General features: G+C 35.6%; 1 protein-coding gene across 2 annotated transcripts; it reads left to right on the top strand.

Annotated features, from left to right (window-relative positions):
• Positions 1-26855: 26855 nt before the first annotated feature.
• ZDHHC4 (zinc finger DHHC-type palmitoyltransferase 4) lies at positions 26856-69104 on the top strand. Of its 2 annotated transcripts, none has more exons than XM_031945568.1 (7): positions 26856-27192; positions 41790-41920; positions 49127-49200; positions 56754-56932; positions 59760-59885; positions 62523-62767; positions 68270-69104. In XM_031945568.1, exons 2-7 carry the CDS (start codon positions 41798-41800, stop codon positions 68549-68551), a joined length of 1029 nt encoding a protein of 342 aa, XP_031801428.1. In that variant the 5' UTR covers positions 26856-27192; positions 41790-41797; the 3' UTR covers positions 68552-69104. The 2 variants fall into 2 exon arrangements, with proteins under 2 accessions (XP_031801428.1, XP_012399377.1); XM_012543923.3 differs by having other exon boundaries at positions 26856-27658.
• Positions 69105-72089: the final 2985 nt, after the last annotated feature.

Below are 72089 nucleotides of genomic sequence, written 5' to 3'. Positions count from 1 at the left end.
ATATATATTTATTCTGTCTGAGTAGTAGGGGAAGAGAAAGGAATGTCCCCTACAGTTGCTTCTATTAATCCAATTAGGATTAATAGAATTTTAGATCTGGAAGATAAGAAACATTTACCAAGTGTTTACTGAAACTGGAAGACACGAAAGTTTAGAGAAGATATGGGTATCTATCTTTATAAAGCTTTTAGTCAAATGGGGGGGAACAAGAACTAGAAATCATCTAGTCTAATTCTCTTCTTTGAGAGATGGGGAAACAGTCACTGAGACAGAATATGACTATGCAAAGTCATACAACTAAACTAGTAAGGGGCAAAGCTGGGACTTGACCCCAAGCCATCATTGATTAAAATAATCATTAATAAAATAGACTTAAATATAAAAAAGATACAATTCCTTTGGTATGCACAGGAATTTGATGCATGGGCCTATCAATCATTTTACCTATTTTTCTTTACCTTTCCTTACCCCTCCCTCTGAGGAAAGGAACCCAGTATGGTTAGTCCACAACAGTAGAAAATCTTCAATAACTTCCTACTGACTACAGAAGAAAGCACTGGTCTTCATGAAATGTAGTCTCAGCTCAACTAATTTTTCAGGCATGCATTCAGAGGGACAAAAAGGCATGATGGATAAAGGATCATACTTAGAGTCAATATGACTTCAGTCTAACTCCAGACCAACACATATTGGCTGTGTGGTCCTCAACCTCTCAGCATCCTTATATAACTCCCTAAGATTATTTCTTGAACAATTGACAATCTTGATCTGTAACAAGAATTCCCCACTCCAGTGAAATTACAAGCCTAGACAAACCAAACAAACAAACCAAAAAAACTCTTACTGCTTCCCTACACAAATCTTCATTCTAATCAAGTTGGCATACTTTTAGTCTCCTTAACATATCCATGTGTCTTTCCTCCTCTGCCCCTTTGTTAATGTATTGTGACTCTGGCTTACTCTTCCAACCCACATGAGCATAAATGGGGTGGGTTCCCAGATCTAGGTTGGCTTCATCTCCCATTTTGGGAGAGTTTTAGGGGTACCCCTTAAGGGTTGGGAAGGTCTTTCTTTTGTGCTTTAGCTCAAGACTGCATTCTACCGTGTTCTCCCCAATAGTGATCACCAGCAATTAACACTCCAGTTTCATTTATCGAATTAACATCATTTAACTTTTACAAAAGGATGCTTACTGAGAAGGTATAACAAGAACAGGAATTATAAAACATTTTATCCCTAGTGACAGTGGGTTCAAATTACAGCAGTTTCTATATACGATTTATTCCATCAAATTCACTTATGAATATGGCATTTTCGTTGAATGAAACAGTGTAACTCTTGGCTACCTTTGATCTATGTTACCTCAAACTGTCCTTCCATACTTCACTCCTACCATTTGGCTTTTGGCAAATTGTCACTCGGCAAAACTTCACTATAATTTATGAACTCCTAGCTTTTACTATTCTTATCTTTCAAAATCCACAAGTTCATAGCCATTTCCAATGTTTCTTCATCTAAACCAGGAAAGAACAAATGTGAAGAGGCAAAAAATAAAGGCCTGTGTACATGTCTGCTCTTCCCATTAGGTCTTCCCCACCCAAACAGCAGTGAGACAAGAATGAGGAACAGAAAGATTTGCTTTAGCTCATTAGAGTTTTGTGAATAACTTCTGTTCTGGTTAAGGGTCAATCAACAATCCCTCTCTTTACTACATAGTTCAGTTATAAAATATACATGCTACAAATTGAGAGCAGTTCCCTTCCATGCCTTTCCAGAAGCAGGTTTTTCCTGTTCCTGTGGAGTAGCAGCAGGTTGAGCTGACTGTACTTACTCTGGGGATAGGACTTTCTTTGTTAGGCCCTGGTTACATAAATATTCCTTCTGCTTGCTATGCCCTTCCTGATCTTCTCCGTTCACTTGAATTTTACTTATCCTTTGAAGTTTAGCTCATTTCATCTCCTCAATGAAACTATTGCTGTCCAAAACAGCATTCAGTATTCATTCTGATGGTAGAATCTTGTATGTTAATGATCCTTTTACATGTAAGATGTAGATAGACATAGACATATGTTACTATAGATTATATTATAGATTATAGATAATAACATAATCTATATAGATTATATTATCCACTAGGCCTGGGAGCAGAGAACTTTGTTCATGGGGAAAAGGTAGGTTTCTAAACCACTTTTCACAAAAGTGTGTTATAAGCACTGTAGTGCATCATTTAGACAGATCTTTTTATTGTATAGGTGTACTTCTAATGTGACCTTACATAGGAAGACAAAGAAATGAGAAGTATAAAAATTGAAGGAGGAACTAGGGGAAAGGAGGAAATAAGTAAAAGAAATGGCCATAGAGTCACACCTTTCCAGACATTGAACCTGGAATGTCCCTTCCCTTTTTGCTGATGTCAGACTTTGGACATGGGTTTGGGAGATGGTTTGCTTTGTACAAGGGGATGTTAAGAATGCTATTTAATGATTTTTTCTGATATGTATTTTATATCTCTATTGTAAGCAAATCATATCCTTTTGCCCTACTATGATCAATGCATGTCATGTGATTACTACTGATAGATCTTAACAAGTAGATTCAGAGAAGAGAGAACTTGAAGTGGTAATTTGAGCATATATAAAATGAAATGAGGTACAAATGCCTGATAATAAAAAGTTAGTCATTAAATTAACTAGTATATCAAATATCTACTTCAAAATATTAAACACTACTAAGAGTTAAAGATATAAAAAAGGGCAAAAAGCAGTCTCTGCTCTCAAAAAAATAATATACAAACAACTCCACATAAACAACAGTAAATTGGGAGTGGTCTCAAAGAAAAAGTACTAAATTGAGGTGGACTGGGAAAAGCTAGGTGGGATGTTAAGCTATATTGAAAAAAGCCAGGAAACAATAACTATAGTTAATATAAAATATTTGGAAATCTACTTGCCAAGACAAAGTCAGAAACCATATGAACACAATTACAAAACACTTTCTACACAAATAAAAGTCTGGTCTAATCAACTGGAAGAATATCAAATACCCATGGGTAGGCCAAACTAATATAATAAAAATGAAAATTATACCTAAATTAATCTACTTATTCAGTATCATGTCAATCAAATTCCCAAGAAATTATTTTATAGAGAGAGAAAAAATAATAAAGTTTATCTGGAAGAAAATCAAGGTCAAGAAATTCAAAGGAATTAAAGAAAAAAAATGCAAATGAAGGTAGCCAGCTGTACCAGGCCTAAAATCATATTAAGCAATGATCATCAAAACCATTTAGTACTGGCTAAGAAAGAGTAGTTGATTAATGGAATAGGCTAGGTTCACAAGTCAATGACTATGGTAATCTAGTGTTTGATAAATACAAAGACCCCAAAACTTCTGGCATAAGAATTCACTATTTGACAAAAATTGTTGGGAAAATTGGAAATTAGTATGGTAGAAACTAGGGATTGATCCACAACTAACACCCTATATCAAGATAAAGTCAAAATGGGTTCATGATTTAGATATAAAAAATAATAGTATAAGCAAATTAGAAGAACAAAGGATAATTTACCTCTCAGATCTGTAGAAAAGGAAGGAATTTGTGGCCAAAGAAGAACTTGAGTACATTAAGGAATAAAAATGGATAATTTTGATTATATTAAGTTAAAAGGTTTTGTACAAACAAAACCAATACAGACAATATTAGAAGGGAAGCAGTAACTTTTTATACCCAAGACTTCTGAAATATATTTCTAAAATATATAGAGAATTGACTCGAATTTAAAAGAATACAAGCCATTCTCGAATTGACAAATGGTCAAAGAATATGAACAGATAATTTTCATATGAAGAAATTAAAACTATTTCTAATCCTGTGAGAAGGTGCTCCAAATCATTATTGATCAGAGAAATACAGAATAAGACAACTTTTAGGTACTACTACACACCTCTCGATTAGCTAAAATGATAGGAAAAGATAATGATGAATGTTGGAAGGGATGTGGGAAAACTGGGACACTAAAACATTATTGGTGGACTTGTGAACGGATCCAACCATTCTGGAGAGCAATTTGGAACTATGCCCAAAGGCCTATCAAACTGTGCATACCCGTTGATACAGCAGTGTTTCTACTAGTGTTATATCTCAAAGAGATCTTAAAGAAGGTAAAGGGACTCACATGTGCATACAGAATTTAGCTCTCCCCTTGTAAATTGCTAAAACTCTTTTTCTTTGTTAAAAATCTCACATGGATTTAGCCTGCTGTTACCAGCATAATAAAAATATTTGCCTTTTGATTTGGAGATTGTCTAAACTTATGAATTTTTTTTGAGATACCTCGCATAACTAGCCTGTAATCTCAATATACTTTTAGGGTCTGCATCTCAACCTTTGGTTGTGAAACTCATCATTTTGATAGTTCTGTTCAGAGAGAGTCTAGCAGTCAATGGAGTATTCCAACCTCATGTTGTATTCCCTTTCTCCTGGTTAATTAGGATTTCCCCTAGGGAATTTGTCTTTTCTATGGTTAATTGTTAAAAAATTCCTTTCCTTGTTAATTATAATATTCCTTTTATTGCTCTCCTGAATCTATTTCATATTTACCAATCCTAGTGTGTATTTTACCTCTTTTTTTTTTTGTCTGTAATCTCTTCTTTTAAATAAAGGTATCTTTTGGCAAAGAAAACACCACTATGAATTCTTCACATATACCTTATACTTCATATTCCAAACTAGGAATTACTACCCTGACCTCATCAGGGAACATCTGTGACTAAGGTTGGTGCATGTAAGAGTACATGACTGATGATACATAACTGATGATGACTCCTGGAAATACCATTATGTGGCTCCTTCCCCACTAGTCTTGTATTGCATATGGTTCCCACCAGATGTATAATCTTCTCTTGATTCATCTCTATCAGCTTTGACTCCCTGTTGGTCTTATATAGCTGTTGCTCAGCTTTGCTCATCTACCCAGATACCACTGTTCTCAAACATAGCTCTGTTATGTAAAAGGCTATGGAGCTTCCCTTTGCTTCAAGCTTCAGTGAATGTCCTTGAGGGTGGGGGTGGAGGGAGGTTGCTATCACTTAACTGGAAGAGCGGGCTCTGCCATGGTCTTATTTTTAAAGTTCAGATACTTAATTCTTTTGAAATATAAGCCTCAACTATATCCCAAAGAGATCTTAAAGGAGGGAAAGGGACCCACATGTGCAAAAATGTTTGTGGCAGCTCTTTTTGTAGTGGCAAGAAACTGGAAACTGAATGGATGCCCATCAGTTGGAGAATGGCTGAATAAATGATGATATATGAATGTTATGGAATATTACTGTTCTATAAGAAACAAATAGCAGGATGATTTTAGGGAGGCTTGGAGAGACTTAATACGAATTGATGTTAAGTGAAATGAGCAGAACCAGGAGATCATTGTACACAGCAACAGATTATACAATGATTAATTCTGATAGGCATGACTCTTTTCAACAATGAGATGATTGAGGCCAGTTTTGATGATCTCATGATGAAGAGAGCCATCTACACCCAGAGAGAGGACTGTGGGAACTGAGTATGGATCATAACATAACATTTTCACTCTGTTATTGTTTGTTTGCATTTTGTTTTCTTATTCATTTTCTTTCCTTTTTGATCTGACCTTTCTTTGTGCAGCAAGATAATTGTACAAATATGTTAACACATTGGATTTAACATATATTTTAACATGTATAACATATATTGGATTACTTGCCATCTAGGGGAGGGGGTGGGGGAAGAAGTGGAAAATTTGGAACACAAGGCTATGCAAGGATCTATGTTGAAAAATTATGTGTGCCGAACTGATGCTGAGTAAAATGAGCAGGACCAGGAGATCATTATACACTTCAACAACAATACTATATGATGACCAATTCTGATGGACTTGGCCATCCTCAGCAATGAGATCAATCAAATCATTTGCAATGGAGCAGTAATGAACTGAACCAGCTACGCCCAGCGAAAGAACTCTGGGAGATGACTAAGAACCATTACATTGAATTCCCAATACCTATATTTTTGCCCACCTGCATTTTGGATTTCCTTCACAAGCTAATTGTACAATATTTCAGAGTCCAGTTCTTTTTGTACAGCAAAATAAAGGTTTGGTCATGTATACTTATTGTGTATCTAATTTATATTTTAATATATTTAACATCTACTGGTCATCCTGCCATCTGGGGGACGGGGTGGGGGGAAGGAGGGGGAAAACTGGAACAAGAAGTTTGGCAATTGTCAATGCTGTAAAGTTACCCATACATATAACCTGTAAATAAAAGACTATTTAAAAAAAAAAAGAAAAAAAAAAAAGAAAGAAAAACTATGTGTGCATGTTTTGAAAATAAAAAGCTTTAATTTAAAAAAAGAAGATAAACAAGCCTTAAAACATCATCATTCTATGGGTCAAAATAAAATGTTTTTAATTATAAGCCCATCACCCTTTCTTACTTTCAGATTTTGGCTAGAATAGATCTATTCTCCAAAAAGAGAGTACTTGCCCCATGTGCCATCCTCTCTGGATCAGCTTTCTAATCACTGGGTTTTGGGTTTTTGAATTCACCCTGGCTTAGAGTTAGCAAATTCATTTCTGGTGGCTAAACCATACCAAGTCATCATCCCTAGGGAAGAGGAATTCTTATTTTTTCCCCCCAAGGCAATTGGGGTTAAGTGACTTGCCCAGGGTCATATAGCTAGAAAGTGTTAAATGTCTGAGATTAGATTTGAACTCAGATCCTTCTGAGCCTTCCAGACTTGGTGCTCTATTCACTGCAACACCTAGTTGCTCCATGGGAACAGGAATTCTTTTTTTTTTTTTTTTAATAATCAATATGATTCATTTTTTCCTTTTTTTTTTTTGAATTTCATTTCATTTATTATTATTTTTTAAAATAATTATAACTTTTTATTGACAGAACCCATGTCTGGGTAATTTTTTACAACATTATCCCTTGCACTCACTTGTTCTGACTTTTCCCCTCCTTCTCTCCACCCGAGCTCCCCCAGATGGCAAACAGTCTTATACATGGGAACAGGAATTCTTAAGATGGGGCCTGCAGTCAGGTCTATAGATAGCTTTCAGGTGATCAATGAACTGGATAAGGGGGAAAAAAAACAAGCAAAACCCTTATTTTCACTAGGCAACCAGATGGTTCAGTGGATCGAGCACTGTGCCTGAAATCAGGAAGCCTTGAGTGCAGATTTGGTCTCAGGCACTCACTAGCTATGTGACTTGGATAAGTTATTTAATCTATTTGCTTATTCCACTGGAGAAGAAAATGGCAAACCACTCCAGCATCTTTGCCAATGAATGGGACTGATTGGATGAAGTACTGAGTCACATGATTCCTGTTCCCAGAGCTGGGAAATTGAGTTTTGGACTCTGAGTTCGGTAGGAACCCTGGGGTGGGGGGAAGGAGGGAGCAGGTTGCAGGAAATTAGTGAAGTTACAGGAAGTGATGTGACCCACAGGAAGCAAACAACACTGGTGATCATTAGTCAAGGATGGTTGTGTCTTTTTCGGTCTGTCCAAAGAAAAGTCTTGGGTCTTTTCCTATTTAACTGGTTGTTTTATTTCCCACTAATCGGGTTCAGGAGTGATGAGGTATGGGTCGTGGCAAGAGTATGGATAGGTCTCCTAGTTCTCCAAAACACCAAGTTAGGGCGGGTTCGCAGTGAGAAACGCTACACAAAAGAATGTGATAAGAAAAGGCACTTTATTAAAGAGAGAGACACCAAGATGTTCTCTTAGTGGGCAATGTCAAAGAATTGCAAAGAGACATTTTCTCTGGGCTTACTTATATACAGAAACAAAACAATTTGGGTTTTGCAAGCGAAGGGAACATACTTGAGAGAGGATGTGGGAAAAGAGTCTTTCCCAGGGAATGTAGTTTTTGCATCCAAAAGGTGCATAATGTGTGGGAAGAGTCTTTCCCAGGGAATGTAGATGCTCTTCTGGGCCAGGCTGTATTGTCCTCATCAGGAGCACATGGCAGGAGTTGGAATGGCTCCCCAATGTGTGTCTGGGCCTCTCCCTGCAGGGACTAAATAAATGCTTTCTCTTTGTACCTGAAGATGTCTGTGATTAGTTAATTTGGGAAAGGGGATCTAGCACCCGTTCCACAGACACCCATATAAGGTCATGACTAAACAGCAACCGATTTTTATCCACTCTTAATTAAATTTTAGCCTTTCCCTCAATTATGAATGTAGGCAACAGCAAAGGGGTTCATGGCACAAAAAAAAAAGGTTAAGAGTTCCTATGTGAAACTTCTGGGAAAAGGGCTCTCCCAATACCATCTCTCCTTTTGAGTTCTAAAATCCTGTCTTATCCATGCATATGAATATAAGGGGAAAGGCACAGCAACAAAACTAAGCCCAGGGGGCAAGGTAATCATTATCTATACCAGTTTAACCTCATTCCTGTCTTTACTATGTACATGTTACTAATTAAGTCTTTCTAGGCTTCAAGCCCACCCTTTCATTCCGGCCTGGCCTCCAGTCTATTTCTGGAGCCTAATTAATTCAAAATTCCTGCTCTGAGAAGTCTGTGTTCCTTGAATGTAGAAGCACTCAATAAATGTTTTTGATTGATTTTTATCAACTATTGTTGCTCACCCTTGCCTAAAGGAGCCTAACAATTTTCACCTTATTTGTCTTGGGTTCAGTTCATAATGTGGAAAACCAAATTTATCAGTCTTCTTGAAGAGATCAGGAATAACTGGATGAGACTGGCAGCAAGGATCTGAAATAATGATGGAATTGCTTCCTGGGGCAGGCCAGGAAGAGCACTGATAGAAATCAATTTAGCCTCTTGGTCCCAGCCTGTATGGAGATATGGGCAGCTCTGCCTTGCTATGTTGAGTCAGAAATCCAAGTTATACCAAATCTCTGAAGTTAAATTTCCCCAATAAATATGTCCATGACTAATGCCATCTTTGCTTGGGGTTATAGCACTCTGCCTCATGATGTCTTTCTGCTTTCTCCTTTCCTCTCACAAAGTATCTCTCCTCTCATTCCCCACCATGCCTCTATTCTTTCTTCTTATAGCTATCTAAATTTTTTTAGGGTGCTAAGCTCCCCTATAGCCTTAGCCTGTTAGCTAAGGGCATACTCCAACTTCATGGAGTATATGTACTCCTTTTCCTGGTTATTTGTGAGTTCTACTAGGAAACTTGTCTTTTCCATTGTTAATTGTTAAAAACTACTTTGGTGTCTAACTATATGCTCTTCCAACTCTGTCATTTTTATTACTCCTGGTGTCTATTTTACCTCTTCATTTTGTCTGTAACCTCTTCTAAATAAACCTACTTTTTGCCAAAGAGAATAGCCATTGTAAATTCTTCACATGACTGAATCCCAACATTTGGTGCCTACAACCTTATCAGGAATTGCTCTCCTAGATCACATCATTTGATCTCTTACTCTATATCATTCTAATAACCTGTTTTTGTGCTCAAATGTAGCTTGAGTCACAGATTAAGTAGTTTGGACTAAGATAAAGAAATATGACACCTCTCCAAACCTCCATCTACTAGCAAACATGAAGGTCATAGACATGGATATTTGCCCAAATATGGAAACATCATTTTCTCTGAAAAGAGAAGTGTCAGTGAAGGCAATAGCAATGCAGAGAAAGGCTAATTTTCCTGCCTTCCAATTTCTGCTCTTGATATTCTCTTCCTTCATCTGCTTGAATTCCTGCCAAGCAAAATGCCATCCCCACAAGCAAGCCTTTTCTGATCCTTGCTCTCCCCCTATCCTTTTCTTCCTTTCAATACCTTTTGGTACTTAGTTTTACACCTCTTTCATGAACTCATCATGTATTATTGATGAGAATCCTGAAATCAGCTTATTCTCTCCCTTTTTCAGGTAATGCTAAAAATGTTCATCCTGAGAACTTAGTTTCCCAGACTGTCTTTATTAGTATCTTCAAGGCAGTCTCAACAACTCAATATACAACCTTGTCTCTCCTTTATTTCCCCAAGATTATATTTCCCCTATAAAAGATGTATTTATGATGAAGATCTTTGCTAAATCCTTTTCAGGAATAAGTTCTATTAGGTACTCTTTACCTCATTTTCCTTTTAATGGCATCTTTCTCCTTACTATAGCTAACTCTGGTTAGTCTGCTAAACTCCTCTATGGATTTAACCTTCCAGTCAATGCTATATTCATGATTATGTGGATCACAATAAAATGTGGCAAGTCTTCAAAGAGATGGGAGTACCAGAATATCTTATTTGCCTTCTGAGGAATCTATATGTGGTTTAAGAAGCAACAGAACTAAACATGGAACAACTGATTAGTTTCAGATTACAAAAGGAGTATGACAAGGCTATATAATGGCTGAAAGTGATTGAGAAGCTTCTTAATAAGGGAAAAAGAAAAAAGTATAAAAGCTGGCTTGATGCTTTAAAAAAAAAAAAATCCTAAGATCTTGACAGCTGATTCCATGACTTCCTGGAAAATAGAGGGTGAAGAAATGGAAGCAGTGTCAGATTTTATATTCCTGGGCTCAAAGATCACTGTAGATAGCAACTGCAGCCATGAAATTAAAAGAACCTTGCTTTTTTAGGACAGCATACTAAAAAGCAGAGGCATCACTTTGCCAACAAAGATAGTGATTGCCCATCTCATTAGGAAAAAATATGGGACCTTTCCCTTTTTCCCATGAAATTGTCCAAATATAAGCAAAATCTCATCTTGTACTGTGCTTTCTAGAGCCCCCAAGTTGGAGTGCCAAAATATACCATCCGGACCTGCTCTCTGGAGGATCTTGGGACCAGTCTTGGTCTTGGTGAAGGAGTGAAGTAGGCAAGAGCCCCAAGAGGATGGTCAGTTATGGAATATCTCTATTTCCAGTACTCTCAGCCCTTAAATACCTCTGTATGATTACATCATTACAGCATACTAAGCATGTGCCATCAAGAGAACCATTATATCATCACATCACACTGAGCAAGTGCTAACTATAAGCACCCTGCTATGTAAATGCCTCTTACTGTAAGTATCCCTTGCTTCAAGTAGAACACAGGTGGTCACACCCTCCTTGACTTCTCAGGAAGGGTGGTGAGAACACCAAAGGGAGGTGGGGAGCCAAATCAGACATTGTCAGTAAGTTCCCTCTGGGCTGAAGGGTCTTATACCTTACCCAGAGATCCCCCACTATCTGCAGCCCTCTACATCATCTGAAATTATCTAATTTTTATTCTCTGCCCAATTCTCCTACCTTTTTTTTTTCTTCTTACTTTCCCTTCTCTGTATAATTCCTAGCCTTATTCTTCTGAAGTTCCTGTCTCCCTTAAGGAGGATAACCACAGGGTGTGTCACCCCTTATCCCAAATAAATGCCCATGCTTGATTTGGAGGTGGTTTCAGCCTGAATTCTTTCAGATGACACTGCAATCCACTCCTGATACCCTAATTTTTTGGTATGTTCCACCAGTAGGTATAGTCAGAACTATGGTTTTTCCAGTACTGATGTATGACTGTAACCAATGTATGGTTAGACCTTAAAAAAAACTGAACATACAATCTTATTTTCTATTTATGGTGCTGGAGAAGACTTTTGAGAGTTCCTTGGATAGGAAGGAGATCAAACTAGTCAATTCTTTTTTTTTTTTTAATGGATTTTTTTTATTATAGCTTTTTATATACAAAATATAAGCATGGATAATTTTTCAACATTGACCCTTGCAAAAACTTCTGTTTCAACTTTCCTCCTCCTTCCCTCCACCCCCTCCCCTAGCTGGCAGGTAAACTAGTCAATTCTTTAAAAAAATTAATTCAGACTATTCAGTAGAAGATCAGATACTAAAGCTGAAGCTTAAATAATACATTGGCCACATAATAAGGTAGGACTTATTAGAAAGGATCCTGATTTAATGAAAGATCAAAGACAAAAGGAAAAAGGTATGGCAAAGGATGAGATAGTATCATGGAAACAATGAACATGAATTTGGACTTACTTTAAAAGATAGTGGAATACAGAAGGGTCTGGTGTGCTGTGGCCCATGGGTCACAGTCATTGATGACTGAAGGACTGAATAACAAGTGACCAAAAGAAGAGTTTATGTTTGATCTTAAAAGTATTAGGGAGGCACTTAAACTTATTGGGTGATATTATAAAATCATTGCTTTAGAAAAATCTTCTTGGCAGTGGAGTGGACTATATGACTATATAGACAATATAGAGTGAACTATATAGAATGGACTATAATTGAAGAGAAATTTAAAGGAGAGAGAATAATTAGAAGACTATTTTGCAATAGTCTAAATTATAGATAACAATAATATGAACCAAGATTGTGATTGTGTGAATGGAGAGAAAGGGACATACTGGAGAAATGCTATGAAATCTGCTGAAGTAGCTAGGAGGCATAGTTAAGGAAGACCCAAATTCAAAGCCTGCCTCAGATGTTTATTAGCTATGTAATGCTGGTCAAATTATTTAACCACTATTTGACTTAGTTTCCTCAATTGTAAAAAGAGGATAATAACAGCATCTACCTTGTTTGAAGATTAAATGAGATAAAATCTGTGAAGTACTTAGTACAGTGGTACATAATAGCAGTATATAAATGCTTATTCCTTACCCCATCTATTATTTGATTAATGACAGCCTACAGGCAGATGGCCTTGGACGTCTGGAAAAAAAATCAATCAACTAGCATTTTTTAAGCATCTTTCCATATGCCAGAGACTGTATTAAAGGTATGTACCTAAAGCAGAAGCCTTAGAAAGTAGAATGGAGCTGTTCAAAGAAGCATTAAGCATCAATTCTGAAAAAGGAAATCCCAAAGAGATCCTTTAAAAATATCCCTAATTATTTGCTCTGAGAAATCTAAATATAAAAGGTAACTTGGAAATAGGGGAAATAAGTGTAGCCTAGCTTCACCAATGGCAGTGGAGAAAACAGAAGACAGCACCAGTTTTGGAGGTAGTAAGCAGTTTGGAATTAAGATAACTTGGAGGTTATCAAATGAAGCTTCTTTGGTTACTACAGCACAATTAATGTATCCTAGAAATAGAAGGGACCACACTGTCTTCACATGGTCATGCACCTTCTGTGCCACTGTTGGTCTCACCTTGCATAGTCTATGAAAAAGATATAACCTGATATCTATATTATTTGAGTTTTCATGATTTTCCTAAGTTACCTAATACTGATATAATTTATATAAATGAGTTGATTGCCTCTATGAGCCAGCTTGAAATCACTTGCTTATCTGGCCTTGCAATCCCAATATGCTGACTTGTTTATTGATCCTTCTTTCCATAAAACATCCCAGATCATCTTTGGATGACAGCAAGATCTCTAGCTCAAATTTCGACAATGTATAAATCACATTATTCAACTTTACTACTACAGATTTAATAATTAAGTGGCTTGACATCTTCCCATTTTAATTTGCTTTTCCTGTTGCACCTTTGCCAGCAGGTTGTATATAGCCTTTTCCTTTAAGCTTACTATTATTCATTTTCTTCTAATATTTTTCATATCCATCAATGGAGATCACTTACAAGACACTTACAGAGCAGAATTCAATAGGATAGTATAAAATGATGCCACAAAGGATCATGAGGGGAAAAAAAGAGAGGAGAAAACTATTAAAGAACAAATCACAGTTGTGAAAAAAGCAGATGAACATCAATTTAGAATGCTCTGTCCATCTAAATGAGAGGTTGCAGCCCCACCTGCTGGAGTGATAAGTACAAAAGTACATTCCCTATACAGAAGTTTAATATGTTGTTTGTTCAATGAAAAGGGCATTTGTTACATTTCATTTTATTTTGTTCTTATTTCTTCATGCTAATTCTTTTCATGGTGCTCAGTTTTGCCTCCTGGGAGGGGTAACAACAAGGGACCATATCCCATTTCCAAAGGGAAGCAATTCCAATTCTTTTCCTTGGGGCCAAGAGAGTATGGTATAAATGGTGGTTGATCCTGACAACTGATCTTACAGCAGCTAAGAAACTGACACCACAGGTATGGTTTCAACATATCTGCAGAAGTATTTGTTTAGGAAGACTATTACTAGGAAAGATTGTGTGTTATTGGAGATTTCATATGTCATACAATCCTTTATCGTAATACTTTAAATGAACTTATTTTTGGATTAAAATTTTTTTCTTCTCAAAACTGTTTAAAAGTTCAGGTATCTAAATGGATGTCTGGGTATTAAGGAGAGAAAAAAAAGAAAACATATGTACTATTCAAAAAAATTTTTTGAGCTTGATTCTTCACCTGTGTATTATTGCAGTCTTCCTTTCTATATTGTATCATATTCTTCATTAAATATAATCTCTACATTTGCAGCCATAAAACCTAGCTTGTTCCATTCATTTTTTTTGCTTTCCATCTTTAAAATGTTTTATTAAAAATTGAATAATGAATATCAATATAACCAAACACACTTGCTTTGTAATTAACAAGTTAATTTAAATGTATAAGGTATCATAGCAGTATAATGGATGATCTGGCACCTACACAGACCCCATCTGTTTGTTTGGCTAATGCAGCCTTTTGCTTCTGGGAGAATTGTGATATAAGAGAAGTATCTTGGTTAATCTATGGAGCCTACATAGATATTTTATCACTGGTTGCAGTCAACTAGCCACATGGTGGAAGGGGAAATACTTTTATTGACTTTTAGAGGCAGTAAAAAAGCTTTTCAGAATCAGACATCTCCACTTTGCTTCAGGCACTCTTAGGGGACTTTCACTTAGTGTCTGGGGAGCAACTATATAACCCCCAAGAAACCAGCCTTAGCCTTCTGCCTATTTGTTTGTTGTTTTCCACTTTAGGGGAAGAGAGTGGAGGATCTGACCCCAAGAGTTTTAAAAGATCAAGAGATCAAAGACCAAATTAAAAACCCCATAATCAATACTAGAATTGAAATTTAAATTTAAAGGAGAATTTAAAATATTGAAGTCAAAAAACTATTGAACTAAAGATAACTAAGAGTTAAGTTCTATTTAAGACATATTAAAATGATAAGAATAAGCCTTTATAAATCTGATTAGAAAAAGGAGGAGGAAAATGAAAATAGTAGTCTTAAAATGAAAGGAGAACTTTCCACAATGATGGAAATTAGTTAAAAAATAAAGTTTTCAAGCTTATGCAATAAATTTGTATAACTAAGTGAAATGGATGACTACTCAAAATCAGACTTCAGACTAACAGCAGGAAGAAGTAAATTGCTGAATAGTCACTTTCAGAAAAAGAAATAGAACAGGCAATCTTAAATCAACTCCAAGAAAAAAATCCTCAAGGACAGATGGAATTATATGTAACTTTTACAAACATTTAAAGAACAATTATTTTATATGCTATATAAATTATTTGATAAAATATGAAATATTGAAATGTCTACAAATTTCCTTCTTACACGACATTACTTCTGATACCATAAACCAATGTGAGGCTGAAAACAGAGAAGAAAATATAAGACAATCTCCTAATGATATGATGCTAAAATCTAAAATAAGATATTAGCAAAAGAACTAGAAAATCATCTCAAGATAATACACTATGATTCAGTAGGATTTGACTCAGGATATGCAGTCGTTCAATTTGGAAAACTATTCAATATATTGCCGATCAAGTAATAACCAATTAACAAAACCATATGATCATCTCACAGATCAGATGAAAGCATTTGATTAAATCACATCATTCTCATTATAAACACTTGAGTATAGGAATAAATGGATTTCCTTAAAATAATCAGCAGCATCTATTTAAAACCATCAGTAAGCATCATATGTAATGGAGACAAACTGCAACCATTCCCAATAAGATCTGGAGTGAAACAAGGTTGCCCACTATCACCGTTACTATTTAATATTGTATTAGAAACGCTAGCTATAGCAATAAGAGCTGAGAAAGAGATTAAAGGAATAAGAATAGGCAATGAGGAAGCCAAATTATCACTCTTTGCCGATGACATGATGGTATACTTAGAGAACCCCAGAGATTCTGCTAAAAGTTATTAGAAATAATCCACAACTTTAGCAAAGTTGCTGGTTATAAAATAAACCCACATAAGTCATCAGCATTCTTATATATCACTAACAAAATCCAACAGTCAGAGTTACAAAGAGAAATTCCATTTAAAGTAACTACTGATAATATAAAATATTTAGGAATCTATCTGCCAAGGGAAAATCAGAAACTTTATGAGCAAAATTACAGACCACTTTTCACACAAATTAAGTCTGATCTAACCAATTGGAAAAATATTAAATGCTCTTGGATAGGGCGAGCAAATATAATAAAGATGACAATATTACCTAAACTAATCTATTTATTTAGGCTATACCAATTAGACTCCCAAAAAACTATTTTAATGACCTCGAAAAATAACAACAAAGTTCATATGGAAAAAAAAAGGTCAAGAATTTCAAGGGAATTAATAAAAAAAAAAATCAAATGATGGTGGCTTAGCTGTACCAGATCTAAAACTATACTATAGAGCAGCAGTTACCAAAACTATTTGGTATTGGCTAAGGAATAGATTAGTTGATCAGTGGAATAGATTAGGTTCAAGGGATAAAACAGTCAACAAATATAGCAACCTAGTCTTTGACAAACCCAAAGATCCCAGCTTTTGGGATAAGAACTTACTGTTTGATAAAATTGCTGGGAAAATTGGAAACTAATATGGCAGAAACTAGGCATTGATCCATACTTAACTGCCTGTACACCAAGATAAGGTCAAAATGGGTTCATGACCTAGGCATAAAGAATGAAATTATTAATAAATTAGAGGAACATAGGATAGTTTACCTCTCAGACCTGTGGAAGGGAAGGTCTTTATGACCAAAAGCAGAACTAGAGATCATTACTGATCACAAAATAGAAAATTTCGATTATACCAAACTGAAAAGTTTTTGTACAAACAAAACTAATGCAGACAAGATTAGAAGGGAAGCAATAAACTGGGAAAATATTTTTACAGTCAAAGGTTCTGATAAAGGCCTCATTTCCAAAATATATAGAGAATTAACTCTAATTTATAAAAAATCAAGCCATTCTCCAATTGAAAAAGGTCAAAGGATATGAACAGACAATTCTCAGATGAAGAAATTGAAACTATTTCTAGTCATATGAAAAGATGCTCCAAGTCATTATTAATCAGAGAAATGCAAATTAAGACAACTCTAAGATACCACTACACACCTGTCAGATTGGCTAAGATGACAGGAAAAATAATGATGATTGTTGGAGGGATGTGGGAAAACTGGGACATTGATTCATTGTTGGTGGAGTTGTGAACGAATCCAACCATTTTGGAGAGTAGTTTGGAACTATGCTCAAAAATTATCAAACTGTGCATACCCTTTGATCCAGCAGTGTTACTACTGGGATTATATCCCAAAGAGATTATAAAGAAGGAAAGGGACCTGTATGTGCACGAATGTTTGTGGCAGCCCTTTTGTAGTGGTAGAAACTGGAAACTGAATGGATGTCCATCAGTTGGAGAATGGCTGAATAAATTGTGGTATATGAAAATTATGGAATATTACTGTTCTGTAAGAAATGACCAACAGGATGATTTCAGAAAGGCCTGGAGGACTTACACGAACTGATGCTAAGTGAAATGAGCAGGACCAGGAGATCATTATATACTTCAACAACAATACTAGATGATGACCAGTCCTGATGGATCAGGCCATCCTCAGCAACGAGATCAACCAAATCATTTCTAATGGAGCAGTAATGAACTGAACTAGCTATACCCAGAAAAAGAACTCTAGGAGATGACTAAAAACCACTACATTGAATTCCCTCTAGTCCCTATAATTTATAAGTCACACCTGCATCTTTTTAGATTTCCTTCACAAGCTAATTGTACAAAATTCAGAGTCTGCATTCTTTGGGGTGGGGTAGAGCAAAATGAAATGTTTGAATATGTATACTTATGTGTATCTAAGTTACTATTTAATATATCTTAACATCTACTGTCATCCTGCCATTTAGGAGGAGGTGAGAAGTAAAAGGTGAAAAAAATTGGAACAAGAGGTATTGGCAATTGTTAATGCTGTAAAGCATACCGCATGTATATATCCAAATGTAATTTGGATTTTTAAATGGCTATTAAATAAAAAAAAAAAAAAGAATTAGATCAAAGATCAATTTGGCATCAGGTTAAACTAGGAGCTATAATCACTAGTTTGACTATCCTGAGTATCCTGAAAATGTTAGATTTGGGGTGGATGATTTTTAAATCTTGGCCTATAGAAACAATTCGAAAAGTTAATGACTCTATATCAGTTAAATGCACTATTTTGGACATGACCCTTATTTAAGAACTGCAGTGCTATCAGATACTAAGCTAAGTTTTGAACCTACTTCCCCAGAGAGTTAATAAATAGGGGGACAAATATGCTTCTTGAAGTGTTGGGGGTAGAAATAGCATGCTTTTACAGTTTTTGAAACAAATTTCAAAAGTTTGTAAAAGTTACTTGGTAATAAGTGGTTAAATAGAAGTGGAATGATAATCAGAAGCCCCTAATTATGAAGAGGAACACAGCCACTGGTGGCTTATGCCAATGGCACTAAAGAAGAGAAACAATCCAATCCCTTGGAGTCCTCCAGAATGAAGAGATGTAGTCAGTCTAACTTTGGGAGTGAGGAATATATGCGTTATAACCATTTTTTTGTTTTTAAAAATATATTTTTATTTACTTCATTAAGTATTCCCCAATTACATTAAAAATATTTTAACATTAATTTTTAAAATTTTTGAGTTCCAAATTTCTTCTCTTCTACCACTCTTCCTTGAGCAGATAAGCAATTTGACAAACACAGATGAAGTCATACAAAACATATTTCCATATGGCCAGTTTACAAAAGAAACAACAAAAAATAAAATAAAATAAAGAATGCTTCAATCTGCATTCAGAGTTGAAAAGTTTTCTCTCTGGAGGTGGATAGCATTTTTCATTACAGAAACTTTGGAATTGTCTTGGATCATTGTCTTGATCAGAGTAGCTAAATCTTTCACAATTGATCACGTTTATAATATTGCCATATACAATGTTGTTCTGGTTTTGCTTACTTCAGTTTTCTCAGTTCATGTAAGTCTTCTGATACAACAGTTTTTTAGTCATTCCCCATAAGATACATCAGGATCTTTGTTCATTCTCATTTACTTTTTCTCTTATCTCAATCCATCATATATACTCCAATTATCAGATTGTGCTTTTTTCTCATTATTTCATAAACTTCTTTCTAGATTCCTTTATATTCTTCAAACATGTCCATCTCAGTTGCATTATATTATCTTAATGTAGCACAGTTTATTTAATTAGGTCATTTTCAGTTACTTTTTATAAAACAGAAGGCTGCTATAAAAGTGAACTGCTAGATAGTTTCTTCCTCCCTCTCTTCCCACCCCCCAACACCTTTGGGGATTATTCCCAAGATGGTATATTTGGGCCAAAGGATAGTCTTATTTTTGTAATTTTCATCCAGATCTGCCAAATTGTACTCCAAACACATTGTATGTTTGCAGTTCCATAACAATAAATTAGAATAACTGCTTATCCACTATCCTACCAGCAATGAATTCCATTTTTTTTTTTTTTTGTTAGCTTTATGGGTATGAAGTGCTACTTTAAACTTGTTCTAATTTGCATCTCATTGGTTACTTAGAGATAGCAGGCATTTTTGCAAGTGATTATTGACAATTTGAATTTTCTTTTCCCAACATTACATATTCATATTTCATTTATTTCTCTATTCTGCAGATATGTGGATTTTTTCCCTGGTAAAAACTAACTTGCTTAATAGCCCACACAATATCCTTCTATGTGAAACAGTCTCCCTATCTCCTTACGTCATGCATTAATAGTTTTCTTTCAAACACCAACTAAAGAAAAGGATACTTTCCTTATATAAGGATAGAGACGCTGGTACAAGGAACTCATATATGAAAGAATTCCCTCTACTTCATGTAGGGTGGCTTTTTTGTTGCAGGACTTTTAGAAGGTTTTTTTTTTTTTTCATGGATCTCTTTACATTCTAATGAAACTAATTTTTTTGCAGATAAATGTTTTAAGTCTATAAAATAAAATTAATATGATTGCAAAAAACACCAATTATGGAAAATATTTTTAAAACAAGTTCTTGTGACTCTGGAGTTAGTAGGACCAGGACCTAGACCCAAGTTCAATTCAGCTTCAGACACTAGCTGTGTGTCTCTGGGCAAGTCATTGAAGCCTGATTGCCTCCAAAAACAAACAAACAAAAAAGTTCTTCTTTTTAAAAAATACTTTCTGATTAAGAGAGATACAAGAAGAAATAGACAACAAAAATATAATAGTGGGAGATCTCAACTTTGTACTCTCAGAATTAGATAAATCAAACCACAAAATAAATAAGAAAGAAGTCAAAGAGGTAAATAGAAAAAGTTAGGTATGATAGATCTTTGGAGAAAACTAAATGGAGACAGAAAGGAGTACATTTTCTTGTCAGCAGTTCATGGAACCTATACAAAAATTGACCATATATTAGGACATTAAAAACCTCAAATTCAAATGCAGAAAGGCAGAAATAGTAAATACATCCTTTTCAGATCACAATGCAATGAAAATTACATTCAATAAAAAGTCAGGGGAAAATGGACCAAAAAATAATTGGAAACTAAATAATCTCATCCTAAAGAATGATTGGGTGAAACAGCAAATCATAGATATAATTAATAACTTCACCCAAGAAAATGACAATAATGAGATGGCATACCAAACTATGTGGGATGCAGCCAAAGCAGCAATAAGGGGAAATTTTATATCTCTAGAGGCCTACTTGCATAAAATAGAGAAAGGGAAGGTCAATGAATTGGGCTTGCAACAAAAAATGCTAGAAAAGGAACAAATTAAAAACCCCCAGTCAAATACCAAACTTGAAATTCTAAAAATAAAAGGAGAGATTAATAAAATTGAAAGTAAAATAACTATTGAATTAATAAATGAAACTAAGAGTTGGTTTTATGAAAAAAAAATAGATAAACCCTTAGTAAATCTGATTAAAAAAAGGAAAGAGGAAAATCGAATTATTAGTCTTAAAAATGAAAAGGGAGAACTCGCCACTAATGAAGAGGAAATTAGAGCAATAATTAGGAGTTACTTTGCCCAACTTTATGCCAATAAATTTGATAACTTAAATGAGATGGAAGAATACCTTCAAAAATATAGCTTGCCCAAATTAACAGGGGAAGAAGGAAGTTGCTTAAACAGTCCCATTTTAGAAAAAGAAATAGAACAACCTATTAATCAATTCCCTAAGAAAAAAATCCCCAGGACCAGATGGATTTACATGTAAATTCTACCAAACATTTAAAGAACAATTTGCTCTAATGCTATATAAACTATTTGAAAAAATAGGGATTGAAGGAGTCCTACCAAATTCCTTTTATGACACAGACATGGTACTGATACCTAAACCAGGTAGGACGAAAACAGAGAAAGAAAATTATAGACCAATCTCCCTAATGAATATTGATGCTAAAATCTTAAATAAAATATTAGCAAAATGATTACAGAAAATCATCCCCAGTATAATACACTGTGACCATGTAGGGTTTATACCAGGAATGCAGGGTTGGTTCAAGAGTAGGAAAACTATAAGCATAATTGACTATATCAATAACCAAATTAACAAAAACCATATGATCATCTCAATAGATGCAGAAAAAGCATTTGATAAAATCCAACATCTATTCCTAATAAAAACACTTAAGAATATAGGAATGGACTTTTCTTTAAAATAGTCAGGAGCATCTATTTGAAACTGTCAGTAAGCATCATATGTAATAGGGATAAACTGGAACCATTCCCAGTAAGATCAGGAGTGAAACAAGATTGCCCACTATCACCATTACTATTCAATATTGTGTTAGAAATGTTAGCTTTGGCAATAAGAGCTGAGAAAGAGATTAAAAGAATTAGAGCAGGCAATGAGGAAACCAAATTATCACTCTTTGCTGATGATATGATGGTGCACTTAGAGAACACCAGAGATTCTACTAAAAAGTTATTAGAAATAATCCACAACTTTAGCAAAGTTGCAGGATACAAAATAAACCCTTCACATGTCAAGGAGACAATAAAGATTTTTGGATTTTATCTCTGGCTATTCTCGTGGTGATTACTCTGCTGAAACGAAGGCTGGACCGAAGACTTCCAGAAAACCAACCAGAACATTACATATGCAGGCACACAAAATATCAAGTGTAAATGAATTTTATTTACAGTACAGGATCCAGAAGAGGCTGAAATATAAGCCTGAGAATTGTCCAATAGTTTCCTTTCCTCCTTTTGGTGGGTCTTATCCTATCCTAAACACCTGGACTGACTGATAGAATCACCTGAGTGGGCTCCAGTAAAGCTTGTGCTAAGAATAGTCTTTTCATTTCCAAACAACAGGAATTAATTTTCCCATATACGGTAACAAAGCTGTGTTAAGGATTTAACTAGGCTTTGCCTCATCTGACACAGCTTTTAAGTCCTTTGAGGGCATAAAAATTTCTACTTATGTGAAGCTGAGACCACTCTGACTTGGTCTATGTTTGAAGATCCCAAGAGTTGCTTTATTTTGCTCCGATGAATTTCTCTATGAAGATGAGATAGGCTGAACTATTAAGTATCATTGCTGGATAGGGCAGAGTAAACCTCTTTCCCTTAACTGTTGAGCTGTGAGTTTTTTATTTCAATATTAAATCTAACCCAATAGGCTGTGTTAGGTCTGCCTCTTAACAAGAGGAAGTTTAGTTCCTCTACATTTCTTACTACTTTGAAACAGTCTTTGACTTGCAATGAGAAAGACATGAATTCAAATTCTGCTTGGATACATAATAACTATGTGACTCCAGGAATGATTTAATCTTATTCAATTTCAATTTCCTCTTCTGTAAATTTGAGATTGTTAATAGTATCTACTTCGAGATTGTTAATAGTATCTACTTCGCAGAGTTATGAATTACATGTAAATCATTTTGCAAACCTTAAAGTGATAAATAAATGCTGTTATTATTACTCTTGTTCCACTGTAGTTCTGCTCCTGAAAAGTATCCACCATTCTCCTTTCCCAATAATAGTCCTATGTTCATGATATTAGTGCACATTAGCCACTGTTGCTCAGTTCTCCTCCTTTGGAGGCAATACCAACTTCCAAATTAGACCTGATGATAGATGGGGATAGATGAAAGATGTAGCTCTTTCATGCCTTAGGTGTCAGATGCCTCTAGTTTCCTTAATCCTGTTCTTTATTCAACCCTGAAATATAAATAAATAGCTTATATTTTCAAGCACAGTGAGAATACTTCTTCCTTCAGCACTTGTTTGATTTACTCTAACCTGATAAGAATTAAGTCAATCTCTACAACCTCTTTCCTTGCCTGTTCCCTACGCATTCCCTGTTTGGTCAATACTTCCCATCAACCATGTTAGAGTTTTGTTGTGATACGGGAGCCACCTGCCAGTGGCTGCTGGAGGTCTAACTCAGACCTGTAGGATGGAGCTCTTCATGTAGGAGGATGATGATGATACAAGGAGACTGAGAGGCAGTTGCTGTTCTTTGACTTCTCTCCTCTTCCCTCCAATTTATTTCATTCCCAATCCACAAGGAACATCTTCAAAGGCTGCCTTGCAACTCCTTCAAGTTTATAATTCACAGCTATGGAGGCTCTTAGAGAATTAACCTGCTCCCTCACCTAGGCATGGTCCTTAACAGGGTTTAAAAAGGCTCTATTTTCCCTTTGGCTTTTTTGTCTTCTGCCATCCTCTAGTACTGCTGGCCAGGTTATACAGATTGCCCTAAGTATTCTGAATAACATGGAGGCCTTGAATCCTGACTTTTTGGAAGGGATTGGATTGGGGAGAGGGAGGCAGTTTGGACTCTGAAGTCCACAATTCAAGATCAATTCTACAAGTGAGAAGACCTTTTCCGAACTGGTAATTTGTTGTTATATATATAGAGAAATTTTGGACAACACTAAGTTCTCAGACCCAGCTTTGTTGTGAGATGAGGTGGAACCATATAGCTTTCATATTACAAAAAAATAAGCTGTACAAATCAGGGAAATGAGAGGGTAACATTGGCCAAATCAGAAGGCTGGTTCTATAAGTCTGGAAGATTGCATAAATGTATAGAAGAAAGTACTCATCTGTGAGGAAAAGATAATATTTTGAGTGGGGTGTGTGTGTGTGTTGTTGTTGTTTTACAATTTCTGCAGTGTGAAAAAAAGGAAAAGGCTGTCCTGTAAACCAAAATGTAAGTTAGATTGGTATGGAGCTAAGGACTTTTCTATGTAGCTGTAGAGACCTAGACATGAACTATATTCTCAGGTTCCCAGGAGCAACACTGGCAAATAGGCCAAGAATATATAAGCTTTGAAAAGTCTCTCTCCTCCCTGGTCCAAAGAATGATGTGCTGGGACATAAATTATGTTTAGATGCCAGAAGATAAGCTGATATAAACAATATCCATTAATCTATGAATAATTTCACTTGCGTTTGCAATATGAGCCATATTCAACTCTTCAGTATTTACCTTACTGTGTATCCCCTCCCCCTAAATCAGTTGTAAAATCTTATAAATTATTTCTCTACATCTCTACATTTCCCTTCTCACTCCCACACCCTTTTACCCCCTTTTTAGACTCTCACGACCTCTTTCCTGGAGTACTACAATAGCCTATTCATTATTCTCTTACCCTTCAATTTCTCCCTTCTCAAATATGTTCTCTGTAAGGCAAACTGATATTCCTAAAGCATAGATCATTTTACTCCAGTATTCGTGAAGTTTCAATCAAGGATGAAATACTGCATTTAAAGTTCTTTGCAATCAGGCTCCGGTTTATCTCTCTGACTATATATTACACTTTAGATTCTAGCCAAACTAATCTAAACTTCCATTCCTTGAAACATTTCTCTCTTCTCTATGCCTTTGCTTAGAGGGTATTACCTGTACTTTCCCTCAATTCTGACTTTTAGAATTCCTAGAGTCTTTCTAAGTACCACTTCTTGATCCCCTATTTTAAGTGTAATTCCCTTCCAGACCTCAAATTGCTTTGAATTTACTTTGTATATATTTTCTATTTCATGAGAGGCAGCACCTAGTATCAGATAGACAACTCCCTTGGGAGATAGACATTTTGTTTTTGATGCCTACAACTTGTAGTCTTCTGAGAAAACCATTGGACTCCTCAAGTGTTCTAAGAAATTAAGACTATTTTGCAGAGAAGGCACCAGCTTACATTGATAGAGGAAATTTTTTCATTTGAAATAAATAATGAAACCACACAAGTATAGGATATGTATTTACTTAAGTGTCCAGATTGTTTCCACCAGCAGAATATAAGCTCCTTATCACAGGGACTGTTTCATTTTGGGTTTTTTTTTTTTTTCTTTCCATCTTTAGTAGTTATACATAGTTGTTATTTAATAGATACCTAAATGATGTGACCTAAAGTCAAGGCTGATTTGTGATGCCATTTCATCCCTGAAATTACAGTTACAGTCAAGACAGAATAAATATACCTTAAGACTTGGGGTCTAAAAACAGTACTTAATTTAGGAGTACTTAATTATGATGGGAGAGAGTCAAATGTACCCAGAGAGAGGACTCTGTCTCAGAGAGTAGGGACTGAGGGTGGATCACAACATAGTATTGTTGTTTCCTTACTTTGTTTTCTTTCTCATTTTTTCCCCTTTTTGAGCTGATTTTTCTTGTGCACCATAATTGTGGAAATATCTATAGAAGAACTGCACAGGTTTAACAAGTGTTGGTACTTGCTGTGTAAGGGAGGAGATGGGAAGGAGGGAGAAAAAAATTCGGAACACAAAGTTTTGCAAGGATGAATGTTGAAAACATATATTTTGAAAATAATAATTTAGGGGTAGCTAGATGGTACAGTGAATAGAGTTGCTGGATCTGAAGTTAGGAAAACTCATCTTCTTGAGTTCAAGTTTGGCCTCAGGCACTTTCCAAATATGTGACCCTGGAAAAGCCATTTAATTCTATTTGCTTAAGTTTCCTCATCTGTGAAAAATGGCTAGAGAAGGAAATGGCAAATATTCCAACAAAGAGTCGGATGTGGCAGAAAAAACACTGAACACCCTCAGGCTTCATCACGATTCTGCGACACTGCCTATCTCTTGGGCCTTGATTTCCTCACCTGTAAAACAGGGGAGTTGTTGAACCAAAAGATGCTTACGATTTCTCCCAGCAGCGATATCTGATTCCAAGCTTCCCAGGACTACTAGGCCATCCCAGGCTGGGACAAGCAACGCTAGAAACTTGCACGCCTCGGGCAAACTGGATTCTCCTTTTATGTCTCCATCATCAACAATTTCGATATGAAGTTTTGTTACTGAGGTGATAATAAACGTTCTCGTGTATGTAGACCTTTAGACTTTACAATACACACAAGAATTATAATTCGTGTATGCATTAGGATCTCCATTTCTTAGCTGAGCGACTACTTCGCCCTCCAGATTTCCAAAAGGAGCGAGATGCTGGTCGATCCCAAAGCACTGCACTCGGCAGTCTCTAAACAGCCGCAAGACGCTCAACGATAGACCTTTTCGACTTTCGATTGGTTCCCCCTGAAGCGGTGGCCCGATAGTTAGACCAAGCCGGAAGTACCTGAGAAGGTACAATTTAGCCTCCCGGCTTTCCTTGGGCCCATACGCACTTTACGTAAGGCCCATCCCTACCTGATTCCCTCCACTGTTGGCCGGCGCCCCGCGTCCGTCTCTATAGCCAGCGCATGCTCCTTATTTACCACCCCTCCCTTTTCCAGCTAGTCATTCCGGAAGAAGCGAACTTGATCGGTCATGTGCCTCTTGAGATCTTCTTCCGTCACATTCTTCGCTCTCGCGAGAGCCCCGGACTAGATGCGTATTGGTCAGCGAGCTGTTGGCGCATGCTCTGTGGCGGAACATTTCTTTTCCTACTCTTTCCTAGTCGTTCGAGTAATGAAGGCTCGCCTCCGGGACTTTGTAGACCCCCCGGTTCGAAGGCTCGTAACCGCCCTTATATGCCCCACTCCAGGCCTCCCCCCAAACCCTGAAGGATTTTGACCGAAAGCCCCGCTTATTTTCTGACGTAACTCAGTTCCGCAAACTTTTTCCCAGGCGCCTCTTCCGAGCCAGGTACTGTGCGTGCTAGCTACGGAGCGGGGTGCCCAGGAGAAACTCCTGGAGCAAAGGGACCAGGATGGGAGCAGGCTCGAGAAGAAGCACAGGCCGGCTTGGAAAGCTACAGATTAAAATGTGTCGGAAGAAGCGAACTTGATCGGTCATGTGCCTCTTGAGATCTTCTTCCGTCACATTCTTCGCTCTCGCGAGAGCCCCGGACTAGATGCGTATTGGTCAGCGAGCTGTTGGCGCATGCTCTGTGGCGGAGCATTGCTTTTTCTACTCTTTCCTAGTCGTTCGAGTAATGAAGGCTCGCCTCCGGGACTTTGTAGACCCCCCGGTTCGAAGGCTCGTAACCGCCCTTATATGCCCCACTCCAAGCCTCCCCCCAGACCCTGAAGGAGCCTGACCGAAAGCCCCGCTTATTTTCTGACGTAACTCAGCTCCGCAAACTTTTTCCCAGGCGCCTCTTCCGAGCCAGGTACTGTGCGTGCTAGCTACGGAGCGGGGTGCCCAGGAGAAACTCCTGGAGCAAAGGGACCAGGATGGGAGCAGGCTCGGGAAGAAGCACAGGCCGGCTTGGAAAGCTACAGATTAAAATGTGTTTCAATGAAAGAGCAGGACCTACTTTCAGACAGAGAATGAGACGCAGTTTTGGACATGGCCGAGAGTAGAGATTTGTTTTGTTTCACTGTGTTTTATTTGTTGTTGTTTATTTGTTTTATTTCCCTCTCACCCTAGGGAAGAGGAGTTGGGTGGGAAAAAAAAGTAAATGTTTGATAATGGGAAAAGAAAGATTTTTTTTTAATAAAAAGCAAACTATAAGATCTACAGTTTCATATGCAGCCTATTTTCTGTTTATGATATTAAATTCAGGATAGAAATTTATTTTGACAACTTTTAACAATAGAAAAAACCACGGAAGCAGGCAGGTGAGATAGAAGCAGAAGAATAGATTTGTTTGGCTGGAATATAGTTAAAGGGAAAAGAGTATAATGAAATATGACCAGAAAGATAAATTAGGATTAGGCTGTTGAGTTTCTTTTGTAAACAGTGGATAATCTCTGAAGGAAGCTTTTTACTATACCCGGAGAGTGTGTGGAAAGTTTGGATTTGTCTGAAAAGAAAAGGCTTTTATGTAGATATTAGTTGGCCAGAATACATTGGAAAAGGTATAGAATAGATATGAAAGAGTTAGGAGGTTATTTCAACCAGGATTGTAAAAGAAAGGCACTCTAGACTAAGTGGTCCTTACTCTCCCCTCAAATGAAAAATCCCATCCTTGTCTTTGAAAGGGCTAGACTAACATGGCCCTCCAGACTGCTCTAAAGGGAGTTGATTTTACCCCCTTAGAGGGCCTGAGATACCTGAGACCTCCTATAGAATTACCATTTTTGCTTTCTTAACATGATTTTCAAAAATTGATCTTTTTCCTTTTTTCTATGAACTTTCAAATTGAAAAGCAGCTTTTGTAGGTTTGAGACACTTGAAGGTAAAGAAGAATCTTAGCAAATTGGAAATGACATGAGAATACCAGTGGTGCCATTTTGTAGTCTGTTAATTTACATTATCTTTACATAGAATGACCTTTTCTACAATCCTCCAAACAAGATTCATGTTTTCCTTGAATGAAATACTTTCCAAGATAAAAATCAGTTGCTAGTTGACTTAAGCCTTAATTAGTAACATGAATTTTGCTTTACAAAAAGTCTTAGAAAACAAATACAACTCTTAAAAGCTACCTTGGATTTGGTATTGGCTTTTTTTTTTTTTTTTTTTTTGCCTTGCCGGGGAGACTAGTAATTTCCTGAGTCTCAGTTTCGTGATTTTTAAAATGAATATATGAAATATCTGCTTAAATAGGACTATTGGGAAGGTTAAATGAGAAAATATATCTTAAGGTAGTAAACTTGCAAGTACTATGTACATGCCAATTTTTTTTTTTTTTTTTTTGTGGCACATTAGTGTAGTGGAACAAATCACATAAGAAAATCAAAACTAAGGCTTGATCATGTAAAATTCAGCATCTTTTACCTCTTCCCGTACCTCCTTCCCCCCCAAAAAAATCAACTGACCTAAGAATAAAAAATAAATATAGGACCTTTGATATTATTGGTATCAACTCCTAGAATGAGAAAAACACTTTTTACCAATGAAGGTTGGCATCTCTGCAATTTAGGGTTGTCTAGGCCACTAAGAGATTAAGTGACTGGCCTAAGTATTTATCAAAGGTAGAATTTGATCATGTCCTGATCTCAGGGCACCAGTTTATTCTATATGCCTCTCAAAAATAAAGAAAACCAAATGTTAATCAAGAAACATTAAGTGCCTATTGTGTGTCAGGTGCTAAGGGAATAAGCTGAACTCTAGGGATATAAAAAGAGAGACAAAAGATAGTCCCTACTCTCAAGAAGTTTACAGTCTAACTGGAGACAACTTGGCAACCAAATATAGATAAGGCAGTATATATACAGGATAAATAGGAAATAATACAGGTATTAACCTAGGTTCAGAATAAACATTTCAACAGGCATAGTTAAGTGGGTGGATATTAGTTTATTTCTGCTCAGAATCTTGATTTAAATAAGACATAAGGGAAGAGGAAACTCATAGCACAAAAGTAATACACAATTAACAAACACAATGGCCACTATAACAACCAACATTTGGCATTACCACTTTGAGGAAGCAACAAAATCAGGGTTTCTTGGCTGGGAGGCCTCATGGTGACAGCTGTTTAGTCTCTAGTGGGAGCCATTGCTAGTCAAGTTTGTAAAGACTTCCTAGCCCAGATCCTCAAAGTCCCTTTACACCAAAGGGTTTTTTTTTTTTTTTTTTTATAGGCTGAGAACAAAGAAGGCACTATGCTAAATATTCTCATTTAGTGTATGACTAGAGATGTAATATGTTCTCCCCCGCCCCTCCCCACAGAATGCTCCATTACAAAAGGCCCACCAAAGAGATTATTTATTCATTCCTTTAGGAGGACTGTGTTTACTCAAGGAACTAGCCAGGTTTCCAGGGTAAATATAGGTCTGCAATAAAGGATACTCATTGATTAATGTACAAGAAAGGATGGCCTTCCTTTATGCTTTCCTGACATTCTATCAGATAACATGTAAGCATGTTCTCCTCAGCAAAAAGAAGTTACACATGGCTGAGAGTTATTTAAGATTCCTTGCTTACTAGGATTCCTTACAACAGGTTAGGCACTAGAATTAAGAGGGTTTGGGAAAGACTTTGTGTAAGATGGGATTTTAGTTAAAATTTAAAGGGAGCTAGAGAAGTTAGTAGGCAGAATTAAGGGAGAGTGTACCAGAGAAAATTCTCATGCTATGGAGATTGAGTCCATTAGTGTGTGCATGATGGGAGAAGGCATTAATAAGGCTGGAAAGAAAGGAGACTGCTGGTTATGATGATCTTGAATGACGGGAGTATTTTGTATTTGATTTTGAAGGTAACAGGGAGCCACTGGGGTTTATTGATGTATACTTTAGGAAATTGGACCTATGCTTTAGGAAAATTATTTAAGTGGCTTAATGAAGGAATGGATTGGAGTTGAGAGAGACTTGTGACCTATTAGCCATCTATTTCATTAATCCAGGAGAGTGGCAATAAGGGCCTTTATTATAGTATTGGCCGTGTCAGAATAGAGAAGGGAGAATTGAAGATATGTTGCAAATATGACATCAACAGGCCGGGGTAACAGATTGGGTATGGGGGAGTGAGAGATGGTTAAGAATTCAGGATGATTCCTAGGTTGGAAGCCTAAGGTATTGGACGAATATGTTATTTGATACAGTAGTAAAGGGATGGGGTGAAGGGAACCTTAAGGGGAAAGATAATGAATTCTGTTTTGGATTTGTTGAGTATAAGATGTCTACGGGACATTAGTTCAAGATTTCTGAAAGACAATTAAGTTGTAAGATTCAAAACTGGAGATCTAAAGAGAGGGTGGGGGCAGTATAGAAGATTTAAGAATTATCAGCAGAAAGAGGGTAGTTGAATCCATGGGAGCTGATAAGATCAGCTGTGAAGTGAAAATTAGAGGCAAAAGAGAAGAGAGCCCAGGACAGAATTTTTGGAGACAGTATTTTCCTGAATGCTTCAATATTTCAGCATCTCAAATCAGATTCTATATTTTCATGTTGATTGACTTAAAACAGTAAATTTGTATCAGATACACAAAACAAATTACAGAAAATCTCAGTTTAGATAATGGGAAGATCAGATTTTTCCCCTCAAAGTTTTTTTCCTGCTGTTTTTGGAATATAGTGTTAATGTGATTTAAAATTAGAAAAATTTTGAAAACTACTTGAATATAATTATTATGACTATCTGTTAAAGTAAAAACTCGTTTTAGATAAACTATAAATATTGAATATCACTATAAATATTGAATGTGGAAATCAAATATTAAAAGTCTATATCTATCTTCTGCCTTTTAGTGTAAAGGAATGAAGACTTTCTTTTAAAGAATAATTTATAACAGAAAAAATCAGCAAATCCTTAGAAATGTCACATATTAGATAATAGAGGAAACTTCCAACATAAAATAATTTTATACCTAACTGGGTTGACTCTTCTAATGAAACAGTATCATACATGACATTTAGGTCCTCATACTAACCTACAAAAACCTATTCAAAAATAAAAAGTAGGGAAATAATATAATTCAATAAAGCTATTTTAAGACACTATTTTTTGTGCTTGTCCTTGTATTATTTATATTTTTATATCTTTTAACATTTCCACAGCTCTTTTAAGACGACTCTCCTGGGTGGGAAATCAGTGTTTTATAACTCTTTCTATTTTAAGTGCCTAGCATTGTGCTGCATACATAGTTGACAGTTGACTAAAGTAGATTTAACTGAATTATGAGTTGTTAAGAAAGAAAAAGTGGCAAAAAGGGGTCTTAGTTATAAGGCTAAATACAGATCCTGATGTATGTATGCATGTCTCTGGGTAGCTCATTTGTTTGGGTTGTCTTTCTGCTAATGCTCTCTAGTGTCCTTCTAAAATGTGGCATCCAGAACTACATATACTATTACATTTGTGTTATGATTAGGGCAAAACTCCTTCCTGATGTTTGCCTCTTTTGCTCTTTTACATATCATCTATGATTTTGTCTTCTTGTCCTTAATATTTCTTCCAGTTTGTACTGCTGACCCGGAGCCTTATCAGTATAGATTTCAGTCATCCCTTGACATTTGAGAGTATTAGGGACACAGAACCTCAGCAAATGTGGCAATGTTCCTTTTACTATATTAATTTGCTCCTACTTAATAATAATTGAGCACTATGCTAGGTGCTATTTAGAATATAAGGAGGTTTAAGATATACTACCTACCCTCAAGGGACTTATTAGTTAAGGAGATAAGAGTAACAACAAATGTTACAGTAGATCACAGAAGGAAAGGTTGCGCAGTTGGTTCAGGAAAAATCAGAAAATTGTGCTTAGAAAGTTGTACTTTGACTTGGTTCTTGAAGAAAATGAGTGAAGAGGAAAGATACTTTAGATAGAAAGAAGCAATATGTTGGTGAGACTTCTCATGACTTATTTAGAAACTAGACTGGTTGGCAGAAAATTTATGAATAAATAATAAAAAAACTATGTTTAGGACTTTAAGGCTTACAAAGCTTTCCTTATAGCAAGATTGTGAGGTTGAGGTTTTCTTACATTAAAAATAATTCCTGAAATACAGGTGATATTTTATTTGTATCCCTTATGTCATTTGATTCACCAGCCCTCTGGGTTGTAAGCACTATAATATTATTCCAATTTTCCTAATGAGAAACTTGAGACTCAGATCAGCTGGTAAGTGTCAAGTGGGATTCAAGTATAGGTTTCTTATGGTTCAAATCTGGTATTTTTTCCACAGCAACACATTGTCTTAATACTGACATGTATTTGGTTCTTTCATATTTATTAAGTATTTTATTATAGAATATAATTCGATCCTTATATCAACTTTCTTACCCGAGTTCTTAGATCCATTTTATATCTGAAAAAACTTCTCAAAGTTTAACGAGTCTTAAAAATTAAATGACTTGCCTAGAGTCATGAAACAACTATTAAATGGAATTTAAACATAGATTTCTCTAGCATAGCACCTTTTCTGCTATATCCCAATACTGTTCCAACATATTTTCCTGTATTCATGATGATCATTTAATTGACCATCCACCTACCTCCTAAAATGAGTTCTAAGTGATTATAACAGATTTCGCATTCCTTATTACATACTGTTCTTCCTCCCCTTGTCTTTCCATTAGCTTTTCTTTCCTTGTTTTGTTGTTTTTCTCTTACATTACCAGTTCTTTTTTCATGTAAGTACCTGTTCAGTAATCCCACACTAATCATTAACTTCTGTGGAATAGAAGAAGCTTTTTGTTTCACAGCTTTTAACTATAACCTTGAAGCATGTATATGGGAAGCATTATTACACATAGTGGATAGATAATTGACTTTGGAGTTAGAATTCAAGGCCTGTTTCTGATCCATACTAACTGTGTGAGCATAAGCAAGATCATTTTGCTTTTCCCTTTAAATGCTCCTGACAGTTTTGTAAAACTGAGAGTCATAGCTGATCTCTTACCAATGGAAGGAATTTTCCATAAGAATAAAATCAAAGGTATGGACTTCCCCCCTTAAAAAAAAAAAAAAAAAAAAGGTTGGGATTTTAAAGTAAGTTGAGGCAAATGAACTTAAAAAAAATTGTTTTTTAAATTTTTTTTATTAAAGCTTTTTATTTATAAAACATAAGCATGGGTAATTTTTCAACATTGATCCTTGCAAAGCCTTCTGTTCCAAATTATCCCCTCTTTTCCCCCCACCCCCTCCACTAGATGGCAGATAGTCCAATACATGTTAAATGTGTTAAAAATATATGTTAAATCCAGTATATGTATATATATTTATACAGTTATCTTGCTGCAGAAGAAAAATTGGATCAAGAAGGAAAAAAACTGGGAAAGAAAACAAAATGCAAGCAAACAACAGAAAGAGTGAAAATGCTATGTTATGGTCTACACTCATCTCCCACAGTCCTCTCTTTGGGTGTAGATAATTCTCTTCATCACTGAATAATTGGTATTGGTTTGAATAATCTCATTGTTGAAGAGAGCCACATCCATCAGATTTGATCATCGGATAGTCTTGTTGTTGAAGTGTATAATGATCTGGTTCTGCTCATTTCACTTAGCATCAGTTTGTGTCAGTCTCTCCAGGCCTCTCTGAAATCATCCTCTTGGTCGTTTCTTACAGAACAATATCCATAACATTCATATTTATCAATTTACTCAGCCATTCCCCAACTGATGGGCATCCACTCAGTTTCCAGTTTCTTGCCACTACCAAAAAGGGCTGCCACAAACATTTTTGTTCATGTGAGTCCCTTTCCCTTCTTTAAGATCTCTGGGATATAAGCCTAGTAGTAATAGTGCTGGATCAAAGGGTATGCGTAGTTTGATAGTTTTTTGAGCATAGTTCCAGATTGCTCTCCAGAATGGTTGGATCCATTCACAACTCCACCAATCAGTAGCAAATAAACTTTCAATTCAGAATTTAGTAGTAAGACATTTTCCTATCTTTGGAGGATGTCATTTTTAACTTGTGCTCTGTTTTGGCAGGCTACATAGAGACCCCTCTATTACTGGACTTATCCTCATTGATTTATATCTGTACAGCCTTTGTGTCTTAAAGTACTATCTTGGGTAGGAGCTCAGTAAGAGGAAAGCATTTTCACCAATTCATAGAATCAGAGGAGTTTTTTCCCCATGGGTCCCACTATTTCCCTCAGAAACCTTTATTATACATGGGACTACTTGGGTGGGACTTAGCAGGAAGAATTTTTAGGTTCTCCTGGAACCTAGTAGTTCCATTTTACTAGTCTGACATTGTTAATCTTTTGTTTACAAATTAAAGAATTTTAGAGTAGGAATGAGTCTCAGTGACTTCACCAGGCACCATACTGAGCACTGTGCATACAAAAAAAGAGACAAAAGACAGTCAGTGCTCCCAAGGAACTTGTGAAAAAGAATCCTCTCTACCCCATATCTAAGAAACTCTAGTCTTTGAAAAATTATCAATGAAGGAGAGTCTACTTTTTCTTGAATCTGACTATTATACTTTGGGATAATTATTAGGATTTTTTAAGATGGAGTAAAAATGTCAAATAGTATGTAAAACTCACTTCTGCCTTCTGAGACCAAACAGAAAAAGATTAAAATCCCTTTTCTTGTAACAGCCCTTACAGTATTGAAGATATCCTGAGTCTTCTCCAAGCTGAGCATTTTCACTATCTTCAACCAGTCCTAATGGCATGAATTAGAAACTCATTAACATTTTGATTATCCTTTGAATGCTCTCCAGCTTATCAATATCCATAAAATGTAGCACCTCTGACTAATTGTGATACTCCAAATGTGATCTGACCAGGGCAGAATTCAGTGGGTCTATTAACATCCTTATTCTCAAAGTTGGCTCCAAACAGTATTTCACATTTCATCTAACCATCCACTAGGGCCTACCCAACTAGGCTTCTTAAAAAAAAAAAAAAGTTTATTTAACACAAATATAAAATAGGAAAAGGGGGAAAAAAAAGATTGCCATCTGCACAGCAAAAAGTAAGAGAGGATTTAAAATATGAAACAATAGATTTTCTTTGAAAAATCTATGTAGTAAATACTATCCATTGTGTTCAGTGCTGTCCTCTTGCAGGTTTTTATTCTCTGCTATGAACTTTTTACTTTATTCTTTCTTTTTCTCTTTCTTCCCTCCCCCCACCTGCCCCAAGAAAGCAACAATTAAACACTGTGATATGTATATGTGTATACACACACACACACACATATACACTCATGCATATATATATAATTCATAAACACATATACATAGATATCTATAATTATTTACAAATATATTATGTATCATTGCTCTAAATGTAATATATCTTTTTGTTTGAATGAAAAGTCCCTGAGCCCTTTTGTATTTGTACCACAGCAACTAGTGCAGTGTAGCGTCTACTAAGTATTTAAATACTTGTTGATCAGTTAATTCTGTGCCTGACTTAGTATACTCTGGGCTGACATTTCTTTTTCTGGCTACCATATAACACTAGTCACCTCCAGTTCTTTTCCATCTTTTCTACAAAAATATCATGAGACTTTATCAAATGTTTTTACTAAAATCAAGGTAAACACTATTTCTGACCAAGATTGCTGCGCGATTGGAAACAAGAAGATCAACTGCATCAAAAACTCAGGCAAATAAGCCATTATCACCAGAGAAATGTATAGCATAAGAAGAACTCTTACAAGAAAGCTCTAGGATAGTCAGAAACCTAAATGGTGAACCTCAGAAGTCACAAGGAACAGCAGTGACTACATGATATACAAGGTAGCCCTCAGACAGGTTCACCCCAAGATTCCAAGGTTTCCAGTGCTGTTTTGAGAATAACACAAGATCTTTGAAGACCCAGCATTCTTTACTTCAGTGGTCCAAAGAGCACCAAACCCAGGATGTAGAAGTCAGGGCATGAATCTAAGTAACAAAAGACAAGCTAAACAGAGCTAATCATCTCAGAAATTGGCCCCTGGCATAAATTCAGAAATTAGATAAGTAAACTGAAGAAAACTCATCAGTATATTAAAAAAAAAAAATTGGCCAAGCATCCAAAATAGAGTAATCCAATAAGTACAAAGAGATTTGAAGGGGGAGGAAATGAGTTTTTCCTTCTCCCTCCTCTCTCTCTCTTTTTTTTTTTTAAGGGGAAAAATGGGTTTTTCATATGGAGTAGATGAAAAGCTAGAATAAATAAAGCAAGAGGTTAAAAAATTTTTTAAGGAAAGAATTAGATGGAGAATAAATAGTTTAGAATAAAACATAGTAACCCTTACCCAAATAATGAACTCATTAAAAACTAGTCTAAAATGAACAGAAGTTACTGACTTTGAAATAGGAAAAAGAGACAAAATTTTAAAAATAGATAATTGGATTCCCTGAAAATGAATTTTTTAAGAGCCTGTTCATTTTATTTCAAAAGATCATAAATAAAAGGTGCTCAGATCTATTAGAAACTGAGATTACAATGAAGATAGAAAGAATCTATCACTTATCTCCTGTAAGAAACTCTCAAAAGTTCCAAGAACATAGCAAAAATCCAGAGTTCCTACGTTTAAAAGATGCATCTAGCAAAAATTCGTTCAAGTATCAAGGGATTAGTAATCAAGATCATGGACGATCTGTTGCTTTTTACTAAAAAAGGAAATTAGAAATACAGTGTTCTAGAAGTTAAATATAAAAATTTATGACTAAACGGAACTCACCTGCAAAGTTGAGGATCATCCTCAAGAGGGGAAATGAATCTTTAATGGAATAAAGGACTTTTCTGATAAAGAACAAAACTGAGTCAGAATTTGGAATTACTACAAAAGAGTTGAGAAACCTAAAAAAGGCAATTTGAACAATTAGAAGATGCTATTTGGTGATGTGTTAAACATTCACAGAGAAGAAACAAGTATTTATTTATAACCTTAATATCTGTTAAAGGTATTTTTTCTATTTCTTCCAAGAGGACCAATGACATCAAGGGGTGATGTCTTTTTTTTTTTTTTTGCCTCCGCATTTAGTCTTTTTTTTAATATATGTATATATAAATAATATTTTATTTTTCCATATATGTACATATATATAATAATTTTTCTAAATTTTCAAAATATTTCTCTCTTTCTCTCCTTCTTACCCCTCCCCGAGATAGCAAGCAATCCGATACAGCAAGCAAATCCAAGATAGCAAAGCAAGTGTAATTCTTCTAAATATATTGTCATATTCATTCTGCTGCACAAGAAAAATAAGATCAAAAGGGGGAAAAAACCATGAGAAAAAAACACAAGCAAACAACAACAAAAAAAGGTGAAAATACTATGCTTTGATCCATATTTAGTTTGTATGCTGATGGCAAAGGGGGGTAATGTCTTGATTCACAAATGAATTGGATTTAAGTGAGGCAGAGTTGCACAAAGTTGCCAGCCTCAATTTCTTCTTGAATCATTGAAGTCCAGTGGCCATACAAAAGTCCAAGACTATTGGTCTCAATCTACAGATGCAGTGGATGACCTTGGTTCTTTGATATCTTATCAAGCTATAATGAATTGATTCTGTTCTCAGAATTTTAAGAGGGAGAAAAAGGAAGAGGAAAAGGAATACATTAATGTAGAAAGAACTTTCTATTTCTTATAACTGGGCTCTGTGAGAAGAGTATATAAACATGTATTTATATATATAGTGGGACCAGGTATCAGATGAACCTCTTTTCTGACGTGGATAGAGGAGGGTTGAATATATTTATATTTTGGTGTAGAAATACATCAAACTCCATAGGAAAACAAATAGGATATGTGGGAACGGTTGAAAGGATATTAACGAGGAAGTAAAAGTCACAAGCAAAACAAATTTATCCTGAAGGGATTAAAAGGAGAAAAAAGAAAGAAATGCAATTTAAGAGGGTGGGTACTCATCAGTTGGGGAATGGCTGAACAATTGTGGCATATGCATATGATGACCTAATGTTAGCAAAAGAAATCTAAAAGATAAATATAAAATACCTTGGAAAATATGAATTTATTCAGAGAAAAGAATATAATCAGAACAATTTCTACAATGACAAAGTAAAGAAAAAACTACTGTAAAAGACTTTTAAAAGTAATTATCAGTTATGTGTCTCCGGGATCCATAAAGAAACAAGTTATCCCCTTCCTGACAGAGAGCAAAGGACTCCAGCTCCAGAAAGAATTATATTCTTGGATATGGGCACAGTGTATAATTTGTTTGTTTGTTTTTGGATTATGCTTATTTAGTACTGGTCTTTCTTTCCCCTGTTTGGGGATGGAAAGCATTAGTAATAGTTATGTTTTTTTAAAAGGTGCCGTTGAAACAATAATAAAAAACACAAAAGAGATCAGAAGGCAGTTCACAAGAAAGCGTGGATAAGCAGCAGTTTTGAAAGTGATTTATAGACTTAAAAAAAAAAGCAAGCAATATAAAATGGAGACTAAAAATTAATATATAGTCCAATTTTTGTGTTCTGCTATTAACATGGAAATGTTCTTTTTGGTGTTTAAATTCAGAATAAAAAAACAAAATTAAAAAAATCTAAATCTTTATAGCATTTTGCTTATCTACTACTACAAAAAAAAATAAAGATAGGATTTCCTTTTCCCCTTGCTTTTTAAATATCTCCTGTAATTGTTGCTCCTCAATAACTGGTGCTAATTACCCTCTAGGTCTGAACTTCAGCTGCTATTATTACAACTCTTTGAATTTTAGGGCCTCAATGCCTATGGGCAATTTGCCAGTTTAAAATTTATCCTTCACAGAGTCTCTTTAGTTATCTCTGGAAATGCTTGTTTTGCTAAAAATTTTCCTAGAAGTCTCTTTTTTTTTTTACTTCTAGTTGACTCATGATGGGGTGTCCATTTCTCTTCTTTCCTTAGCACCTAGGTAGTAAATCTGTTTTTATATATATATATATATATATATATATATATATATATATATATATATATATATATATATATATATATAAATACAGATGACCTGTTTGGTCATCACCTCCCACTGAATCTTTTTCAGGTTCAGAAAATCTTTTTCTATTTGTTTTCACTCTTCCAGGCTTTATTTAGTCAGTTAGTTTAGCCTACACAAATATTATAGTATAATTCTAGGCCTTAATAAAATCAAGATCATTCTAACCCAGAAGCATAAAGAAGGAAAGTAGGCTAATTTTCTAATACATTATTTTTTAAACAAAGCAGTTTGAATTTGTTGGCGAGTTGCTACTTATTAATGATGGATTTATGAAGTATAAGCTCAATTTTCCAAAACTCTGTCTGAATCTGTTTCCTTTAAAACACTCTACATTGTATTATACTTATTTGTACATATGTTTTATATATGTCCTATATGTTTTATACATGCACTGTCTTACCGAGGGTAGACACAGTATCATGCATACAGGAGATTTTTAATGATTTTGTTGTCTAAGCCACAGAATGGGTAAAAAGGAATAAGATCCTAATACTGGGAAATGTTGTAGCCCTTAATTCCATTGCATCATATGGGGTTGCTTTGTGATTATGATGAGGTCCTGGATGGCCAGGTGCACTTGGCAGAGAGAAACTGGAGCACTGGAATTGTACCCTGGTGCAAGCAGGGAAAAGGCTCTGATAGAGTTCAGTGAAGCTCGTGGTCCCACACACAGAGGTGTGTGGTTGTCCAGTCTATGGAGGTTGTCCAATCACAAAGTTAAGTTATGTCAAACTCTTGAGGCCCACCCAATGTAGAGGTCATGGGCAGCCCAGCTCTGACCTGTCAGAAATCCTAGTCACATCCCTGTGGTTATGTTTCCCCTGTAAATCTGCTTATGGCCAATGTCATCTCTCCTGAATCTCTACCAAGACACTGTCTCATGGTGTTTTTCCTCTTACCCCTTTCCCATGCCATGTGCTGCCTATTTTAACCCCGCTATGCCTTATGATATTTCTCATCTGAGATCCTACTTCTCCTCCTTATTACTAATAACTCTTTTAGGGTACTAAATCCCCTTTAGGATGTCCAGCTAAGGACATGTTCCAACCTCATAGGATGTTTCTTTTCTCCTACTAATTGCAAGTTCCACTAGGGAACTGGTCTTTTCCATCATTAATTATTAAAACTCCTTTCCTTACTATATGCTCTATTAATCTATTTCATATTTACCATTCCTGGAACCCATAGTATCTCTTCATTTTGTCTGTTACCTCTCCTAAATAAATCTACCTTTTGACAAAAAGAATAGTTATTGTGAATTCTTCACTGAACCCCAACATCTGATGCCTAAATAACGTCATTTGGTGATACATTGGCCAAATAATCAGATGACTAATTACTATAAGGGACCACCATCTTAGAAAATTAGAAGATTCAAAATCGACTAGTTTTATTGTCTGAAATTAGATCATTTTATTCTTGGTTATTCTTGTTCTGATAACAAGTATTAAGTATCCTGGAACATCCTATACTGTATATCACTTTCTACCTTTTGCTAATTATTTCTGTAAAAGATATTTTGTAATAAGTAAGTTAGAAGTTATTTACTTTAAAAACAAGTTTCTCTTTTTAAATTGGAAGGGGAAGGAAGAGTATCAATCAATGGTGTGATAACATTGTTCCCTAAAGATATTTTCTCACATAGATTTCTTTTTCTTTAATATTATTTTAGTTTTCCTAATTACATGTACATTCATTAAAAATTGGGGGTTCCAAATTTTCTCCTTTCTTCCCTCATTCTCCCACCCCAAGATGCTAAGCAATTTGATATATGTTATATATGCCTCACATACATTTAAAAGTTTCTTTGGGGCATCTAGAAGGAAGACAATTTAGGTGAAGACTGTATCCATAAAAACAACCAAAAAAACATCAAAACAACAGCAAAAAAAGAGATTCATCATAAACGTCTGAAAAAATATAGTCATGAGGAATAATTTTAATTGCTTGTCTCTCTACATACAGAAAATTGGTAAATACTTTACAAAGTAATACTGACACACTTGTTTTTATTTTATTGTAGAACTCAAGATGGATTTTTTAGTTCTTTTCCTGATTTACTTGGCTTGTGTTCTGACTAGTATTTTACTGCTCTGCATATATTCCAAAAGGACCCATAACTTTGCAGGAGGAATCCTGACAGATGGATCACAGGTAATGGAGCAAATATAGATATTATGGGGACAAGTATATTTTATAATAAGTTTATTAGTTATTAAAGAGTTCTTGCTCTTACCAGTTTTTTCCTAAAGCTAAACAGATTGTATTTCTATAATTTCATACAGGTTAATATATATAATACATGTACTTCTGTAAAGTTAGTTATAGATTAAAGTACCATGTAACAAAACTTATTTTTTTTATTACTTTAATATAATTTAATATCTTCCTCAAAAAAAATCAGTTTCATAGATTTAAGGATATAGTATTAGACAATGACTCTTCTGGCTCTATCTTCAGTATTTCCCAGTTTTCTAACATTGCTCCTCAGAAAAAGTCTTTCCAGCAGTTATATATATATATATATATATATATATATATATACATATACATGTACAGCTAAACCCATGAACAATATGAGAACAGATAGGACAAAGAGTGAATACCAAGAAGTTTTTTTCATCTTCTCAAGCAGTGAAAAAAAATTGAACTTACTGCCAACAGAAACAAGATTCTGTTACTTGTGACTTGTCAAGCCTAAGCTGATAGCCAGGCTAAATTATAAATTTATTTATGAATACTTTTAAGTCTTGGAAAAAATCCCATTCTATGAAACCTCCTATGTTAGAGAAAGGAAATGTTTATAACTCCTGACTTAATTTATTGAGTAACTTGTAAATGATAGTATCATTGTTTAATTGAGAAATAAATCCTCTATTTTATTCCAGACTCTTGAACCAAACCTTTAAAAAAAAAAAAGTTAGAATTGTGCATATCTACTATGCTCTTAATGTTCACCAAGACCTGTAGAGCAGACAAACTTTTAATTTAATTTAGGGGTCACAGTTAAAACAGGAAGCAAACAATTTTGGAAAAAGTGCTATACCTTTTATCAGAGATAATTGCAGCTAATTATTAATAGGACATGCATTGTAAGCTTTTTATAGATAATGTCACATCTTTCCACATGTTAAGAACTCCGTATTTGCAAGATAGAGACTTTCTAGGTTTGTACTTTTCTTTAATGCCATGATGTGTTTTACTTCATAGTAGCTGTGCAAAAAACAATATTTTTCTGTAGTTTTATCAAAGGCATCTCTTACACATGGTTCAGTTTTCTTATTTAACTTCAGTTATGATGCTAGCTTTGTATTTGGTTCTCCCTGCAAAATTATGATCAATTGACTACTCTCTTAAAACAGTACCCAGAACAAGGATATAGTTTGCAGCCCAAATGTTTTTATTCATGTAAAATTAACTAGACTCTATAAGGATTGAATCATTCATGTAAAATTAATTAGAGTCTATAAGGATTGAATCATTCATGTAAAATTAATTAGACTCTATAAGGATTGAATCATTCATGTAAAATTAATTAGATTCTATAAGGGTTGACTGTAAAATTAACTAAACTCTATAAGTATTGAATCCATAAGGCATCAGCACCATATTCTAGCCCAATGAACTAACTAGGCTATAGGGCTTTTGATACTCTATGAGGGGGAAGAGAGGGAGGGAGCAAGCATTTATTAACTACCTACCATCTGACAGGCATTTTGCTAAGAGCTTTGCAGTTATCCAATTTGATCTTCACAATAACCCTAGATTATTCTAGGTTAGGAAACTGAGACAGATGAAATTAAGTGACTTGCCCAGGGTCTCACAGCTAGTTTGTATCTGAGGTCACATTTGAACTCAGGTCTTCTGATTTTAAGCAGAAGCGCTACAGCACTGTGCCACCTCATTGTGTCTATAACCAAAATATAACATACAACACATAAAATATAACAGCATAGGACATCCCTAGATGGGAGAATTCATAGATAACTTGATAGTAGAATGTTCGTCTTTTACCAGTACATAGGAAGAATGCATTCTGGTTGTGCTGTTTCCTCTGGTCATAGTAAAGAGCCATAGGAAATTAACAGTAAAACTTGCTATAAATAAATAAAGATAGATAGAAATAGATATAGATATATAAGTTCCAGGCAGGCTGTTTTATTTATATTCAGCTAAATTAAGAAATGTATTTCTATCATTCATTTGGCAAGTTAAATATTTGAAGAACAATGTGAGTGTATGTGTATTCTACCTACTCTCAATACTCCAACTCTAAATGAATCACACATAAAGTTAAGACTTTTATCTCTGTTTTTGTTTGGTTTTATTAGTTTGCTTATTTGTTTTTTGTTTTTGTTCTTTCCTGTAAGGAGTTCTTTGATGAATCTATAGTACTAGCATCAAATTCTAGAAGGGTCAGTTGGCCAATACATTGAACAACAAATTGAAAATGGAAGAGAAGTAGGGAAAGGCATGGCCCCAAAGTGGCAATCACATGTAGAAGAAATTTAGTGAAGCTACTTTTAGAAAGTTGGGAAAGAATGGACACAGCTTTGGAAACACAAATGGAGGTACAGTTTGGAATAGAAAACAGCAAGGAAGCCATTCCTAAAAAAAAGATAAACAAAAACAGTGTGTGTGCCTTACAAGATAAACAGAACTGAGAAGGCTAATAAAAAGTTCATCAGTTGTCACTGACGAATGAAAGGAACTTTGATGTACTTCCATTTTTTTTCTCAATAGTGTATTTTTCCTATTATATAGAAAGATAGTTTTCAACATTAATTTTTGTAAGATTTTGAGTTCCAAATTTTTTTCTCCTTCCTTTCCTTCCCTTCCCTTCCCAAGATAGCAACCAATCTGATATAGATCTTACATATCCAATCATTTTAAATATATTTCCATATTAGTCATGTTGTGAAAGAAAAATCTGAACAAAAGGAAAAAACCATGAGAAAGAAAAAACAACCAACCAACCAAAAAAAAAAAAAGAGGTGAAAATAGTGTGCTTCAGTCTCCACAGTTCTCTCTGGATACAGATGACATTTTCCATCCCAAGCCTATTGGAATTGCCTGGGATCACTGGATTACAGAGAAGAGATAAATCTATCATAGTTGATTATCACACAGTCTTTTTGTTGCCATGTACAATGTTCTCTTCATTCTACTGACTTCACTTAGCGTCAGTTCATGTAAGTCTCTCCAGGCCTCTCTGAAATCATCCTGCTGATCATTTCTTATAGAACAATAATATTCCATAACATTCATATTTATCAATTTACTCAGTCATTCCCCAACTGATGGGCATTCACTCAGTTTCCAGTTTCTGGCCACTACAAAAAGGGCTACTACAAACATTTTTGCATATACAGGTCCCTTTCTCTTCTTTAAGATCTCTTTGGGATATAAGCCCAGTAGTAACACTGCTGGATCAACTGTATGCACAGTTTTATAACTTTTTGAGTATAATTCCAAACTGCTCTCCAGAATGGTTGGATCAGTTAACAGTTCCACCAACAATGCATTAGTAGTACTTCCATTTTCAGTAGGTGGAGATAAAGGCAGGTAACAGAAGCTGTCATTCTCTTGATTTATTTGGAGATCCTTATATGATGTGGAGCAGAGACATATTCTTGTGGAAGAGAACTAAGCAGAGGCAGCATGGTATATTGGAAATGATTTTGAATTCAGATAGAGAAAGCCGAGTTTGACTTCTTCCTCTACAAATTTCCTACCTGTTTGACCCTGGGCAAATCATTTGATCTCTGTGAGTCTCACTTCCCCAACTTTCCAACTTTCCTAACATTTCTCATATGCATCCTCTTCTTTCATTCATACAGCCAGCACCCTTCTTCAAGTTCTCAATCATCTCTCACTTAAGAATAGCTTTCTAGCTGATGAAGCCCCACCCTCAAACCTCCTTCTTCTCCAAGTTCTCTGCTCAGCAGCCAAACACGTCTTCCTGTAGCATGGGGCTGACCATTTTGCTTTCTCAATCAAGAATCTTCTGTGAATTCCTAGGACAAAATGCAAGCTCTCTAGTTGAAGTTTTAAAAACTTCACAGTGTGTCTCTATCCTTTCTGGAGAGGTAATTTATATATAGTTCACACTTCTCTTTTATACACTCATGGTAACCAAATAAATCTGGTAGTATATTAATGATTTAATTTTTTTTTAAACTCAACTTGAACTTTCATTGTGTTGGACTTCTTGTGACCATTTAGAACAGGGGTCCTCAAACTTTTTAAATAGGGGGCCAGTTCACTGTCCCTCAGACTGTTGGAGGGCCGGACTACAGTAAAAGCAAAAACTGAACAAATTCCTATGCACGCTGTATATATCTTATTTTGAAGTGAAGAAACAAAACGGGAACAAATACAATATTTAAAATGAAGTAAAGTTAAATCAACAAACTTACCAGTATTTCAATGGGAACTATGGGCCTGCTTTTGGCTAATGAGATGGTTCCATATTTGTCACTGCTAGTCGTAACAAGTGATGCAAGTGTGCATCTGTTAGTTTTGATCTGGTTGGAGATTTCAAATGTTTCATTCTAGAAAAAGTATGTTCACAGACATAAATGCTGCCAAAGATGGTTGCCATTTTGAGTGCATGGTTCCTGAGATGAGGATGTGTCTCAGAAGGGAGAGATGCATAAAAATTATGAAGGGTGCTTGACTTGAATGTGTCTTTCAGAGAGTCACAATTCTGCAGTTCAGCCAGTTCCATTTGGTAAATTGTATCCACATTTTTAATGTCAATAGAAAATGGGTTACAGAAAAGCTGTATGTCCTGTTCATGGAGATGAAGCTCTTTAAATCTAAATTGGAACTTCTTTTGCAATTTTTCCAGTGAATCCACACATGTTTTGTTTGGGAATGCAATCAGCGGTTTTTCCGCTAAGATTTTGAGTTGTAGGGAGATGGCAGAAGTTTTCCTCCTTCACTTGTTTGAGGAGGAGACCTAATTTTACTTCAAATGCTTTGACATGTGATTGCATATCACAGATTAGCTTCCCCTTTCCTTGAAGTTGCATATTGAAATTGTTGAGTAGCTCTGTTACATCTGTCAGAAAGGCAAGGTGCCATTTCCATTCTGCATCATTGAGTTCTGGTACTTTGTTTTTTGAAAGCAGAAAAGTTGTAATCTGTGGAAATAAGTCATAGAAACATTTCAAAACTCTCCCTTGACTCAGCCAATGGATTTCTGTGTCATATTGAACATCTTCATACTCAACATTTAGCTCAGACAGAAATTCCTGAAATTGTCTGTGATTTAGTGCACTAGCTCTAATGAAGTTAACACAAGATACCACAATTTTCATAAGAGTCCCACTTCAGTGATTTACTACATAGCGCTTGTTGGTGGATGAGGCAGTGTATGGATATTGGATGAGAATGGTTATGTTTGTCCATCTCTTGCGAGCAATTACTCCTTTCTTAGACTCCACCATGCTAGGAGCACCATCAGTTGTCACTGGCTAGTTTAACCCAGTCCAGCTCCAAACCATTCATAGTTTGGCAAACCTTTTCATAGATATCCTCTCCTGTAGTTGTTCCTTTGATGCTTTGCAGTGCAGCAAGCTCTTCTATGACTTCAAAATAATCATTTGTTCCATGAATAAAAATTAGAAATTGTGCGGAATCACAAACATCATTACTTTTGTCAAGTGCCAAGGAAAAATATGAAATTTGTTTCATGGAATTTTGCAAATGCTGATGCAGATTGTCTCCCATTTCTTCAATCCTCCGTGTAATTGTAGGTCCTGAAAAACTCACTGTACTAAATAAATCGGCCTTCTCTGGACACATCTCTTTGGCAACAAAAAGAAGGCATTCTTTAACAAATTCTCCCTCCACGAATGGTCTGCCAGTGCATGCTATTAGCTTGGCAACTTGAAAACTTGCTCGCAGTGATGAAATATTTAGCTGCTTCTGCTTCACAAAAGTATTTTGCTGAGTTGTCAATGTATTTTTCAGTTTTAATATTTTATCTTTTCTCACTTCTCCAACCAAACGATCATATTTATCGTTATGTTGAGTTTGATAGTATCAACGCAAATTATATTCTTTGAACACAGACAATATTCTGGCATATCAGACATACAGCTCTTTCCTTGTACTGCATGAAAAAATAATCATAAGTCCACTGTTCTTTGAATATCCTACACTCTGAGTCAATTTTTCTTTTTCTTGAAATCATTATTTCCTAGGGATTCCAAATTGCTATTAGTAAAATATCAATATAAAAACACAGCGCTACAAAAACAATATACCAGCAATAACTTTGCCCACACAGAGACATACAGACTGCAATGTCCAACTTCCTCCAAGCTGCCTCTGCACTCTGATGCCTCTGTTTCCCCCACTCTCTCTCCTGCTCTTCGCACTCCTGCTTCCAACCTTCACTGCTGCAGTGAATTCTCCCTGCAACAGCCGTGACATGCGCAGCATGCACTATACATCTCCCATGCCTGTCTGTTGTAGTGGCTGCCATTACTGTATAAGGCCACAGGCCGTCAGTTCTCCATCTTCTGCATCTCTCTCCCTTCCCCACACCACACACCCCAGCCTGGGAACTCACCTTACCTTGGTATCGCTTCACACTCTGTCTCTGCCACCTCAGCCCAGTGTGCGTTGCTAACATGAGTTTAGGTTGAATGTCACTTCCAGTCTGATTTTGCTGTAATCTGGCGGGCCGCATAAACGTCCTCAGTGGGCCGCATCTGGCCCATGGGCCGTAGTTTGAGAACAACTGATTTAGAAGATCGGAGATTTTCTACTTGTGCTTTTTCCAGAATGTCTTTCTAACTTCTGATTTCTTCATTTCTCAAATCTCTGTAGTAATTTTTAATTGATGTTAAATTTTTTAGGGGGAAAGGTCTGGGCCTGCCATGAAGCTTCCCAGCAGGTGGTCCTGGGGAGGGAGTTCTGAAAAAAGATGAGGCAGGACAAGGTTATAAATCATAGTGATCTTTCTGTGCAGTGGAGCAGATAAGAAGGAGACTCCAGTTAGAGTGTCTACTCTGTCTGATGTGGTCCAGCTGCTGGGGCTGCCCAGTCAAATACTATTTCCTCAATAAAAGACAAACAGTTGGCTCACAGAAATTCTTGGTAAATATTTGTTGAACTGCATCAGCATAATTTTGTATTAGAAAAATCTGGTTTCATATCCTACTTCCCAAATGGTCTAGCAGTGTGACTGGGGCAAGTTACTTAGAGAAACTGAAGCACAGAGAGAGGTTATCTTTGAAATGAGGACAGACTGAGTTGGTACAAAGATTAAATGAGAACATTTGTAAAATGCTGTGGAAACCTTGTGATATGTGAACATCATTTTTATTTTGCTTTGTGTTTCAGGTGTTTTCACATTTTGTGCCAAGGTGGCTGCAAAGAGCTACACAAAAAACATTTCATCACCTCTTCCATACACGGTATTTATTTACTAAAGGGAGTTTTTACTTATACTTTTCCTGCCTTTATTTACTAATTATTGTTTTCCATTTCCTTTGGGGAAGTTATTTATAGATTTGTGACTTTTTTTTAAATCAAGGACTTCTCTTAGATGCTAGCACTCTCAAAAGTTGCCAACCAATTTAGTTTAGGTTTTTTGGTGAACTAAGAGCTCACCAATAAATTCAACAAATTTATTTATTAAATATTTACAATATGCTAGACATACTGATAAGAGCGGAAGATACAGATACAAAATTTAAACTTTTTTTGCCCTCAAGGCAATTTGTACATAAATAAGTATTATATAAGAAAAATTGAAGTGTGAAAGGGGATTAACCACTGGAGGGGATCAAGGAATATTTTCTTTTTTTTTTCCTTCAAGTTTTTAAACTTTTTTTTAAAAAAGTGTTGAGTTCTAAATTCTATCCCTCTTTCCTGTCTCTCTGCTTCCTGTCTCTCCTCCCCTAGACAGCAAGCAATTAGTTATAGTTATACATCTGCTATTATGTAAAACATTTCCATATTAGTCATTTTGTACATGGAGACTCAAATAAAAAAGAATGAAAAAGTAAAAAATAGTGTCTGTATTCAAACAATATAAGTTTTTCTCCGGAGGCAGATAGTATGTTTCATTATTAGTCCTTTGGGATTGTCCCAGATAATTGTATTGCTGAAAATAGCTAAGTAATTCACAGTTCTTCATCGAATAATATTACTCTTACAGTGTACTCATTCTCCTGGTGCTGTTCATTTTACTTTGCATGAAATTGTAAGTTTTCCCAGTTTTTCTGAAATCATTCTGCTTGTCATTTCTTATATAATACAATAAGATCCCATTATGATCATATACCATAGTTTATTTAGTCATTCCTCAACTGATGATCATCATCTCTTTGAGTTCCAATTCTTAGCCACCATAAAAAGAGCTGTTATAAATACGTTTTGTACAAATAGGTCTTTTTCCCTTTGGGAATATTTTTCACACAACAGATCACACATCAGTTGAGCTCTGAAAGAAGATAAAATTTCTTGAATAAAGGACTATTATATCTATTTAATATTTAATATCTATTTAAAAGACCAAAATTGAGTAGGAACTTTGAAATATATAAACACAAGAGTTAAAAGAAACTTAGAAAAGTAAATTAATTTGAGTAATTAGAAGGGACTGCATTATAATGTAATGCCAATATTTTAATAGAAGGAGAAGAAACAAGTAGTCCTTTATAACCTTAATGAGAGTATGGAAGGAATCCAATAAGAAAAACAGCTGACTTGTTGGGTGGAAGGGAAGAAAAAGAAGGGTTTTTCTATTCTCTATTCTTAGGACTTTAGGAAGAAAAGAAGGAAGGTTAGTAGATGGAGAGGTTAGCCTTGGAGTCAGAAAGTGCTTAGTTCAGATTCAGCCTCAGACACCCAGAGTGATCCTGTGTCACTCTGGACAAGTTGATTAACCTCTCAGTTTCCAAGGCAACTGTCCAAAACTATAAGTTGCAGAAAAGACTGCAGTCCTGCATTCATAGAGTGAATTTTGTCAGATAAGAGTTCACTATGCCTTTAAAATCATAGGTCTAGTTCCTTTCCCTAATAAGTCCAGGAAAAGATACTGAATAGATGGAATACAACAGGGGACTGTAGCAGAGATGTAGTGAGATAGAAACCAAATGACAAAGTGAGTAAAGATGGGGAAGAAGGAAATAGTGTGATATTAATAGCCATCATCTGTACAGCACTATTAAGCTGTGCAAAGCACTTAACATATGATGTTATTCAATCCTCACAATAACTCTGTGAGGTAGGTGCTCTTATTATCTTCACTTTATGGATGGGGAAAGTTGAGGCAGGACAATATTAAGAGACTTATCCAGGATTACACAGGTACTAAATGTTTGAATCAGGATTTAAACTCAGATCTTCCTAACTCTAAGTCCAAGACTGTATCCACTGAACCACCAAGTGTTTGCCTAAACAACATTTCTTAGGAGTTTGACTGTGACAGGGAAGAGAAAAGGAAGGCATTAATTCAAGGAAATGGTAAGAAGTGAGGGCTTTTTAGGTTAGGGAAGACTTGGTCATTTTTGCAGGCATTAAGAAAGGAACTAGTAAATAGGGAAAAATTGAAGATTCTATAGGGTTGTAGTGGAAGGGGGATGATTAGGGGCAATTCTGCTAGAGAATGAAAAGGGTGGGATTATAATCATATATGGAAAGAATAGCCTTGGTGAAGAGAAGGGACTTTATCATAATAAAGGAAAAGAGAATGGGGAGTGTCAATTGGCTTTGAGGTGGAGAGTTCATAGAATGTGGATTCTATTTTCTCACTGAAACATTGGTCAAGGTCCTTAGCTAAGTGAGTGAGCATAGGAGTTCGTGTTGTAGGCTTGAAGGGAAAGAAGACATGGTTTAAAACAGCTGCTGCAGGGAATGTGAGAGAGAATAAATTAGGGAGAAGTAAAAGAATTGATTTACCATACTGAGGGTGTTGTTGAGATTAGATAACATAAATCTGTAGTGGGCTAAAACAGCACAGTTTTGTAATTTCCTTTAATTCTGGTTCAGAAGGGGTTGGACCAACTTATGAAGGGGAGAAAGTAACTTCAGTGTAGGAGTTATAGTTTGGGAGAATAATTTAGGACAGAAATCCTAGAGATCACGGTAAGGCTGTAGAATAGTTTTAGGAGGAGTAAAGCATAAGGAGAAATGAAGTAATAAGTTACTATCAGATAAAGGAATTTCAGAATTACCAATGATGAAACTGAAAGACTTGAAGGGATTGGGAGACCAAACTGTTTGAGAGAACATCAACCTATCTGTGGATATAAGGGCATGAGAAGAAATATTCCAGAAGCAAACAGTTTGGAAAAAAAGAGATGGAGGAAGAGAAGAGCTTTATTAATAATCATTCAACCAGTAATATATTTTTAACTGTGCCAGACATCCTATTAAGCACAGAGGATACAAAATAAATAAATAAATAAAAGCTAAAAATAGCCCCTAATTTCCAGGAACTCACATTATAATGGGAGAGAGAAAGATCTGTATAAAGAATGATGGGAGGATCTAGGTAGTACAGTGGATAGAGCACCAGTCCTAAAGTCAGGAGGACCTGAGTTCAAATCTGGTCTCAGACACTTAATTTTTATAGCTATGTATCCCCAAGTCACTTAACCCTAATTGCCTCAGCAAAAAAAGAATGATGGAAGGTAGCTGTAGGGGGAAGGTACTGCAATTAGAGCATGCAGGAAATAATTATAGAGGACATAATGGAAAGACAGCTAAACAGGAGAGCATGAAGGAAGGATAGCAAGGGAAAGGGAGCTTTTGCACTGGGATAAGTTGACTGAATCAATGGGAATTGGGGATCAAGAAATACAAATCTGCTCACTTTATAGACCAGATTGTTGGGGACTTTACCTTTCAGCACCCTGTAATGGTGGACAGTGATATAGGTATGGTGTTCCTTTTCTAAATACCAAGAAACTGAGCTTGGGTGGGGCAGTAGTGGCAGAGAATTCAGGATTGAGGTTTGAGTGGCCAGGGATGCGTTTGATTTTACATTTGGCACCAAGTTCCAAGGTTGTAAATTGATGGTTAACAACTTTAAGCTATCCCACACATGCAGCATGCACTTGGTTCTGTTAAGTCCAGTTTCTGAGATGCTTCTGACTTTTAGTCTGGCATCTGATACTGTATTAGGACCAGTGCATTGCCTTCTTTGAGATCCCTTTATTTCTAATTCTATATCTGGTGCCTAAAGATTCTCATTTTCTGGTTCCAGATATAATCCTTAAGGTCCTGGGTTACTAATGTGTTACTATATCTGTGATCTTAGTCTTTCCAACTCTACTCATAAAAGGAATGGCTCCTAGACCCTCCCAAACAAAATTAAGGAACATTCTTACCTCTTTTTTTTAATTCATCTCCTGGTGTTTTCAGGAGTCAATCAGGCCATGGCTATGCACTGAAGACAAACAAGACAGAAAAAAGAGGAAGAAAAGAGATTATTTTAAAAGGAAGAAGAAAGAATATCATACCCTGGGAGTTGGAAAAGGGAAGATTATAATACCAACATGTAATGAAGTTCTAACTAAAATAATGTTATATCATAGGCAAGCATAAAATAGAGATCTGAATTTGAATTATAACATTTAACTTTAAAAAAGTGATTATAGAGTGAGAAGGATAAAACAATATAGCAACATTTAAAATGGAACGGGCAAGTGTGGTATTCTCTTTTGTAAAATACGATGGTTCTCTCTGGGGAGCAAGTTTCTTGGGGAGGTTTTCTGGAGGCAGCCTTAGTTTCAGTTCCGTGTAATAATCACCTCAATCACGGCCAAGGATTAAAGTACAGTCTTTTATTGTCTTTTCCAAAATAGGCTAGTTAGTTTTCTTAAAGGCCTATCTCCTTCCTTGATTCCAAGAGCTCTTGCAGCTCTCTCTGAATCTCCAATTCTCAATCTTAATCTTGGTTCTGCTCCTCCAAATCCTTTGTTCTGCCCGACTGCAGTCTCTAGCTTGTCACTCTCCCGAACTGAACTTACTTGAGCTCTCGTTGCTAGTCTTTTGCCTCTGCCAGCTTCTGCCTCTAGCTCAACTCCGACTCCTGGCAATTTTCCAAACTGACTGACTGACTGAAGCTCTTTTTATGCTCTTTTAGAGGTGTAAACTCAAAGATTGACTCCTCCTCTAAAGTGTGATTATGGGAGGTGTGAATTTGGATATCTCATACTGAACCCTGAAATCTCCCAAATGTGTGAACTAATGCGTGAGCTAATGTGTGAACTCTCAAAGGTGTTAACTTAAGCATTGTTTCTATCAATATTAGTGACTTAGCACCTTGTAAGAATTTGCTCTAATGTGTGAACCAATAAGTATTGTATTCAATTCCATTGAGTTAACACTAGAATTTTAACAGGCAGGTTATCACAATATGTCATCACAAGTTGGAATCTAGAGGTGTTCACTCCTGCAGCAAGTAAACAGGAGAGAGGTCATCACAGAAGGGAGCTGAGTCAGTAAGAAGAGTGAAATAGAGTGAAGTCTGAACAATAGAGAACTAGAAAAACAGGAGAATGAGGGGAAAGTTGAAACTAGCTTCCAGGAGAATACTTGAAAGAACTCCCAGAAAAGAACATCCATTTTTGCTAATGGAGGCCCCTTATCAAGTGTAGCCTTTTACTGTAGTTGTTGAGTCTTCTCTCAATAGCTCAGTCTCTGGGATGACCATCACTCTTCCTAAAAGACAGGCATATCAGGATAAAGCCTGCTCTCCCCTGAGGGTTGTTACCTTTTTTCTTTTCTTTTTTTCCCCCCTGTGAGCCCACTGTGTCTTTCACTATTCATAGTGTTATGATTCCTGAACCCACCTAGGGCTTAGCCAGGGGTTACTTGTAGCCAGATTTCTTTCTACCTTCATGGTCCTTGATGTTTGATTTTTTTTTTTTCTTCATAAGGCAAGGCCATATATTCAGATTACCCATAGCTGGGGAACCAACTCTTTCTAGTTTCCCAGCACCAGAGTTTTGACCAACTTTCATATTACTGTGATTTTCACAATGTTACATATAGCTTATAATTAACATTCTCAGCATTTAATTTAGGTCAGACAAAAGCAACTCAATCTGCAGTAATTTGATAACTCAGATAACATAGATTATCCTGATAAATACATTCTCATTATATGCTACAGATTACTTCTGTTATCTCCATAGTTTCTGTTGCAACGATATCTTTGAAGAAGGCTTAGTTGGCAAAAGGCAGTACTCAAAACTTATAGAGAGACTACTAAGTTAAGATCAGATTATCATAAATATGTGTGATGCTGTGGTGTTCATATTACTTTACAGCAGCTATGTTCTGATGAAGTCATTTATGAGTTCTATTATTCAATAACTCATTTCATTATTTTAGTATTTTTTAAATTACATTGTTCAGAGCATTGATTAAAATGGGTATTGTGGACTTTTTCCTTATTCCAAACCAACAGAATCTTGTCAAAGGAAACTTATTACAGTTTCCTGCTCAACATTTTCATGCATATCAACCCTGTAGGTATTCTTTGAACATGTTAAGTGCTTACTAACATCTTGTAGAACATGGGTTCTTAAGCCTGGTTTATACAAATATTTTGATTATATTTCAGTATAAATGGCTTCTTTTGTAATCCCATGTATTTTATTTCATACATTTAAAAACATCCTGGGGGGAAAAAACAATCTGAGAAGGGTTCCATAGGCTTCACCATATTGCCAGAGAGATCCATGATGTCCCAAAAGGTTAAGAATTTCTTTGTAGAACATTTTTAGTAATGTTTCTGGAATTACTTTAGGAAACTATATTTTAAAGGTATTGTGCAGGACTCGTATAGGAACCTTCACTTTAAAAGTAGTTTTTCAATATCTAATGGTGGATATTTACTAGCATCTCTGAAAATACAGTGTAAGTTTTGAAGAATTTTGTTTAAATTATAAGAAAACAATGTATAGGACATAGGTAAATATTGTGGAAAATAAATACTCTCTTTTACTATTGTGATACTAGCCAAAATGATTCACTGTTACTTAGACTGAGAAGTCTGATTTCATTCACATTTTGGTATTGTCTTTCTGGTATGTACACTTTCTGTGTTTAAACTGAGATGTTCCTCAGTTTATGAAATTGGTTTCTGAAAAATTGGATGTAAGTGAAATTTTGTTAAGTTTGCCTCTTATTGAATGAAGTCATTTTGTGAAGTCATCTAGCCTTTCCAGTTTTGAGTTTCCTAATATATAAAAAGTTTAGAAAAGATGATCTCTTTTAGTTCTAATATTGTATCATATACATAAAATACAGAATTCAGAAGTCATGTTACTCCATCCCCTCAAGAACTGAGATTGAAGGGAAAAGGCCTTTGTCTGTAGCTGCCTATGGTGGAAGCAAAATAGGAGTTCAAATCCAGGCCTTCTGACTCCAAATTCAGCATACTGTACTTTTCTACCTTTCTACCTAAACATATTGCTGGAGCTTGAGAAACAAAAGAAATCTGATTTTGGGCTATAATATCCAGAAGGGCTTTTTCCATTTCTAAAATTCTGTGATTCCATTACTTATTCAGTCTTTCTTAGACATCTGAATTTTTATATGCCTGATAATTAAAAAAAAAACAAAAAACTGAAGATTCTTATTTTATACAACAAAAATCTTTTCAAATGTGAGGATTTTCAGTCATGGGGGTCACAACAGTGTAATAAATCTATTGCCTTGATATTTCTAGTTTTGAAAATTTGTGGTAATTTCTGTGTTAGGGGAAATATTCACTTGTATATTTAAAAATAGAGTAATTCAGTGAACTTTAGTGATCATAAAGTTACCAAAAGGTTTGAGTTAGAGAGAATCTAAGAGATCATGTAGTCTAGTACCCTTATTTTACAAGATAAGTTAAAGAAAGCATTTGGATTCTTCTTTAAATAATGGAATATCTTCAGCACAGTCTGAGTTAACATTTAGAAAACCTGATGCAATGAGACTTGTACTTATTTTTTTTTTTCAGAAACTACGTATTCATCATCTTGCACTTGGCCTTAGAAGGGGCTGTTTACAGTGAATACGCATGGGAGATATTTCACTACTGTCTAGAACTGGAGTTTTCACTGTATCATCTTCTTCTGCCCTATCTATTATTGATTATAAACCTGTTTTTTTTCATTTTGAGTTGTATGACCAATCCTGGTAAGTTGAAAATCTTGAAGTTAGCAATATAACAAGGAACCTAAATAATTAAGACAAAGGACAAAGTAATCAACCCCTTTCTTAGAAAGCATACTTTTACCATAAAGTATATATAAGAATATGTATATGCAAACCATTCAGAAATCAATAAAGGATCAGAAAAGTCAAAATGAAGGTATACGAAATAGAATTTTTAGGAACTAAATAGATGTTCCAGGGTTAGGAATTCTAGAATTAAGTATTATGAAGAAACCTCTGTACAGTTTTATTTAAAATTTGTTCTGTTCTAGGCAGCTATGTATTTCATTGAAAACAATCTTGGATTTGGAGTTGGCAAGATCTGAATTCAAATCTAAATGTAGATGCTTACAGCTATGTGACCATGGGCAAGTCACTTAACCTATTTGTCACTTAACTTTTCCTATCTATAAATCAGAAATAATAGTCATAGTATGCATCTCTTGGAGTTGTTGTGAAGATAAAGTGAGATATCTGTAAGTCACTTTTCAAATTTTAAAGCACTTAAATGCTAGTTATTAGTATTATTACTATTGAAATGTTCATGAGATCTATAATCAAAAGTGTAGTTAAGTTTATAGAGAACAGAGGTTACTTGTTTAAAGTATGCAGTCTCCAGTTTTTTATTGCACTTCAAAAACCAGGGCAGCTGAGTGGTATATTTCACCAGTTTTTTACCCCATGCTAAACAGCATGGAGGAGCAAAACTTCTGAGCTTCTCTTTGTTCACTTGGCCTCTTCTTCTACCATTTCAGAACAATTAGTCTTGAAAATGGGGAGATAGTGTGAAATAAAGTTAGACCTCCTTCAGAGACTTAGGATGACTATGGTGGTTTTTGTTCTTGAATGGCTTTTTCTGTATTTCTTTGTATCCTTTTGCAAAGGCTATTCTGCAAGCTGCCCAAAATCATGAGCTTGGAAAATATAAACTATAGTCAGCAGTAGCTATGCTTTTGAAAGGTTTTCCACTAAAACTTAGCTCAGTGTACCGTTGACATTTTTTAGACTTTAATTTTCCATTTTTAGTATTCTGATAAATCTTGAAAGTATTCTTCCCCCCCAAAACTAAGTTGTAGTACTAAGTAAGAAGTACTTAATTCCTGAGGGAATTATCCATGTACAAACAATAAATGTAATTTATCTTCTGAGTGTTCATGGTAAATATAATATATGATTTAAATCTGTTCACCCATTCTGAGAGTGCTTTAATACCACTTGTCACTAATAATGTTCACTCCTAAACTTTGACTTGTCTTTTTCTGGGCTGCCTTTTTTTTTGTTGTACATAGGTGCATATACTTTGGGGAATTAAAAACTCTACCTAACAGTGTCTCATATATATCAGGACTTCATCATTACAACTTCCCAAACAGTGGGACAAAAAGCAGGCAGAAAGGCTTGCTTCTTCCTGGCCCTAGAAACCACTCTCCTCAAACTTCCTAAAATCAATACTTATTTACTTAGGCTAAACACAAAATCTACTTTAAGAGTAGATCCTTACACAGTCATATTCACTCCTTACTATTCTACATCTTCTTTGCAAATGCACTCAGCAGCTACTGCATATTTCCTTCTCTTTCTTTCTCTCTCTTTCACTCCCATTTCCCATAATCAACATTCAGGAGTCAGATCCCAAGTCATTGTAGCAAATAAGTTATCTTTTTTTGGTTATTATTGTTATTTTAAAAAAGTAATTGTTTTCTGCTTATACGTGTATATTAACTTTTTAAATACACATTTCTTTATGAATCATGTTGGGAGAGAGAAATTAGAACAAAAGGGAAAAACCATAAGAGGAAAAAAAAAACCAAAAATGAACATAACATGTATTGATTTACATTCAATCTCTGCAGTTCTCTTTCTGGATGCAGATGGGATTGCTTTGCATCACTGAACTGCTGAGAAGAACTAAATCTTTCATAGTTGATCATCCCACAATCTTGCTATTCCTGTGAACAATGTATTTTGAATCTGCTTGTTTTACTCAGCATCAGTTCTTGTAAATCTTTCCAGACCATTCTAAAGTCAGGCAAATGACAATTATCAAGAAAAAATGTTTTCTCCCTGAAAGTGTTAATTAATACCTCATCTTCCTTGCATAGCTATATCTTGGTAGTTAGTTAGGGGCTTTATCCTTTATTATTCTTCTCTCATTCCTGTGGCTCCCTAGGCTCAGAGAAAGAATTCTGTGCAATAAAAGTATATTTTTATAATGTCTAAACAGCATTTCATTTTTATTAATGATCTATCTCTTCATATTCTATACATGTTAGAAAGTACCTCAGCCATCTGATCAGTTATTTTCCAATTTTTACCCTTTCCTTCTTTCACTACTTGAGCTTCTTTTGCTTTCATCCTTTTTAAAATTTCCTTTGAACTTTGTCAGCTGCTTTGGTCAGGGTTTATTGCTGCTCCCTTTCCTTGACCTCCATGCAACTGCTTAGGAGATAATGGATCTCTCTCTCTCTTTTTTTTTTTTTTTTTTTTTGAAGGTCTTGAAGCAGTGCCTCAATGAGACCTTTCAAAGCCTTGCTGATTTTCACTGGTTTTCTGATTTCTTTGCCCTCTTTTGTTTTTGTTTCATATCACTCCAAGCTCTTTGAAAACAGTGATTATGTTTCATGCATATTTTAAGTTCTATATAATATCTGCCATACTACTGTTGACCATAGCAAAACACTCGATTCCCCATTTTAGAACATTCAAGAATCATTTTTCCATGTGCCCCTGGCTTCCCAAAGTAATGCTTTTTGTAGCTTTGCTGACTTCTTGTGTATAAGGAATGGAAATTATTGCTTTTGTTTTACAGGGATAATAACAAAATCAAATGAAGCATCATTTCTTCAAGTTTATGAATATGATGAAGTGATCTTCTTGAAAAACATGAATTGTCCTACCTGCAACTTGAGGAAACCTGCCAGGTCAAAGCACTGTAGTAAGTGTTTCTTAGTATGATTAAACTTCCCCTACTTTCCCTTCTTCCCTCTCTCCCTTTCCTTCTCCCCCCCCCCCCAACTCCATTCAAAATTTTCAAAGGAATCACTATATTGCTATTTTTGCTTAAAAGGAAAAAATTTTGGATCCTGGGAAACATTGAAGTAGGGCTGAGAAACCTTTTAGCCCTTGCATTACTTTCATTTGGATTACAAGATGATATTACTTTGACCACGCTTGCTACATACAACTTAGTGAATAATATCTCTTCTTAACCTGCATGGCTATGTCAGGAATAAACTTCCTTAGAGGAATAAACTCTGTTTATTCAGGGCAACAATTTATTTCTGATTAGATTGTATACTTTTAGCCTTACTAGGGCCCAGATAGAATTTTTAAAATGCAGACAGCATATGTATATGTGTTGCATTTTTGGAACTCTCTATGTAGACAGAGTGGGTATTTCTCATCTCAGATAAATTTGCTGGCTTCAAAGTTTTGTAATTCCAGTTTAGCAAAAAAGCAATAAATGTTTCTAGAGTTCTCTAACAGAAGAGCAAAGTGCTAAATAGTCTTTTGAAAGGTTTTTATATACTATGTAAACATAAGAAGAGGAGAAATTTGCGTATTGTAAACTGAGAGAACAATGAAAAAAGAATAGGGAACTATCTGGATTTGGAGTCTTGAATAGGCAGGCTAGGATTCAATATCCAGAATTTCATACCTGTCTGGAGGCTAGAAGCACAATCCAAATTCATAGGAACCTTGCCCATGGCAGGGAGAATAATCAAGAAGGGAAATCAAAAATAGTTTTTCACAAACCTAGCATAGTCATGTAGACCCATAGAGCCTAAGCAAAGACTTTTTGCCTTGATTTTTAAGTATCCTTAAAGAGCAATGAAAAAAGCAACATAGTAGAGTACTTAGAAAGACTTCTTCAGAGTCAGGAAGATCTGGCTTTAAATTCTGTTTCTGACATAAACTAGCTATGAGATCCTGAGTAAATCTGTCAGTCAGCAAACATTTATTAAGTAAGTGCAATGTCCCAGGCACTGTGCTAAATACCAAGGATAGAAATAAAGCCTCCCTCCCTCCCTCCAAACAGAGCATACAAAACAAAAACCTATAGCCTTTCCACTGTCAAGGAAAATACATTCTGATTGGGTAATCAGATGGCAAATATTTAGCTACAAACAAAGTTATTTACAAGATATGAAGGTAATCTGGAAGTGGAAAACAGTAAACAATAGGTAGGGGTGGAGGAATCAGGAGGGACCAGGGAAGGTTGCTTCCCGAAGGTGGGATTTGAGAAGTACTGAAGAAAGCCAGGGAACTGGATTGGGGGAGGGAGCAGAATATTCCAGCAAAATTGGAGTCTTCTGTTTGAGGAACGGCAAATAGTTTAGTGCTGTAGGACCAGAATCTAGAAATTAGCAAGTGTTAAGCACTTGCTGTGTGCCAGACCAAGCATAAGGTGGTAAGTAAGGTGTAAAAAAGCTGGGAAGGTAGAGAGGAAACAGGGCCAGGATATGAAACTCTCAGGGTACCAAAGAGTTTGCATGTTATCCTGAAGGTAATATCAAGAACCATTGGAAAAACACACACACACACACACACACACACACACACACACACAGAACCATTGGAAAGGGGGTAAGGAGAGGGAGGAAATATGGGGATGACCTGGTCAAATCACTTAATGTCGGGGACAGCTAGGTGGCGCAGTGGATTGAGCGCCAGCCCTGAAGTCAGGAGGACCTGAGTTCAAATTTGCCCTCAGAAACTTTACACTTCCTAGCTGCGTGACTCTGGGCAAGTCACTTAACCCCAATTGTCTCAGCTAAAACCAAAAAAAAAAAATCACTCAATGTCAGTGCTCCGCAGGGAACTCCCCAAGACTAGAGCTGCTTTGAAGGTCTGGATCTGCATTGGTCAGGAAAGGTTTTCTTCAGGAACTCCTCAGGAAGGTGAAGTCATAGGTTCAGACTTTATTTTAAAAAAAAAAAGGAGGAGGAAGAAGAGGAGGAGGAAGAGGAAGAAGACAATGAAGACAAAGACGACCGCAATATGGTATTGGAAGTCAGGAGAGCCAAGAACTGGCCATGAGTTTGATATTGCTAACTCTTCATACCAGTCACTGCTTTCTGGGCCTCAGTTCCTTATATGTGAAAATGAGAAGGTTGGTTTGGTTGATCTTTAAGAAACTTTGTAATTCACATTCCAGTTTTTAGAACCAGTGCCTTAGGAATAGAAGATTTGTGTTCGTCCTCAGATGAGTCAGAGCCCAGGGTGTACTTAACATAATAGATTTAGAGCCAAAAAGGACTTTAGACAATCATTTTACAGGAATTTGAGTCCCAGATCACACAGCAAATGGAGCAAGAATGTGAGCCCTCTGACTCCAATCCTCACCATTGTATTATGTTGCCTGTACGTGTCTGTGGATGCCTCACTTCTTCCAAGCCACTTCGTTATTCTGAAACCTAGTAGTAATTTGTGTAATGATATCACAATCCACTTGCAACTTCAGAAATAATTTTGATGAAAAAAAAAAAAGAATAGATACAATTTTAATTGAAAAAATTTAAAGACACATAAAACATTGCTTATTCCTGTTTTTTCTGTGTTTGTGATATAGGTATATGCAATAGATGTGTGCATCGTTTTGATCATCACTGTATTTGGGTAAACAACTGCATTGGTGCCTTAAATGCAAGATACTTTTTAATCTACCTCTTGACATTGACTGCAATGGCTGCAGACATCGCCATCATAACTGCAGCATTTCTAACGCGTTTGGTGCTCCTATCCGGTATGACAATGGGAACATATTTTGATGACCATGGAAATGAACAACCCGTTGATATTGCCTTTCTTATACAGGTAACCATGCTTCAGTTTGCAAGTTCTTTACTTGGATTTGTTGTTTAATAGGAATAATTTTTCCTCCCATTAAACATGAAATTCTTTTTTGTCACCCTTAAATTCAACAGATTATTTATAAGCATTTGTTAAGGACCTACTCCTATAAAAAACACTGTACTGCATACCAGGAATACAAAGATAGAACATGATACTGTTTCTACTTTTGAGAAATTTATAATCAAATAGAATGACCAGAAGCATATGCACAGAAATACTGTACAAGGTAGTGTGTGATGATAGTAAAGGTGAACTCTAAAATGTTGTAAGAATTTTCAGGTCAGGGTAGTAGGGATAAATGAGAGAGGTGTTCACTGAGGTAACATCTAACCTGATTCTTAAAGAAGAAGGATATTAATGTCCAGAGGAGAAGTACCTGACACAAGTACCTACTGGTAGTTCAGTTTGGCTGATACTTGGGGTATATGAAAAGTAGTATGAAATTAAGCTGGAAAGTTAAGTAATTGAATAAGGAATTTATATTTTATGCTTTAGGAAAAGAGAGGGGCATTGAAAATTTTTTAGACAGGTGAAAAGACTTTTATTAGAAAAATCAATCCTGTAAAATGTGTGAAGGATGCATTGGAGGAAAGAAAAAGTTGGAAGTGAAGAAATCAATGAATAAATTGTTAGAATATTTCAAAGAAAAAAGAATTGGGACCTGGATAAGGGTAGTGACACTTTGAGTGGAGATAAAGAGAGTAGATGAAGACAGTATTGTAAAGGCAGATTTGACAGGAGTTGATTATAGTAAGATTGGATGAGGATGAGGGAAAAGGGAAATCCAGAAATGACTCTAAGGTTTTCAGCCTGTTTGGAAAGATGCTATTACCATCTACCACAACAACAGAGGTGAAAGGAGGGATAGATTTGGGAACATATGTAAATTCAGATAGAAACCTGTTAAGTTTGAGATGTTAGATAACCAAACTAAGATATACAGAAAGCAATCGGAAATGTGGGATGCAAGCTTAGGGGAAAATTTTGTATATAGATTTGTGGCTCATATGTATAGTGGTGATAATTGAAGCTATCAGAGTGAATGAAATCAGGAGGAACATATAGACAGAAAAGATGAGGCCTGCGATAAACCTTTAGGGAGACACTCCCCTTTTCAGTGATTGAGAAGAAAGGTAAAACAGTTAAGGGAGATAAAGAAAGGATCAAAAGACTAGCAGCACAGGAATGAGGAGAGTGTGGTGTCATGAAAGCTGCAGGATGAGGATGAGAGAATACTTGGGAGGTGATCAGTAATAGCAGATGCTTAAAAATGTCAAAGAAGATGATGTCTGAGAAAAGGCCCTTAGATCTGGCGATTAAAAAGTCAAGGGCCACCTTGAAGATGTCTAACGATATCTTGAAGATATTATTAGATTGGTAGAAGCTGAAAGCCTAATTGTCAGAGATTATATAATAAATGAGGAGGTAAGGAAACAGGCAACAACAATAGACTCATTTTTCTTTTTTAATTTTTAAAAATTTATAATTAAGGGGCAGCTAGGTGGCACAGTGGATAGAGCACCAGGCCTGAAGTCAGGAGGACCTGAGTTCAAATCTTACCTCAGATACTTAACACTTCCTAGCTGTGTGACTCTGGACAAGTCACTTAACCCCAATTGCCTCAGCAAAAAAAAATAAAATTATAATTTAAAACTTTCCATATACAATTTCCATATTTCCATATACAAGGCCAGAAGAAGAGATCTGGCTTGTTTTATCAAGTTGGTGAGATTTTTTTTGTTTTGTTTTTAATTTTATTCCTTATCTTTAATTTTCAGAATTTCTTTTTAGCTGAGATTTAGTTGAGTTTCGCATAGCCAATTCATTAATTTGTTCTTTTTCTCTTTTGTTGACTAAAATTTTAAAAGATATAAAATTTCTCCCAAGAATTACTTTAGCTGCATCCTGTGAAATTCATAATAAGTATTTAACTTAATTGTTAATATATTGTCACATCTTTTTTTGATGAAATATTCTCGTTTCTATGTATTCAAGAAATCTACCAGTTCTTTGGAATTATGTTATTTAGTCTGCAATTAGTTTTTAATTTTTTCCCTCAAAGACGTTTTGTTGAATGTAATTTTTATTGCATTGTGATGTATTTAGTGTTTCTCTGCATATATTTGGTCAGTATCAAACTTAATTAAGTTTAAATCCTGTCTCTGACAAATACAGGCTCTGCAGTCTTGGACAAGTTATTTAACCTGTCAGTGATTGGTATAGACAAAAAGTGTTTCCTTACCTAAAAGGCTCCTAAAAAAAAAAGTCATAGATCCAGTCCTTACCCCTATTCAGTTGAGTGTAACAGTACTGTCATTGGGAGGCAATATGGCATGATAGAGATAGAACCAGCTTCAGAACCAGGAGATCCTGATTGAAATCCTGTGTGACTTTGGGCCTGTCACTGCATCCTCTCAGGATTGTAGGGAACTCTGGGTCTGTGACCTGTACTGAGGGAAGGTATTTACTCACCATGGAGTTCTCTAATCTGTAGTCTTGCCTGGGCATCTTTCTGAATTCCCTTCTACTCACTTCTATGCATTTTTTAATGTTTCATTGATTTTTTTCCCCTTCTTCTCTTTTCTTTTCTTTTTTTGGGGGAGCATCATTGTTACCAACCCTGAGCTCAATTTCCCAGTTTTACCCCCTCTCCTAAAAAGCCTTTCTTTATAACACATAATTTGTATTGTGAAATAGCAAATATGTATTGTATTAGGACAGAAACACATATTTCATTCTTCACCAGACTCTTGTCACTCTTAGAGTTAACTGGTGGTACAATGGATACTTTTGGATGGATATGATGGAGAGACAAAGGATAGAGAGAGTTAGGCCTGGAGTCTAGAAGACATGAATTCACCCACGCTTGCATACTTGTTAGCTTGGGCAAATCCCCCCTTAGTTTTGCCTCTGCTTTCTTATCTGTAAAATGGGAATAATTATAGCATCTACCTCTCAGGGTAGTTGTGAGAATCAGATAAGATAATTATAAGATGCCTGGCATATAGCAGGTAATATAGAAATATTATTGGAGTTGTTGTCGTTGTCGTCATCATCATCATCATCATCATCTTTCTGCCAAAAGGTGGGAAGCATGCTTCATCATCAGTCTTCTGGGCTTGGCTGATCAGTGCATTTATCAAAATTCTTAAATCTTTCAAAGTTGTTTTACTTCACAATGTTTTTGTTAATAGTTCTAATTCTGCTTGCTGCCCTCTGCTTCATTTCAAACAAATGCCTCTAGAGTTTCCTGAATCCATACTTTCATCTTTTCTTACAGCACTAAAATACTCCATTGTATTTGGTGTTTGGTCATTTCAATCGCGTCTGACTCTCTGTGAACCCATATGGTTTTTGTTTTTTTTTTTTAGCAAAGATACTGGAGTGGCTTGTCATTTTCTTCAGCTCATTTTACAGATGAGGAAACTGAGGCAAACAGAGAGAAGTGAGTTGCTCAGGGTCACACAACTAGTGAGTTTCTGAAATTGGATTTAAACTCAGGTCTTTCTGATTCTAGGTCCACCACTCTGTCCACTATGTCATTTCTTTATACTTTATTCTATTACCATACTATAATTTGTTCAATTACTCTGCAATTGATGTACATCCATTTTGTTTTCTCTCAGTTATATCCATTTGCTATTATATCTAGTGGTATCATTGTATAAAAACCAGTTTGCATAGATGACTTAGAGAGTATGCTTCCAAATTTCTTTTCATAATGTCTATACCACTTCAGATCTGTATCAAACAGCGCATCAATGTGCCTGCTGTTCCCGAACCCCACCCACATTTTTCATTTTTTATTATCCTCTGTAACCTTGCCTAATTTCTTTTGGCTGTTTTTGTAGTCTTAATGGAAAATGTAAAAATCTAACCTGGAAAGAAAGAGCATCTCTAGCTGTCATTGTCATATTTGGTTTGTTCTTTCCCTCAGCTTTATTTCCTGGAGTGGGACTCTTATGCCAGAGTCACCTCTGTCTCCTGCTACACTTTAAGGGGACTGGGCCTCTTTGATTTTGCTCTGTGTCATCTGGGTTCCTAAGTGGACCTTTACTTCCTGCAGTTAGTTATCCCGCTTTGATCTTTGGGGTTAATAACACTGGATCTTCAGATCCCCTCCATGGCATATCAGGAACAAAATGATAGGGCACCTGAGACTCCCTGATACTGGGGGTATCCTGCGGTGTGAATGACTTATGCTTTGTGTGCTGCCATTGTTACTTCCAAGGTTTCTGTTGTAGGTTTCTAACAACTATGGGGATTTCTTACCACTTTGGGGCTTTCTGATTGTAGGGGTCTGCTCTTGTTCCCTCTTGTTCTGACCTGGCTCTCCATGAGCTGAGAGGCTACCAACTTGTTTACCTTTGCTGATAGTCCCTTTTTCCGTTTCATTTTTGAATGACTTTTTTGTGTAGTTCTGGAATGAAAGAAGTCACTTACTCTAGTTTTTCATTGGATGTCTTGGTCCAGGGTAATTTTTAGGTTTTTGCTAGACTGTGAAGTGAGTGTATACCTCTATGCAGGCTCAGTCGTGGCCTGAAGTCTTAAGCCATCTATACATCTTCCCACCTGGATTTTTCCACTTAGGTTCTTTGATGTACTCTTTCAGTGATTAAAGCTAGGTAGCAATTGAGGCAAAGGATCTCCTCTTTCACCTACTCAAAAAAATTTAAATAATTAAATATGAGAGAATACCCTCAGGATTTCTGGCCAAAGCAGAACTGATATTGTCTGAGTCAATCCCGACCCAAACAATGACCACAGGGCTTGAATCAAATTGAGACCTGTTGAAGGCCTTAACTTAAAAAGGTCAAGGTCTCCCACTGCACCCAGAGCCATTTCCATTCACCCTAATCTATTTCTTGCCACTGGGCCCAGATGGCTCTGGAGGAGAAAGTGAGCCAGATGAACTTGCACTGCCCTTCCTCACTTTAGTCCAACTTACTTGCATGGCATAACCTCACTTCTCTGATGTCATGGTCCTCTTTGAGAAGAAAGGACAACAATTTGTGATGCAATTCTTTCTCTGCTTCACTAGCCTAGGCAATCTAAATTCTGCTTGCAGTGTGGTGTCATTTAGGCATATCTTTTAGTCACTTATTTTCCATCATTTACAATTTATAGAAAACTGTGTAAGATAAGTGTAGAGCTTGGTGCGACCTGGACTGAACTTGGAATTAGTGGATTTTAATTCTATTTTCTTTGTGTCTTTGGTGGGGCATTAAACTTCTTTGAACTTCATTTTCCTTACCTAGAAGAAAGAACTCTATATATATCTCTCACAGATCATGAGAAAAATGCTTTTATAAACTGGGAAATGCTATCTATGTATTATACATTAATGAGGAAGTTAATTAAATAGATAACATAGATGTTCATAGAAAATACCAAGATTAAATTGTATTGTATTGTGGATGTTTTCACTAAAATAACAGGTTTGCACCTTTTCTTCCCTTGCAGTATCTGTTTTTGACCTTTCCAAGAATTGTCTTCATGCTTGGATTTGTTATTGTACTTTGTCTCTTACTTGGTGGTTACGTGTGCTTCACTCTCTACCTGGCAGTTACCAACCAGACCTCCAATGAGTGGTACAAATCCAGTAGAGCCAAGTGTCATCGATGCCATAATTCAGACCCTGTTAAAGAAAAACCCAGTGCCTATAGGAACATTTATGCCAAGAGTGCTTGGACCAACTTGCAAGAAATTTTTAATCCAGTTACATACTATGAAAAAAAGAAATAACAATGAAGAAAGTGTTACTGAATTTTAAAATACAAATTTATTTATAAAATTAAAAGTACAAGTTCTTTTTCCTCCTCTAACACACACTTTCTTATTGTCTTCAGTATGTTTATTAAAAAAGTTCTCAAGGGCTAGAAAAACACTCCATCTGTTAAATATCACTTGTTTTCTGAAAAATGGAAATTATAATATACTACCTACCTCACAGGGTTGTTGTGAGGAATGCACTTTGTAAATCTTAAAATACTATAGAAATATGAGATATTGTCATTTGTTAGTATTGTTGAATCCTGGCTACTTGTCAAGTCTTGAATATCCCACACTCTTTCAAAAGTGCCCTTAGCTTGCAAGTCCACCTACTTCAGGGTCCTATCACTCTTCCTTAGACTTTTATAACATCCTTCATAACAGACTCCAGCCTGAAATCTTTTCTCCACACAGAATTTGACCAGTTCTAAAAAGGGGACTATTATACTTTTAATATTTCTCCTTCCAATTTGATTAAGTTTTCCTTTAAATATTTAGATGCTATGCTGTTTGGTATACATATATTGAGCATTTATATTGATTTATTGATGATACCTTTAAGCATAATTTAATTTTCTTTATCTTTTTATCATGTCAATATTACTATATCTTTTTCTGAAATCATAATATCTACTGCTTATTTTTTCAGGTCACTTGAAACATAGCAGATTTTATTCCAGTCCTTAACTTTAACTCTATGTGGATCATTATGTTTTAAGTATGTTTCTCATAAAATTATATGAGAATTTTTTTTAATTAAAGCTTTTTATTTACAAAATATATGCACGGGTTATTTTTCAACATTGACTCTTACAAACCCTTCTGTTCCAAATTATCCCTTCCAGGGGCAGCTAGGTGGTACAGTGGATAGAGCACCAGTCCTGAAGTCAGGAGGACATGAGTTCAAATCTGGTCTCAGACACTTAATACTTCCCAGCTGTGTGACCCTGGGCAAGTCACTTAACCCCAATTGCCTCAACAAAAAAAAAAAAGAGAAAAAAAGCCAAATTATCCCTTCCTTCTCCCTCCCCAGAGGCCAGATAGTCCAATACATGTTAAATATGTTAAAATATGTTAAATCCAATATATGTATACATTATTTATACAGTTATTTTGCTGCACAAGAAAAACCAGATCAAAGAGGAGGAAAAAACTGGGAAAAAACAAAATGCAAGCCAACAATAGACAAAGTGAGAATGCTATGTTGTGTTCCATACTCAGTTTCCACAGTCCTCTCTTTGGGTGTAGATGGTTCTACACCCAATTCATTGGTGAACAATTGAAATTGGTTTGAATTATCTCATTATTGAAAAGAGCCAAGTCCATCAGAATTGATTGTTGTATAGCCTTCTTGTTGCCATGTACAATGATCTCCTGGTTCTGCTCATTTCACTTAGCATCAAGTCATGTAAGTCTCTCCAGGCCTTCCTGAAATCATCCTGCTGGTCATTTCTTACAGAATAATAATATTCCATAGCATTCATTCACCATAATTTATTCAGCCATTCTCCAACTGATGGGCATCCATTCATTTTCCAGTTTCTTGGTATTACAAAAGGGCTGCCACAAACATTTTTGCACATGTGGGTCCCTTTCCCTCCTTTAAGATCTCTTTGGGAGAATATATGTTTCAAATAAAAGGCACATACCTGGCCATATCAATTTCTCCTGTTCACATACCTTAAGAGGTTCCTGTTAATCTCTCTGATAAAGTACACAAAGGTTTCAGCTTGGTATTTATTGTCGTTTACTATCTGACTCTAGTCTATCTCATATTAGTTACCTTCATTCATTTGACATTCCTCCACACTAACCTGCTCAATCTTTCTTAAACTTTACGTTCCATCTCCTTCCTCATACTGTGAACAGGTAATTTCCTGCTGCCTGGAGTGCATTTCCTCTTAGGAGTCTTCTACTTCTTAGGATTCCTTCAATCTGTGTGACACCTCTAAGAGGAAGCCATTCTTTTTTTTTTTTTTTTTTTGTAGATTTTTTTTTTTTATTATTATAGCTTTTTATTTACAAGATATATGCACAGGTAATTTTTCAGCATTGACAGTTGCAAATCCTTTTGTTCCAACTTTTTCCCTCCTTCCCCTCACCTCTTCCCCTAGATGGCAGGTTGACCAATACATGTTAAATATGTTAAAGTATAAGTTAAATACAATATATGTATACATATCCAAACAGTTAATAAGCTGTATAAAAAGAGTCAGACTTTGAGAGGAAGCCATTCTTGATAGTCCTTGTTATTATTCTCTTTTCCTTCCTGAATTATCTTACATTTACTCATCTGTTTACTTATGTATTTTACATCTCCTTAGATGTGTACATATTGTATCCCTTCAATAGAATATCAGAATGACCAAATGGAAAAATGTGAAGGGGAAGATTAAAAGAAAAACATGGGCATTAAAAACCTAGAATATGTGTACACCAAACAGCATAGCATCTAAATATTTAAAGGAAAAGTTAATCAAATTGGAAGGAGAAATATTAAAAGTATAATAGTGGGGGACCTCAATATTCCCCTTTTTAGAACTAGTCAAATTAAACAAAAGAAAGAATTAAGCACTTTAATAGAACTTTTTATAAAAAAGAATAAATCTCTGGAGATTATCTAATGGGAATATAAAGGAATTTACATAAATTGACCAGTTATTAAAACACTTATAGAAAAGAAGAAACATTAAATACATCATTTACTCATTGGCAAATTGAACCATTTTAATAAAAATTGTAATTCTACCTAAGTTAATATACTTATTCAGTCTCTTATCAATCATAGTACCAAAGAATTATTTTTTAAAGCTAGAAAAAAATAATAATGAACTTCATCTGGAGGAATGAAAGTTTAAGAATTTCAAGGAAATTAATGAAAAAAGTGAGGTTAAAAATCTATAAGTATCAGATCTGAAGATATGTTACAAAGCAGTAATCAAAAACAATTTGATACTGGCTAAAAATATAGAGTTTGAACAGTTGAATAGAATACATTTACAACACAGAGAAGCAAATGACCACAGTAGCATATTGTTAAATAAACCCAAATACCTCAATTACTGGAATGATGTCTCACTAGTTTGGGGGTGGGGAATAGAAAGCATTTTAGCAGAAATTAAGTTTTTGGCAGAAATTAGGATTAACATACTGTATACCAAGATCAACTCCATATAATAATTTAGACATAAAAGGTAACATAAGCAAATTAGAGGAGCAAGAATGAAATAAACCTTTCATGTTAATGGATAGGGAAAGTTTGTGAGTACAAAAGCAATAGAAATCAGAAAAGATAAAATAAGAGTATTTGGTTTTAAAATTTGAAAGTTTTTGCACAAAAAATAGAATGCAATTAAAACTAGAAGGGAAACAGGTAAGCTGGAGGGAAAAAAAAATCTAGCAAGTTTCTCTGCATAAAGGTCTCATTTCCAAGATACCTAAGGAACTGATTGAAATTATAAGATTAAGAGCTATTCTCTAATGGATAGTTAAATAATATTAAATGATGCTT

Source organism: Sarcophilus harrisii, chromosome 1, assembly GCF_902635505.1.
Source record: "Sarcophilus harrisii chromosome 1, mSarHar1.11, whole genome shotgun sequence".
In the NCBI taxonomy this organism is placed as follows: Eukaryota; Metazoa; Chordata; class Mammalia; order Dasyuromorphia; family Dasyuridae; genus Sarcophilus; species Sarcophilus harrisii.
This window is presented reverse-complemented; position numbering and strand designations above follow the sequence as displayed.

What these genes read in the sequence shown, in the direction of transcription:
- ZDHHC4 (XM_031945568.1), top strand. Translation starts at nt 41,798, where the DNA reads ATGGATTTTTTAGTTCTTTTCCTGATTTACTTGGCTTGTGTTCTGACT. An exon ending in GAGTTGTATGACCAATCCTG is followed by an intron (nt 56,933 to 59,759) that starts GTAAGTTGAAAA and finishes TTTGTTTTACAG; the next exon opens with GGATAATAACAAAATCAAAT. An exon ending in ATATTGCCTTTCTTATACAG is followed by an intron (nt 62,768 to 68,269) that starts GTAACCATGCTT and finishes CTTCCCTTGCAG; the next exon opens with TATCTGTTTTTGACCTTTCC.